General features: G+C 37.1%; 6 protein-coding genes across 6 annotated transcripts in view; 3 read left to right on the forward strand and 3 right to left on the reverse strand.

Moving 5' to 3' along the window:
- Positions 1–602: 602 nt before the first annotated feature.
- Positions 603–1574, forward strand: LOC118990820 (olfactory receptor 52N4). Its single transcript, XM_037051611.1, has one exon. It carries the CDS (start codon positions 603–605, stop codon positions 1572–1574), a length of 972 nt encoding a protein of 323 aa, XP_036907506.1.
- A 1734-nt stretch (positions 1575–3308) lies between these two features.
- On the forward strand, positions 3309–4245 carry LOC118990839 (putative olfactory receptor 56B2). The gene is given in 2 exon segments (XM_037051629.1): positions 3309–3754; positions 3756–4245. Coding segments are annotated over 2 exon segments (936 nt in total).
- Positions 4246–21975: 17730 nt separating this feature from the next.
- LOC118990840 (olfactory receptor 52N5-like) lies at positions 21976–22943 on the reverse strand. The gene is given in 3 exon segments (XM_037051630.1): positions 21976–22095; positions 22097–22756; positions 22758–22943. Coding segments are annotated over 3 exon segments (966 nt in total).
- Positions 22944–31504: 8561 nt separating this feature from the next.
- LOC118990841 (olfactory receptor 52N1-like) lies at positions 31505–32418 on the reverse strand. The gene is given in 4 exon segments (XM_037051631.1): positions 31505–31793; positions 31795–32245; positions 32248–32376; positions 32379–32418. Coding segments are annotated over 4 exon segments (909 nt in total).
- A 12849-nt stretch (positions 32419–45267) lies between these two features.
- On the forward strand, positions 45268–46233 carry OR52N2 (olfactory receptor family 52 subfamily N member 2). The gene has a single exon (XM_037051613.1). The coding sequence runs from the start codon at positions 45268–45270 to the stop codon at positions 46231–46233; it is 966 nt and encodes a 321-aa protein (XP_036907508.1).
- A 4763-nt stretch (positions 46234–50996) lies between these two features.
- LOC118990842 (olfactory receptor 52E8-like) overlaps positions 50997–56024 on the reverse strand; it is a 9875-nt gene continuing 4847 nt past the window's right edge. The window contains exon 2 of the mRNA XM_037051632.1: positions 50997–51070. Within this exon, the coding sequence (XP_036907527.1) occupies positions 50997–51070 (74 nt within the window). The remainder of the gene's footprint in view (positions 51071–56024) is intronic.

Consider the following 56024-nt stretch of genomic DNA (forward strand, 5'->3'; position numbering starts at 1 on the left):
TTCTCTCCTTCCCTCCCCTGTCTAAAGATAAATAAATAAAATATTTATTTAAAAAAAAGAAGAATAAATAATTTAATATTTACAAATGCTTGGAATAGTACCTTAGTAATCAAAATTATTATCAGCCAGTAACTAACAATAAGAATAAAATTGTAATGATATTTATCAGGTCATTGATCAGGTGACCAAGAAACTTTTCTTCAAGACCACATAAACAGAGAGATGCATATAGTAATTAATAGTTAAGTAAGGTATCCTAAAAAATTTCCCTTATAGAAGTCATAACAGAATTACACTTTCATATAAATCTATGAGGATCAGAATCTTTCTTTTTTAAAGATTGAAGTAAAATTATTGTCTGTAATGTGAACTTGAACTGCCTGACAAAAATTTGTTGAATGAACAGAAGAATTAATCAATAAATGAGCCACAAATAAACAAAGGAGCTACTCCCTGGCACTTAGAAAATATGGTTGTTTGACCATTAAAATGCACTATAAAATTTTAAATTATGAGGTGAGCGAGACATAGAAACCATAAATTACATTTTCTCTTCTCTTTTTCTTACTCTAGAAAAAATCCACAAAAAATTATAAGCCTAAATGATCATGTTGACACTAAATAAAACAGAACTGAACCCAACCTCATTTATTCTTAATGGAGTCCCAGGACTTGAAGACATACACATCTGGATTTCTTTCCCATTCTGCTCCATGTATGTTGTGGCTTTGGTAGGGAATTGTGGACTCCTTTACCTCATCCACTATGAAGAATCACTGCATAAGCCCATGTACTACTTCTTGGCCATGCTTTCTCTAACAGACATTGTCATGTGCTCTAGTACAATCCCTAAAGCCCTCTGTATCTTCTGGTTTCATCTCAAGAAAATTAGCTTTGATGAATGCCTGGTCCAGATGTTCTTCATCCACACCTTCACAGGAATGGAGTCCGGGGTGCTCATGCTTATGGCCTTGGACCGTTATGTGGCCATTTGCTACCCTCTACGCTACTCAACTATTCTTACCAATCCTGTCATAGCAAAGGTTGGGCTTGTTACATTCCTGAGAGGGGTGTTGCTCATCATTCCCTTCACTTTCCTCACCAAGCGCCTTCCCTACTGCAGAGGCAATATAATATACCATACCTACTGTGACCACATGTCGGTAGCAAAATTATCTTGTGGAAATATCAAGGTCAATGCCATCTATGGTCTGATGGTTGCACTCCTGATTGGAGGTTTTGACATCCTGTGCATCACAATCTCCTACTCCATGATCTTAAGGGCAGTGGTCAGCCTCTCCTCAGCAGATGCTCGGCAGAAGGCCTTCAGCACCTGCACTGCCCACATCTGTGCCATTGTTTTCTCCTACAGCCCAGCCTTTTTCTCCTTCTTTTCCCACCGTTTTGGGGGCCATACAGTCCCTCCATCTTGCCACATCCTTGTGGCCAATATTTATCTGCTCCTACCTCCCACTATGAATCCTGTTGTCTATGGAGTAAAAACCAAGCAGATACGAGACTGTGTCATTAGGATCCTTTCAGGTTCTAAAGATACCAAATCCCATGGCATATGAAAGGACTACTTCCAGGAGAAAGAAGAGCTCCTTTGTAGGCAGGAGGCAATAAAATATTTTGGGAAGTACTATTTTGAACATGGTAATGGAGCATGTTGAATGATGTGTTTCTCAACAGTCTTTCTAAGCTCCCATTCATCACCTAAAATTGCTTTTGCCAATTTCACTAGTGACTTCCATGTTCACAGATTTAATTGGCCTCTTTCTTGGATCGTCTAACATTACCTATCAAGAATATCAAATTCAATCCTATACTACCCATATCTTGAAACATTTTTGGTTTTTTACTTCAGAAAAATTTTTAATGTTTTTCTTCACTCCTAGTTTACTGGAAGACCTACAAATGACCAACAGGTATATGAAAAGATATTCCACATCACTAATTATCAGAGAAATTAAAATTAAAATCACAATGAAATGTTACCTCACATCCTGTTAGGATGACAATTATAAAACTAAACAAATTGTTGAAGAAATGTGGAGATATTGGAGCCCTTATGCATGTCAGTGGAAATGTAAAATTGTGCATCCATCACAGAAAATAGTATGGACGTTCTTTACTATTATGAAAATTATAGATATAATTTTGTATATAATGTATCCCCATGTTCATTGCAGCTTCATTCACAATATCCAAGATGTGGAAGCAACTTAAATGTCTACAGATGGATGAATCGGTAAAGAAATGTGGTATATACATACAATGGAATAGTGTCCAAGCATAAAAATAAGGATATTTTGTCATATGCTACATTATGTATGGACTGTGAGGATTATGCTAAGTAAAATAACCCAGCTACAGAAGTGCATACGCTTTATGATTTCACTTATATGAGGTACTTAATGTAGTCAAATTCATAGAAGTAGGAAGTAGAATAATGGTTACCATATATATTATATTTTAACAATACATATCACTATAGTATAGCAATATTAATATTATTATATTCAACAAAACTATACACTGCTCATTAAAAAATTTAAAAATCCAATTAAATGGAAACATGTACAGTATTCAAATACCAGTTCTCCTCAAGCTGATACTTAAATGTAATGCAATTCTTATGAAAATTACAGCAAGATTTTTTTCTTGACACAGACAAGATTATTCTAAAAGTTTTTGGAACATAGAAAGAGCTACAATAGCTAAAACAAGAAAACCACATAATAAAATGAAGAAACATTCTTCACAATATCAAGACTTATATAGCTACAGTAATCAATACTGCAGTATTGGCAGAGGATGGGCACACAGATTAATGGGACATAATAGAAAATAAACCCCCCAAATATGCTCAAGCAATGTTTTTACAAATATGCTAAAACAATTCAATACAGAAATGTAGCTCCCCCCAAAAAAGGCTGCTGAAATAGACAGCTACGGGTTGTGATATCAGATCGTTTATTTTTGTCCACATTCCATGACTTAAATATAGAAGGCAGTGACCAAGGTCATGATATTTCTACTTTTTTAATCCTCAATTATAAGAATGTGGAAATAGTGTGATTTGTCTTATGGAGTTTTTGTGATGATTAAAGAGGTAACAAGAATGTTTTACCACTCTTCCTGCTTCATTGGTAGGCTCAGTAAATGTTAGAGGCAGAATGAGAATAATGAACAATGATGAATTCATCCCGTCCTTTTGGTATAAATAATTAGGTAACTCATTTGAAAATACTGTCACAAATATTCTTCAGAATGGTAAAGTTGAATATTTTTCCTCTTAGTGTAGAATGTTCCAGAATCTCAAAGCCTCTAACATCTCTAAGCTCCAGGTCTCTGAATTCATTCTGATGGGATTCCCAGGCATTCGCAGCTGGCAGCACTGGCTTTTCCTGCCATTGGCTTTGCTTTACCTCTTAGCTCTCAGTGCCAACATTCTTATCCTGATTGTCATCAATCGAGAGCCAACACTGCACCAGCCTATGTACTATTTCCTGAGCATCCTGGTTGTGGTAGACCTGGGCCTGGCTTCCACTGTCATGCCCAAGATACTGGCCATCTTATGGTTCAATGCTAAGGACATCAGTCTCCCTGAGTGCTTTCTGCAGATGTATTTCATACATTGTTTTATGGCTATGGAGTCAGGTGTTTTAGCCTGTATGGCAATAGACAGATATGTAGCTGTTTGTCGACCACTACACTATCTATCAATAATTAGTGAATCTTTTGTGGTCAAGTGTGTTCATGGCAATCAGAAGCATCTTCACTACTATGCCAGTGCCTATATTGGTTGCTCAGAGGCACTACTGCTTCCAGAACCAAATAGAACATTGTGTGTGCTCTAATTCTGGTATCACTAATCTATCCTGTGATGACAGGACAATCAACAGAATCTACCAGGTACTTCTGGCCTGAATAATCTTGGTTTGTGATCTGGGTTTGACTATTTTTTCATGTGCTTTGATACTTTTCTCTGCGCTGAAGCTGAACTCAGCAGAAGCTGCATCCAAGGTTCTAAGTACCTGCACATCCCACATAATCCTAATCCTAATTCTATTCTACTATACAGCTGTAATCATTCTTTCCATCACTAGCTATGCAGCAGTGACAGTTCCCATCATTCCAGTGTTACTCATTATACTAGAGATTGTCATTCCTCCTTCCCTCAACCCCATGGTGTATGCACCCCCAAACAAAGAGCTCAGACAGGTTTTCTATACTTTTTAAGCCACACATCAACAGCAACTATTGATAACATGGAGAAACTGTTCACTTGTGTACTTTTGTCACATATTTCCCTGTTATATTCTCCAAATGCTTCAAATGGCAGAAGAACTAAGGAGCATGACACTGTGGCAGCTTTTCAGTTAGTATAATGAATCAGTGGCTATAAATGAAGCTTAAAGAGAAAAGTGGTGAAACTAATATTTAAAAACCTATGTTATTGAACAAAAATAAAAAAGAGTAAAAAATACTTAAAAATGAAATAAAGATGTGATTCAGAAAGAAAAATGAAATCTTTGTTATCAAGTAAAATTCATGAAGAGTAACACAATGATGTTTATTGTCTCAAGGAACTCAAGGAAAGACACCTGTAATATGCATTTTATACTCTTACCTAGCACTTCCAGACAATGTTAATTATTGGTAGTCAGAGTAAATAGTTCCCAACGGCTTCATTTTATTGGAGAATTTAATTCATGTATATTTGATTGAATTATTAATAGCATGAGACTTAATGCTGCCATTTGTCTGTTTGCTTTCTAATGTGTTGTATCTTTTTAAATAGACAAAAGGTTTAAATAGACATTATCTCAAAAAGATGTACAATGGCCAATAAGTACATGAAAAGATGTTTGACATCATTATTCATTAGACAAATTCAAGTGAAAACCACAAGATACCACCATATCCCCTAAACTGGCCATAAATTTTTAATTGGCCAGTGCTAGAGAATTTGTGGAAGCAGTAGAGTCTTAGTACATTGCTGGTAGGAATATAAAATCATACAGGACATGTAGAAAACAGCATGACAATTGCACAAAAAGTTGAGCATGATTGTGGTATGACTCAGTAATCCAACTGCTAAGTATGCCCAAAGTAATTGAAAGAAAATGCTACAACAAAAACATCTATAGAGAGCTGACCCTTGTGGCTCTGTTTGTTGGGCATTGTCCCGTGAAGCAGGTTCAATTCCTGATCCGAGGACATGCCTGGGTCATGGGTTTGGTAACTAGTAGCATTGTGTGTGGAAAGCAACCAATCGATGTTTCTCTCTTGTATTGATGTTTCTCCCCCTCTCTTTCTCCATTTGCTCCCCTCTCTCTAAAAATAAAAAATAAAATATTTAAAAAATTTTATATAAATTTTATACTATTAGCCCCAAATGGAAAGAACCCAGGTTATCTATCAGCTGCTGAATGGATGATCAAATTGAGGTATTACCGCATAAGATTATTATTGATCTATAAAAAGGATGAAGTAGCCCTGGCTTGTGTAGCTAAGTGGATTGAGTGTGGACCTGTGAACCAGGGGATGTCAGTTCAATTCCCAGTCAGGGCAAATGCCTGGGTTGCAGGCCAGTTCCCAGAAGGGGATGCACGAGAGGCAACCACACATTGATATTTCTCTCCCTCTCTCCTTCCCTTCCCCTCTAAAGATAAATAAGTAAAAATCTATAAAAAATGATGACGTATCAGCCCTGGCTGGCGTAGCCCAGTGGATTGAGCTCGGACCTACGAACCAGACAATCGCAGTTCGATTCCCAGTCAGGGCACATCCCTGGGTTGCAGGACGGTTCCTTGCAGGCTAACTACCAGCAGCGGACGCACAAAGGCAACCATACATTGATGTTTCTCTCCCTCTCTCCTTCCCCTCTATAAATAAATAAATAAATAAAATCTTTAAAAAAAATGATGAAGTATCGACTCATGCTGTTACATAAACTTTGAAGCATGTTGTTATGTTAAAAAAAGGCAAACACAAAAAGATACATATTGTACGATTTCACCTACATGGAATGTTTAGAATAGGTGTAACCATTAAATCAGAAAGCAAATTAGCTTTTGCCAGGTCCTGGAGGAAAAGGCACTAAGGTGTCACTGATTAATGGTTAATGGGGCTTCCTTTTGAGGTAATGAAAATGTTCTAACACTACATAGTGCTGATCATTGCACGGCATGGCAAACGTATAAAATTGAGTAATTGTACATTTTCAAAAATTTTAAATGGGTGATTTTATGACATGTGTATTTCACCTCCCCCAAAAGAAAATAAATTAAAGAAAACACTGCTAAAATATTCTCTACATATATGCCTGTTGCATCATTTTCTGTAAAATAAAAGAATGTATGTCTATGAATACTAAAATGGTTAAGGAAATTGTGTAAATACCTGTGATGTACTTTTATTTATCATAATGTTACTGAATCATCCTGTTTTAAATGTGACTATTATATAATATTGATTGAAAGTAGCAGAATTTTTGTTCTAATATGGCAATATACAAACCTTTTTGAAAAACATATATAGTAATGATATATTAAGAAATTTAACAGGATACCTCTACACATTATAGAATATTAGTTTTTTTATCTTTCTTACTCATTTTATTTTTCATTTAATTGTGCAGAAATGACTCTTAAATATTGTCATGTAAAAATTGAATCAGTTATTGTGTTTTTTCATCATTGCTAAAATGTGCAGAAATGACTCTTAAATATTGTCATGTAAAAATTGAATCATTTATTGTGTTTTTTCATCATTGCTAAAATCACCATCATTATGATCTCAAAATTTGAGCATCAAGATATTTATGACATATTATGTGTTCATAACANAATAAAAGAATGTATGTCTATGAATACTAAAATGGTTAAAGAAATTGTGTAAATACCTGTGATGTACTTTTATTTATCATAATGTTACTGAATCATCCTGTTTTAAATGTGACTATTATATAATATTGATTGAAAGTAGCAGAATTTTTGTTCTAATATGGCAATATACAAACCTTTTTGAAAAACATATATAATAATGATATATTAAGAAATTTAACAGCATACCCCTACACATTATAGAATATTAGTTTTTTATCTTTCTTACTCATTTTATTTTTCCATTTAATTGTGCAGAAATGACTCTTAAATATTGTCATGTAAAAATTGAATCAGTTATTGTGTTTTTTCATCATTGCTAAAATCACCATCATTATGATCTCAAAATTTGAGCATCAAGATATTTATAACATATTATGTGTTCATAACAATTTGAACTATTGGCAAATTTCTAAAATGACAGGATATTCATCTGTATTACTTGAAAGAGAAATAAATAGAACATGTGAATGTGTGTGATAATGATGGAAACTTTCTGAAACATTGTAAGTTTTTCCTACTTCTGTCCTAAAGGATATTAACAGAAAGAAACAAAACTCTTCAATACATACTAAAATCACTAATTTTCATTATAATTTATTGTGTTCATCTTTCCCACTACCAGTTATATTTCTTAACATTCAAGCACACCAATATAGATACTTATAAATAAAATCATTCTCTTAATTTTGGATCATCTTATAGGCAGTAAGAATGTAAAACTTCCACACTTTTCCTTCTCCATTAGTGTTTATCCTATACCAGCACCTATATCTCTAATATTATGCAATATCCCCTTGAAATATACTGCATACTTTTCTTTAGAGATTCAGCTCAATAATATGATAGCAAGGGAGTTAGAGGTTGATGGCTGTGCAAATATATATGGTATAGTCACGAGGATTTTTAACCAATACCCTGAACACCTGGCCTGATGACATTCAGTCAATTGTTCCACTATCAAGAAATACATCTCAAGGCCCTGGCTGGTGTAGCTCAGTGGATTGAGCGCAGGCCTGCAAACCAGATGATCACGGTTCGATTCCCAGTCAGGGCACATGCTTGGGTTGCAGGCCAGTTTCCGGCAGGAGCCAGTTCCCTGCAGGGGGTGCACGAGAAGCAACCATACGTTGATGTTTCTTTCCTCTCTCCTTCCCTTCCCCTCTAAAAAAAGATAAATAAATAAAATATTTAAAAAAAAAGAAATACATGTCAAGGGGCACACAAAATTGGGACAACTGAAAAGACTTTTGTTGTTGTTAGAACTAAGATAAACTGGTAAGAGGCATTGAGGGTTTATGAATTGATTATAGTCTCAGGAATACACATTTGATTCTATCCACACATTGGAAGGCATAAGTGCTATAAAAGATTGAGTGTTCTTTTTGAAAATGTTAATTCCCCAAATCTCAGATATGTAATTCAGTATCTCTTTCCATCATGAGTACAGACATTTTTGTTACTTGCCTAACCCAGTAAGAATTATTGTGTTTGCTGTATTGGAAGTCAGGCATGATTCACTCTCATGATTCACAAGAAGAAATGGAATATCTAGAGGAGGGTTCACTAAGTCCTGGGTCTAGCTATGAACCTGGTGGCACAGCAGGAGGTGTGTGGCAGTTGAGTGAGCAAAGCTTAGTCTGTATTTATAGCCGCTCCCCATCGATTGTGTTACTGCCTGAGCTCCACATCCTGTCAGATTAGTAGTGGCATTCTCATAGGAGCATGGACCCTGCTCTGAACCATGCATGTGAGGGAACTATATTGCATGCTCCTTATGCAAATCCAATGCCTGATTATCTGAGGTAGAGCTGAGACAGTGATGTTAGTACTTAGGAGCAGCTGCAAATACAGATTATAATTAGCAGAGGGTTTTGACTGCACAGAGACCATAATAAATCAATTGCTTTCAGGCTCATATCAAAACCCTATAAGTGAATGACAAGTGACAATTAAGCTGCACCTGAAACACAATAATATACATGTATTAGGGATACCAGAAGGAGAAGAAGAAGAGCAAGTGATAGAAAACCTGTATGAAAAAGTAATGATGGAAAACTTCCCCAATTTGATGAGAGAAAAAAATCACACAAGTCCAGGAATCACGGAGGGTCCCAATCAACAGGAACCAAAAGAGGACCACTCCAAGATACAACATAATTAAAATGGCAAAGCACAAAGACAAAGAGAGAACCCTAAAAGCACCAAGGGAGAAACAGGAAGTAACATACAAGTGAGCCCTGATAAGGCTAGCAGCTGACTTCTAAAATGGAAACACTACAAGCTAGAAGGAAATGGCAAGGAATATTGAAAGTAATGAAAAGCAAAGGCTTGCAACCAAGGCAACTGTACACAGCAAGGCTCTCAATTAAAATGGAAGGCCAAATAAAGAGCTTCTCAGACAAAAGAAGGCTCAAAAAATACACCTCCACCAAACATCACCTCCCCTTTAGCATCACTCCAAGATATGCTAAAGGGACTGCTTTAAGAAAAGGAAGAAAACCAGTGAGCAAGAGAGAGAGGGACACAGGTACAAAGGAAGTAAAATGGAAATGATAAGTACCTATAAATAATAACCTTAAATGTAAATGGATTAAATGCTCCAATTATAAGATACAGAGTAGCTGAATGGATAAAAAAGCATGCTTCACACATATGCTGCCTACAAGAGACCCAACTCAGAACAAAAGACCTTCACAGACTGAAAGTGAAGTGTTTGAAAACAATATTCCAAGCAAATGAACAGGGAAAAAAGCCAGTATAGCAATACTCATATCAGATAAAATAGACTTCAAAACAGGGCATAAAAAGAGAGCCAGAGGGACACTTCATAATAGTCAAGGGAAGAATCCATCAAGAAGACATAAATATTATACACATATATGTACCCAACATTGGAGGACCCGAATACATTTGGAAAATGTTAGAGGACTTCAAGAAATATATTTACAGGAACACAATTATAGTAGGGGATTTTAACAATCCACTGTCAAAAATAGATAGATCTTCCAAAGAAAATATCAACAAAGATGTTGTGGGATTGAAAAATGTCCTAGATCAAATGGACTTAACTGGACTATATATATAATATATATGGAATATATATGCAATACATATGCATAACCTTCCATATATAATATTATAAAACCTTTCATATATATATATATATATATATATAATATAAAAATGGTAAGGAAACAGAGAAGTCAAAGAACTTATATGTACAACCCATGAACATGAACTAAATTATATTATGCTATACATATTATATACATAACCTTTCATCCCAAAGAAGCAAAATACATTCTTTTCTTTTTTATTATGCTATTACACAACTATGTAATATAAGCTAATAGCATATTGATTATGCTATTACAGTTTACTCAATTTCCCCCCATTATTCCCCTTCCACCCTGCACCCCCAACCCTCCAGCTTTCCCCCTCCTTAGTTCATGTTCATGGGTTGTACATATAAATTCTTTGACTTCTCTGTTTCCTGTACCATTTTTTTACCTCTCCCCATCTATTTAATTCCTACCAATTACACTGCATTTTCCCTGTACCTTTCCCCCCACCCCCCCTTCACACTCCAAACTGAAATCCCTCCATGCGATGTCCATTTCTCTGATTCTGATTCTGTTCTAGTTGTTTGCTCAGTTTTTGTTTTCATTTTTTAATTTTTTTAGGTTCATGTGTTGATAGTTGTGAGTTTGTTGTCATTTTACTATTCATATTTTTGATCTTCCTTTTTTTAGACGAGTCCCTTTAACATTTCATATAATAATGGCTTGGTGATGATGAACTCCTTTAACTTGACCTTATCTAGGAAGCACTTTATCTGCCCTACCATTCTAAATGATAGCTTTGCTGGATAGACCAATCTTGGATGTAGGTCCTTACCTTTTATGACTTGGAATACTTCTTCCCACCCCCTTCTTGCCTGTAAGGTCTCTTTTGAGAAATCAGCTGATAGCCTGATGGGAACTCCTTTGTAGGTAACTCTTTCCTTTCCTCTTGCTGCTTTTAAGATACTTTGTTTGCTTTAACCTTGGGTAACTTAATGATGATGTACCTTGGTGTGTTCCTCTTTGGGTCCAACTTCTTTGGGACTCTCTGGGCTTCCTGGATTTCCTGTAAGTCTATTTCCTTTGCCAAATTGGGGAAGTTTTCCTTCATTGTTTGTTCAAATAATTTCCAATTTCTTGCTCTCGTTCTTCTCCTTCTGGCACCCTAAAATTTGGATATTGGAACATTTTAGGTTGTCAAAGAGGTTCAAAAGTCTCTCTTTATTTCCTTGAATTCTTGTTTCTTCATTCTGTTCTGGGGGGATGTTTATTTCTTCCTTTTGTTCCAAGTTGTTGCTCTGAGTCCTGGTTTCCTTGCTATCACTGTTAGTTCCCTGAATATTTTGCTTTATTTCATTTTGGGTATCTTTCATTTTTCAACCAAGTTCAGTCAGTTCTGTAAGCATTTTTATTACCAGGGCTTTAAATTCTTCATCAGATAGGTTGGCTTTCTCTTCATCACTTAGCTCTCTTTCTGAAGTTTTGCTCTGTCCTTTCATTTTGGTTCTATTTCTTTACAAGGGGCCCCTGTTAAGTTGTAAAGGGGAGGGGCCTTAGGTATTCACCTGGGCAAAGTACCCTCCTTGCTGTGCTGCCACCTTGATTGTGGTAGAGGAACCAGAGAGGAAACAATGCAGCACCCTGCTCATCTCTAGCCCACTTTTCAAGGAACTCTCACGTGACACTGGGAGTTTCTCCCACTGCGGCAACCGCCATAGTCCACAGCCACCTCTGAGTCTCAGTTTCACCTTAAGTCAGCCCTGACCTCGCAGCCTGCCACCTTGCTGCAGGCAGCCCCACACACCTTCTCCACCACCTCCCATAGTTTCTCTCAGTTCTCCACCTTAATGATTTAGTTTTTCTGTTTGACTATTTTTTTAATTCCATGGCTGCTGGAGTTCCATGCAGTTTGATTTCTCTGGTATTTCTGGTTGTTTATTGATTTTAGATTGGTTGTTATCCTCCTTTTGGTTCTGTGAAAAAGTAAGGGCTTCTAGCTATGCCTCCATCTTGACCAGAACTAAAAATACACATTCTTTTCAAATGCACATGCAACATTTTCAAAGGTAGACCACATGGCGGGAAACAAAACAAGCCTCAAAAATTCAAAAAGTTCATAGTGATACAGGCCTACCTAAAAAAGATAGAAACATTTCAAAAAATAAACAATATAACTCTACATTTACAAGAATTTGAAGACAACAACAACGATAGCCCAGAGCAAGTAGAAGGAAGAAAATAACCAAAATCAGAGCAGAATTATACAATGTAGACACTAAAAGCACAATTCTAAGGATCAATATATCCAGGAGGTGATTCTTTGAAAATGTAAACAAAATTGACAAGCCTGTAAGCAGGCTCATCAAGAAAAAAAGAGAGAGGGCACAAAAACACAATCAGAAATGAAAGAGGAGATATTAAAACTGATACCACAGAAATACAAAGGATTATAAAAAATTACTACAGACAACTATATGCCAAGAAATTTGAAAATCTAGGTGAAATGGAAAAATTTCTAGAGAACTGTAATGTTCCAAAAGTGAATGAAGAAGAAGCAGAAAGCCTGAACATACCAATAACAGCTGATGAAATTGAAGCAGTAATAAAAAAGCTCTCAACACACAAAAGCCCTGCACTGGACGTTTCACAGAAAAATTTTACACAGCATTTAAGGAAGAGCTAACCCCTATCCATCACAGACTATTCTAAAAAACCCAAGGAGATGGAAGACTTCCAAGCTCTTCCTATGAAGACAGCATCATCCTAATCTCCAAGTCACATAAGATGTAACAAAGAAAAGAAAACTTCTGGCCAATATCACTGATGAAAATAGATGCTAAAATCCTCAACAAATATTGGCAAACCACATCCAGCAACACATTATAAAAATCATACACCATGATAACTGGGATTCATCCCAGAGATGCAAGTATGGTACAATATTTGCAAATAAATAAATGTAACACATCACATAAAAGCAAAAACAAAGACCACATGATTATATTAATAGATGCAGAAAAAGCATTTGATAAGGTACAGCACCCATTTATAATTAAAACACTCAGCAAAGTGGGAATAGAGGGAGCATTCCTCAACATAATAAAGGCCATATATGAGAAACCTACAGCCAACATCATACTCAATGGGCAAAAACTAAAATCTTTTCCACTAAGATTAGGAACAAGACAAGGTTGTCCACTTTTACCACTTCTATTCAATATAGTATTGGAAGTTTTAGCCACAGTGATCAGACAAGAAAAGAAAATAAAAGGCGTCCAAATTGGAAAGGAGGAAACAAAACTGTCATTTTTTGCAGATGACATGATAGTGTATATGGAAAATCTTACAGATTCTACCCCAAAACTGCTTGACCTAATAAATGAATTTGGCAAAACAACAGTATACAAAGTCAATGTTTAAAAATCAAAGGCATTTTTGTACACAAACAATGAAATATCAGAAACAGAAATCAGGAAAAATATCCCATTTGATATAGCAACGAGAAAAATAAAATACCTTGTAATAAACCTAATCAAAGAGGTAAAATACCTGTACTCAGAAAACTACACAACACTGAAGAAATAAATTAAGAAAGACACAAACAAATGGAAACATAGTGTGTTCATGATTAGAATAATTAACATCATCAAAATGTCTGTAATACCCAAAGCAATTTATAGATTCAATGCAATACCTATTAAAGTACCAATGGTATATTTCACAGACATAGAAAAAACACTTCAAAAATTTATATGGAATCATAAATGACTCTGAAGAGTCACAGCAATTTTGAGAAAGGAGAACAAAGTAGGAGGGATCACAATACATGATACCAAACTGTATTACAAGGCCACTGTAATCAAAACAGCCTGGTACTGCCATAAAAACAGGCACATAGACCAATGGAACAGAATAGAGAACCCAGAAATAAACCCAAGTCTCTATGGTCAATTAATATTTGACAAAGGGGGAAGAAGCATAAAATGGAGTAAAAATAGCTTCTTCAACAAATAGTGTTGGGAGATTTGGACAGCTACACACAAGAAAATGAGAGTTGATCGCCAACTTACACCAAACACCAAAATAAATTCAAGATGAATAAAAGACTTAAATATAAGTCATGACATCATAAAAGTCCTAGAGGAGAACATAGGCAGGACAATCTCAGATATCCCATGCAGCAATATTTTCACTGATATGTCCCCTAGAGCAAGTGGCATAAAGGAAAGAATAAACAAATGAAGACTTCTGGCCAAAATGGAGGCATAGGCAGACACACTGTGCCTCCTGGCACAACCAAAATAAGAATGACAAAAATTTAGAAACAAACAAAAAAATAAAACAATCAGTACTGACAGAAAATTGAACTGTATGGAAGTCTGACAACCAAGGAGTTAAAATAGACATACTCATCCAGACCAGTAGGAGGGGCGGAGTTGGACATCTGGTTGGAGAGGGGTCACAACAAAAAAAGCTGTGGCTGGTGGGCTTCAGGCACACAGGTGGTGGCTGATACACTCCAGGTGCAGGGTGGCAGCAGGTGAACCCAGCGAGGTGGTGGGTTACGGATGGGTACAGCATGCATGGTCCCACATTCATGCACAGGTAAACCAGGCAAAACTGGGGAGCAAGACAGACGGCACAACCCAAGGCTCCAGAGCAGGGAAATAAAGCCTCAAAACACCAATTGAGAACACCTGTGGAGGTTGAGGTTCCAGGAGAGGCTCCCAGCCTCACAGGAGAGTTTGTTGGAGAGACCCACAGGATCCTAGAATGTACACAGGCCCACCCACATCGAAATCTGCACCAGAAGGGCCCAGTTTGCTTGGGGGAAGTGGCATAAGGTACTGAAATCCAGCAGAGAGCAGAGTAGGTGCCATTGTTCCCTCTCAGACCCCTCCCCCACAAACAGCTTTACGACACAGTGGTGTGGGTTGCCCTGCCCTGGTGAATGCCTAAATCTCCACTCCTCACTACGTAACAGGTGCGCCAAGACAGAAAAAAATAGCCCAAACAAAAGAACATATCAAAGCTCCAGAAAAACTACACCTAAGCGACGAAGAGGTAGCCAGCCTATCACATGCACAGTTCAAAGCACTGGTGACTGGGATGCTCACAGAACTGGTTGAATTTGGTCACAAATTAGATGAACAAAAAACGAAGGCTACACTAAGTGAAATAAAGGAAAATGTACAGGGAACCAGTAGTGATAGGAAGAAAACTGGGACTCAAATCAATGGAGTGGACCAGAAAGAAGAAAGAAGCATTCAATCAGAACAGAATAAAGAAACAAGAATTCAAAAAAAAACTAGGAGAAGCTTAGGAACCTCCAGGACATCTTTAAACATTTCAACATCCAAATTATAGGGGTACCAGAAGGGAAAGAGGAAGAGCAACAAGTGGAAAACTTATTTGAACAAATAATATATGGAGAATTTCCCCAATCTGGCAAAGGAAATAGACTTCCAGAAAGTCCAGGAAGCTCAGCGAGTCCCAAAGAACACGGACCCACGGAGCAACACGCCAAGTCACATCATAATTACATTAGCCAAGATTAAAATGGAGAGAATCCTAGAAGCAGCAAGACTAAAGGAGAGAGTTGTCTACAGAGGAGTTCCCATTAGACTATCAGCTGATTTCTCAAAAGAGACCTTACCAGCAAGAAGAAGCTGGAAAGAAGTATTCAAAGTCATAAAAGGCAAGGACCTACATCCAAGATTGCTCTACCTAGCAAAGCTTTCATTTAGAATGGAAGGGCAGATAAAGTGCTTCTCAGATAAGGTCAAGTTCAAGGAGTTCATCATCACCAAGCCCTTTTTATATGAAATGTTAAAGGGACCTATCTAAGAAAAAGAAGATAAAAAACATGTATAGTAAAATGACAGCAAACTCACAATTATTAACAACCACACCTAAAACAAAAACAAAAGCAAACTAAGCAAACAGCTAGAACAGGAACAGAACCACAGAAATGGAGATCACATGGAGGGTTAGCAACATGGGAGTGGGAGAGGGAGAGAGGGGGAAAAGGTACAGAGAATAAGTAGCATAGATGGTAAGTAGAAAATAGACAGGGGAAGGGCAAGAATAGTATGGGAAATGTAGAAGCTAAAGAATTTATACGTATGACACATGGACATAAACTAAAGGGGGGAGAATATGAGTGAGAAATGGTGTGCAGAGTAGAGGGCAGTGAAGGAGGAAAATGAGACAACTGTAATAGCATAATCAATAAAATATATTAAGGAAAAACAAAACAAAATAAGCAAATGAGATCTCATCAAAATAAAAAACTTCTGCACAGTTAAAGAAAACAGCATTAAAATGAAAAGAGAATGGACCAAATGGGAAAACATATTTGCAAACAATACCTCAGACAAAGGTTTGATTTCCAAAATATATAAAGAACTCACATGACTCCACTCCATGAAGACAGACAACCCAATTAAAAAATGAGCAAAGGACTTGCATAGACACTTCTTCAAGAACAGACAAAAGATCCAGAGACATATGAAAAGATGCTCAACATTGTTAGCCATCAGAGAGATACAAATTAAAACCACAATGAGATACCACTTCACACTGGTCAGAATGGCCATCATAAACAAAGCAACAAACAACAAGTGTTGGAGAGGTTGTGGAGAAAAGGGAACCCTAGTGGGTATGGAGAAAAGGGAAACCAACAGGGATTCCCAGTGTTAGTGGGATTGCAGACTGGTCCAGCCACTATGGAAAGCAGCAAGGAATTTTGTCAGAAAACTAAAAATGAAACTGCCTTTTGACCCAGCAATTTTTTAAAAAGTATATTTTATTGATTATACCATTACAGTTGTTCTATTTCCCCCCTTCATTCCCCTCCACCCTGCACACCCTCTCCCCCACCATTCCCCCCTTTAGTTTATGACCACGTGTCTCAAGTTCTTTACATTCTATATTTCCCCTACTATTCTAGCCCTTCCCCCTATTTTATACCTACCGTCTATGCTATTTATTCTCTGTACCTTCTTCCCCCTTCTCCTCTCACTCCCCTGTTGCTAACCCTCCATGTGATCTTCATTTCTATGGTTCTGCTCCTGATCTAGCTGTCCCCTTAGTTTGCTTTTGTTTTAGGTGTGGTTGTTAATAACTGTGAGTTTACTGTCCTTTCACTGTTCATATTTTTATCTTCTTTTTCTTTGATCAGTCCCTTTAACATTTCATATAATAAGGGCTTGGTGATTTCTGTCATAATATTTTAAGATTTTATTTATTTATTTTTGGAGAGAAGGGAAGGAGAAAGAGAGGGATTGAAACATCAGTGTGTGGTTGCCTCTCACATGTGCCATACTGGGGCCTGGCCCACAACCAAGGCATGTGCCCTGACTGGAAATTGAACCGATGACCCTTTGGTTCACAGACCCACACTTAACCTACTGAGCTAGACAAGCCAGGGCTTCTGTCAGTATTTTTTTTTTTACTTAATTGTTGTTCAAGTACAGTTTTCTGTCTTTTACTCCTATTCCAGCTCACCCACCCCAGTACTCCCCACATCCCTCCCATTTCCACCTTCCTTAGTTGTTGTCCATGTGTCCTTTAAACTAGTTCCTGTAAATCCTTACCCTTTTCCCCCTGAAATTTCCTCCCCTCTCCCCTCTGGTCACTGTCCCCCTGTTCTCTGTTTCAGTGTCTTTGGTTATATTTTGCTTGCTTGTTTGTTTTGTTGTTTAGCTTCCTGTTAAAGGTGAGATCATATGGTATTTGTCTTTCAATGCCTACCTTATTTCACTCAGCATAATGCTTTCCATTTCCATCCATGCTGTTGCAAAGGGGAGGAGCTCCTTCTTTCTTTCTGCTGCAAAAAATTCCATTGTGTATATGTACCATAATTTATTGATTCATTCATTTACTGACGGGCACCTAGGTTGCTTCCAGCTCTTGGCTATTGTAAATTGTGCTGCTATGAACATTGATGTGTATAGGTTCTTTTGGATTGGTGTTTTAGGCTTCTTGGGATATAATCCTAGCGGTGGAATTGCTGGGTCAAAAGGCAGGTCCATTTTTAGTTTTCTAAGAAAATTCCATAGTATCTTTAAAACAGGTTTTCAGTTCCTTGTTCTCTCTCTTTTCCTTCTTCTATGCTTATGATATGAATGTAGGTACAGTTGATGTTGACCCAGAGGCACTTTAAATTATCTTTATATTTTAATTCTTTTTCCCCTCTAATTTATTCTTTATTTCAGTTATTGTATTCCTTATTTCTGACTTTTTTTATGGTTCTTATCTCCATTTTTATGCTTCCTATTGCTTTGTTGAAGTTCTCACTGAGATCACTGAGCAATCTTTTTTTACACTTTTAAAAAAGATTTTATTTATTTTATTTTTAGAGAGAAGGGAAGGGAGGGAGAGAGAGAGAGAAAGAAAGAGAAATAGAGACATATCAGTATGTGGTTGTCTCTCCTATTCCTCTAGCTGAGGACCTGGCCTGCAACCCAGGCATGCGCCCTGCCTGGAAATCTAACCAATCACCCTTTGGTTTGTAGGCTGGCACTGAATGATCCACACCACCCAGGGCTCATTGAGCATTCTTAAAACTAGAGTTTTGAAATCTTCATCTGATAGATTGCTTGTCTTCATTTTGTTTAGTTCTTTCATTTGAGACATGTTATTTTTTGTCTCCTCATTTTGGCTGCCTCCTTGTGATTGTTTCCATGTATTAGGTAGAGCTCCTATATTTCCCAGTCTTAATAGAGTGTCCTTATGTAGTAAGTACCCTGTTGGCCCAGTTGCACGGTCTCACTGGTCACTTAAGCTAGGTGTTCCAGGTGTGTCCCTTGTGTGGGTTGTGTGTGCCCTCATGTTGTAATTGAGTCTTGATTGTTGTTGGCACATTATGGGAGGGATTAACCATCATGTTAATTGGTTATGAGGACTGGCCATGAATATAATGGAGGAATATGATGGAGGAATTTTGAACAGAATTTGCTTGAGTGGAGCCAGGTACCTGTACAGTATACCTTTTGGGTGGATTGTGTATGCAGGTGGTGGGGTAGTGCTTTAGTATGGTCTGAAGCTGGCTACCAGATGTGTTGGTTTTGGTTTATCTTGGAAGGGACTCTGGTGTAGGCTAAGGTCAGATGCTGCCTGTTCTGTACTCAGGGTCACTTGGTATTTGTTAAAAAGTGAAATGCAGATGGTTACTTTTTGTGCTTGGCTTGGAGGTACCTGGAAGAGGCTAAGCCATGATCTGTGGCCATCTGCCACTAATGCCCTGCTTAGGGCTGCTTAGCAAGAGTTGCAGGTCATGCCAAACCTAGATACTCCTTGTTTAGGGTTTGTTAACCTTTGAGAGATTTTTAGGAAAATTCATGACATGAGTAAGTCAGGCAGTTTGTACAGAAAAGCCACTGGAAGTAGCTCGAGTGGGTCCACAAGTTGGATTAGGTGGGGTCTCAGAGAGTCACCAGTGAACAGCGCTAGCAAGTGGGGTGAACATCGGAATGAACAGTGCTATCGAGGTTGATGGATACTCAAACATGGCACCCGCCTGCAAGAGCAGGCTGTGTCGGGTGAGTAGTCGGCAAAGCACAATGGCTTCTGTCAGTATGTCTCTCTGGAAGAAATATGAACCTACGATCTTCATCCTGAAAACAGACAATTTAATTTCTTTCTGTATTTCTCTAGTGCCCTTTGAGCTGCTTCCCCAGCACTGGAGCTCAGACTGAGTGAATCCAATTAAGATAATGCATAGGCCCTTTAAGAGAAACACCTGGGACACCAGCAGCCTCCATCTCAGTCAGCCACACTCTCCACTGGTTTTCACAGCCAAAAGTAATGGGAACTTCTCTTCCTGGCAGTGGAACCCTGGGCTGGAAACCTAATATTGGACTGGGACTCCTCGATCTCCTTAGGGGACCTCCACAATTAAGATATCCCTTTTGATATTTAATTGCCACACTTAGGTGTGGAACCATACCTTTTCCTGTCTCCACCCCTCCTACCAGTCTCATCATGGCTTCTTCTGTATATTCTTAGTTTTAGGACATTTGTCCAGCTAGTTTTTAGCTGGTTCTTAATGATGGTTGTTCTGTAGTTTAGTTGTAATTTTAATGCGGCCATGGGAAGAGGCAAGTATAGCATTTATCTACTCTGCCATTTTGACCAGAAGCCTGCCTATTTAATTTCTTGACCAGACTTTATAATGCTTATTAATAAGTTTAAAAATAGCAATAATAAACCTACTATATTACTATAGCTATTTGAAGTGAGTGACTATCATGGAGAAACTATATTAAAACATTTTCACACACCTGGTAGTTGTGAGCATTATTTTTGTAAATGTCCATGGGTATTCTTAGAAATTTTTATTTAATACAAAAAACTCATATCAGTAAATAACTGAGGAAGTATAAATTAATATTTAGAAACAATGTGGATTTTGTGAGTCAAATATTGCATTTATCACTTTTGAGGACTAACCTATATAATAACATATTCTTTATTTCTTGAGTAAAATGGTTTTTACTCCATTATCTCTACTAAATGCCATTCCTTAAAAATCCCTGACTGCTGTATTCACCTATATATTGTCAGCATAATTCATAAGCTGAATTTTAGCTTCAAACACTGCCCAGGCTGAAGTGACCTGCCTGAGAAGCCATTTCATTTTATATCTAAAATGAAGATTTCAAATATAGATGAGACATTTAAAGACTCTCTCAAAAAATTTATAAAATATCTTATATGGACACATTAGAGAAAAGTTGTAATGAGCCAATATCAGTGACCTAATTATGTTGGTGATGAAGAAAACATAAGACAAAGGCACCAAGATATAAATCCATAATTAACTCTAAATTTTCCCACTATAGTTGCAGAAAACATATAAAGAGGTAGCCCCCAAAACAAAATTTATTCATTAAAAATTGTGTATTTATTCTTACATGTTTAAACTTAGGTTATCTTCAAAGTACTCTCCAACTAATGCATTACACCTATTGAGATGCTTTTTCTACTGCTCAAAATAGTTTTTGAACTCATGAGTTTTGATGCCTTTCAGTACTTCTGCCATTTTTTGTTTCACCTCTTCCACATTGACAAAATGTTTCACTTTGAAGACTCTTTTCACCCAGGGGGACAACAACAACAAAAAGTCACTCAGAGCAAGATTGGGTGAATAGGGAGGGTAGGAGATGGGGATCCTGCCATTTTTTTGACAAAAACTGCTGAACATTCAGTGTGCCGTGAGCAGGTGTACTCATAAATCACCAATCATGAAATGGGCAAATGCACTGAAAGAATTTTTGGAAAAAAAATTCATTAAAACTGAATGCAGCCTCTCACAACACCAGTTTGTAAACTGATACAGATGAGTTCCTAGATCACCCACCTAGTGGGGAAAGCCTGTACTACAAGGTGCCCACCCTCCAGAAGATAATTTAGGTTTGGGGGGTTCCCCCACATGCATCTGAGATAGACAATGAAAAACATATACTGATACAGGGTGCAGCCAAGGGGGAGGGCCCAGAAAAGATTTAGAATGGTGTCCAGAACTCAAAGTGTACAGGAATATTGGAGGAAATATTAAGATGTCCTCACCACACCCCCCCCCCCCAGGTGTCAGTTGGGGGAAGGGATGAATGNCCCGGAGTTGGGACAGTGGGAGAAGGGAGCGCTGTGTGTGTGTGTGTGTAGGTGTATACCCTTAAAGACTTTAATATTTTAAGGAAGGTATTAGGCCTGAATAGCATTAAATAAACATTTTGTTTCCTTTTTCACAAATCTCTGGCATTGAGAGATGTCTTTCCAATTGGCGGCAGACAGAAGAGCCCTATAGATATCAGTGTATCGTCCTTGGGAGGGGCCCCTGTTTTCTGTAGCAGTTTTTGGAATCCCTCGGTGGGCCAAGTATTGCCCCCGCCTGGGACCCTTGTTTGGTAACAATACCACACATATACCAAACATATACCACAGTGGTGTCAATGTATGACACCACTCATTAATTTCTTTTTTGTTGTTTTACATTCATCTTTTTTCTAACTTCAGTTGTCCTGGATCCTTCCACATTTTTCATGCTGGAAGAGCTTAATGACACTGTCTCGGATCTGTTTTGTTTTTACCCCATAAACAATGGGGTTCAGAGTTGGAGGAAGAAGAAGATTAAAGGTTAGCCACAATGATATGAAGAGAATGGGGAATAGTGTGTCCTCCAAAATGGTGGGAAAAGAAAGTGAAGAATGCTGGAACATAGGTGATGATAATGGCAGATAGATGGGCAGTGCAGGTGCTGAAGGCACTTTGCTGAGCCTCTGCTGATGAAAGGCTGACCACTGCCCGGAGGATCATGGTGTAAGACACAGATATACAGCAGATGTCAAACACTCCAATCAGGAGAGCAACCATCAGACCATAAATGACATTTACTTTGATGCTGGCACAGGATAACTCTACCACTGACATGTGGTCACAATATGTGTGGGAGATAATATTGCTTTGGCAGAAGGGCAAATGCTTGACCAAGAATGGAAAAGGAATCATTAGCAACACACCCCTCAAGAAGGTGACAAGCCCAGCTTTGGCAATGATAGGGTTAGTGAGTATGGTAGCATAACGCAGTGGGTAGCAAATGGCCACATAGTGATCCAGAGCCATGAGCATGAGCACACCAGACTCCACACCTGTGAACCCATGAACAAAAAACATCTGAACTAAGCAAGCATTGAAGTTAATTTCCTTGAGATTAAACCAGAAAATGCAGAGTGCATTGGGTAGAGTGGTGCTGCAGGTAAAGAGGTCAATGAGGGAGAGCATGGCCAGAAAAAAAATACATTGGACGATGTAAGGCCTCCTCATGATGAATGAGGTACACAAGGCCAAGGTTTCCCACAAGGGAGATGATATACATTGTGCAGAATGGGAGGGAGATCCATACATGTACCCTTTCCAGACCAGGAATTCCATTAAGAATAAAAGATTTTGGAGCCACATATGAATTGTTGGAAGCCAGCATAACTAATTCAATAGGTGAACATTAGTTTTCCAGAAGTCTTTATTCTGAGAAAAAATTAAGAAATAGAAACTTAATTCAGATCATTCTTGAGAATGCAAACTTAAATTTGGAATAAAATTACATCTATGATGGTACTAACAATTTTGAATAGTGACTTTGAAAATGCTATATTCATTTATGCATAGTATTCATAAATGCTATATAATTATTGAATAATACTATACTACAGATAATATTTTAAAAGTTTTAAGAGAGCCCAAATGTAATTTTTTAAAGTCATAATTATAAAGTTGCAATTGTTTTTTATCATCAAATAGAAGAAGAAACTGGAGCACAAAGAGATCTAATAATGTTGAATGTTACAAAATTAGATTCAGGTACATAAGTGATATTCATATTTGACTCTACCTTTCATGCAAAATTTTTACACTGCATCTTTGTTTGATAGAGTACATGGCTTGTGATAGCAAGTTATAATTGCAGGAAGGATGGCCTGAATTTTTTTTATTACACATTGTGTGGCAATATGTAATGAGATTGTGGTTATTTATGCCAAATAAGATCTTATGCAAATTTCAGCTCTTTCCATACAAATTGGATGACTTCATTTTTGAAGCCTCAGTTGCTCATTTATAATGTGAGGCTAATGATAGCTACTGGAAAGAGTTCTGAAAAATTACCAGAAGCTTATTTTACTCCTAGATTAGTATCCTGGTGAATTAGATATACTAACTCAAAATGCAAGTGCAGATGCTATATGAATATAAGATGCAAAAATGGTGGCCAAGAAGTTCAATCTATCTTGATTATCCCATGAAAGAGAAAAAATAAAGAGATCTCCCTTTCTCAAATATCCCGTAGTCCCTCAAAGTCATTGGGTCATCTATTTTCTTTCCATATCTTTTTTCTTTGTATAATTCAGGAGCAGAATGTTCTCTGGATTCCCCCTTTATTCCTTCTATAGAAAATATGTCCACTCTCACAATCTTGAGTATAGCCAACAAGAAGATAATTTTCATATAATTAAGTTATTAAGAAAGCTATGTCATAATTGCTGATTCCTCCTTCTAAATGTATACCGGATACTTCAATTTTAAATTGAACGTGGCCAAGACTAAACTCATCACTTCCACCTCTACCCCCTGCCAAAAATGGGCTCTATTTCTGAGTTTTGGTGGGTTTTTTTTGGGGGGGGGGGTAATAATGCCATCATCTGCTACATGTTTGTGATCTTCATAAGTGTCTCTCTACCACATCTTGGCTATAATTTCTTTACACCTCAAATTGTTTTGGTTCAGCATACCTATTATCTGTGCTCTATAATCAGAAGACAAAAAATTCTATTTTTAATCCAGAAATATTTCTAAATTCAGCTTTTCCATTCTATCACCATTCTGTTCTGTTTTAAAAACCACCTAGCTACATCCATCTATTTCTGTGTTTTGCCTCTTTTCAAGTCAGCTGTGTCTTATAGCATAATTTTTAAGACATTTTATTTTTTAATCCTTACCAAGGATATATACTTATTGATTTGAGAAGGAAAGGAAGAGAGAGAGAGAGAGGCATTAATGTGAGAGGAAAATATCTTGGTTGCCTCCTGTATGCACCCTGATGGGGGATTGACCCCATAACCTAGATTATGTGCCCTGGCCAGGGATCAAACTCACAATCTTATTAGTGTAAGGAATGACATCCCAACCAAGTCAGGGCTTGAACACATTTTAAGCCACTGCTTAATAGTCTTCAATGTCTTTCTATAAATTTTAGGTTAGGGCTCAAATTTTTTGGCATGGAATTCAAAAAAGTAAAATTTAGGTCTTCTAAACTCTTTTTCATTTTATTTCTTTCCATTCCCAGATCACCCAGAAGTGTTCTACTTTGAATGATAAACTGTATCCTAACATTCCATGTTTAAATTTTGCTGGACTATTTGACACTCAGAGATACTACATATGATGGAGACTCCCCCCAAAAGAAATTTATTTGTTAAAAAATTGGGCCCTGGCTCGCATAACTCAGTGGATTGAGCAGGGGCTGTGAACCAAAGGGTTGCAGATTCAATTCCCAGTCAGGGCACATGCCTGGGTTGCGGGCCAGGTCTTCAGTGGGGGCCACATGGGAGGCAACCACACATTGATATTTCTCTCTCTCTCTCTCTTTCTTCCTCCCTTCCCCTCTCTAAAAATAAATAAATAAAAATCTTCAAAAAACTGTGTGTTTATTCTCACATGTTTAAACTTCAGTCACCTTCAAAGTACTCTCAGTCTGATGCAATACACCTATCACCCTTTTTTCACTGCTCAAAACAGTTTTTGAACTTGTCAATTTTGATGCCTTTCAGTGCTCTGTCATTTTTTGTTTCATCTCTTCCATATTGTCAAAATGTTCCCCCTTGAGGATTTTTTTAAATCCAGGGGAACAAAAATCATCATTCAGAGGAAAATCAGGTGAATAGGGAGGGTGGGGCATTGGGATCAGGCTGTTTGGGATTAAAAACTGCTCAGCACTCAGCCTAGGGTGGGTAGGTGTGTTCTCAAATCACCCATCGTGAAATGAACAAATGTGTGGAAAGAGTTGAAGCAGAATACAACCTCTCACAACAATGCCAGCTGGTACATCGACACAGATGGTTTCCTAGAACACTCACCTAGCACAGAAAGCCTGTATTACAAAGGGCCGCCCTCAGAATACTATCTTGGTTTTGGGTAGTTCTCCCCTCAATACCATGCTGACTTTGCTCAATTTGTTTCCCTTTGAAAATCAGTCTGTCATACCTCATCTTAATAAGTCTTTTTTAAACATTGAGGTAAAATGGCACTTTCTTTAAAAAGTAATATGTACTCCAGAGTTCCGCGTAAGTGATAGTCACTTACTTCCTTGGTGCAGGCACAGGATGTTTAATTTGTTTGCCCAAAACTATTAATAATTCAGAGTGAAATCCAGGTTTTTCTAGCTCAGACTTGGCCAAATCCTTTATAAAGTCTAAGGAGCAGTTAATTACCAGCTTTATTTCCTCACTTATTTGTTTTTATGCTTGTTTGCTTCCCAGCCACCTCCAGAGGAATATAGGACTTCGTGTGTCTAACTTGAGACCTCTACAGCTGTTGCCTCTTATAATTTCTTCTTGCCCAGTATTTCAGCCATTTTCCAGGTAAAAATAAGAGTTGTATGGGATGATGTAAACTTTCCCTTTCAAAGATGAAGGTAATTTGGTTACAAGTACCATTTAGACTTACCCTGAAACTCCTCCACTAATTCTTTTTGTGGTTCTGGGGAAGTAAAAAGGAGACAGAATATAGGAAAGCATTGGAAGTGCAATAGTGACAAAAGCACAGGAAGAGAAGTCCACCTCAAGGTCTTCTTTTGGTCTTACATTGAGCCTTTTTTCAAAGAAAGGAACAAAGCAACACTATACTATGAAAAACACCACATTGTACCAATCACAAGATCACTTTCTTCCTTGTTGACAGTAGTTTCCGTTACCTGAATCACATGCCTTAGCTTCCAGGCTTTGATAAAAAGTACAGTGATTGATGTAATCACTGCTGCTTCTGCTGTTTCCTCATCCCACACCGGGCAGCCACTTGACCCAAAATACGTGCAGCACCCATTGTTGCCTCTGGCTATTTAAAACAGAAAACAAGCACATTAGATTTTCACTTGATCTTGGTACCCGGAAAAACTAGGATGAATCAGGTACTGCTTAGCTTCTAGGAAGGTCACCAAGGTTCATTTTTCACTTCCTTCTCACTTCCATGCCGTGCATCTCTAGAGATCGCTTAGGATACCATTTTAGAGGAATTTGGGGCCTGGGACATAGAATAAAATTTTATTAATTGTCTGAATAATCCTCTCCCTGATCCCCTGGAGAGGTATGTAAAAAAAAAAAAGCTGAATTCAGAAAAGAGAATTCTAGATTCTCTTAGATGATTTCATCTTTTTTGTTGTTGCTGTTGTTATAGTTTAGGAAATGTTTTTCCTAAAATGTCCAATTTAAATTTTTTGCATACTTAGTGTTCTCACAGAGCCTGAATTTTTCAAGTGTATAGATTCTAACTATAGTTAAACAGTTTCATTAGTTAATTTTTATTCAGTTTATTGAGGTGACATTGGTTAATAAGATTGTATAAGTTTCAAGTATACAATTCTGTAACCAAGCACCTCATCTGCATATTGCATTGTGTGATCAGCACCCAAAGTCCAGTCTCCTCTCACGACTATATACTTGACTTCCTTTACCTTCTTCAACCTCCCCTTTCCTGCCGAGAACCATCACATTCTTGTCCATATCTACAAGATTTTTTGTTATTGTTTGTTCATTTGTTGCTTTCTGTTTTATGTCCTTTGATGGTTGGTTATATAAAGAAGGTGCAGAACATATATACAATGCAATACTACTCAACTATGAGAAAAGGATGAACTACTGTCATTTGCAACAACACAGATCTCATGTTTGAGAATATCATGCTAATCAAAATAAATCAGACAGAAAAGGACAAGAGCCATTTGTTAACTTTTCTAAAATTCCTTTAATCCATCATGTGCCAGCCAGTGAATTCTTTGGAACTTACTATAAGAACTTTCTATGCTTCTGCTTTAGTTCTTTTATGTTTACCTTTGTACATAAATAGCCAACTTGCATACTTACTCAAATATTTACCCATATTCCTATAGAAAAAAATCAGCAATACTATCCTGTTGTCTGTATTTACCTATTGAAATCTATTTACTTATTTATTATTTAAATTAATTTTTTAATTTAAATACAGTCCTATGAGTCAACCAGTTCAATATTGTCATAGTTATTTTATCTAACCAAGATTCAATATGTTCAGTAGCTTTCAAAAAATACAGAATTCTGTGATCTCTCCACTAAAAACTGGTGAAACACATCCCCGCCTCTCTTAAGCCAAGCCAGGTTTTCTGCTTCAAAGTCCCTCTCTGTTACCCTCAAATTTTCCCTATTTTTTAAAATGATGATGACCTATAGACTTGTGCTAGAACTATTCCTTAACTGACCTACGAACTGTTTTAGTATATAGGCCAAATTGCCACCTATTTTACCCCATTAATGAGGATAGAACCTGGATTTAAAAAGAAGTAAATTGGAATTTGATAGGTTGATTTTATGTTGTTTCACTGAACTGAAAAGATAAAAGAGGGTGGGGAAGGGTAAAGTAGTGACTTGGAGGGAAAAAGATGTACCTATTTATCTTTTTATGATCTGAGGCATTATAAGGTTAATATTGTCAAATTCTCTGTTACTGTTCTTATACAGTATATTTATAAAAATGAATGCATATAAAGAGAAGAGTTATCTGTACACACATACCTTGCTGACACTATTTTGGTTTTAAAAATGGGATGAACATATTCTTCCTAATTTTTCTAGACTATGAAATTAACCTACAACATCTCCTGTACAGCAATGTCCTTGACCCCTGTGATGACACAGGCAGAATGGAACAAGACTAGGCTTTGTTGCACTATAAGCCTAGGAGCAAAACATCTGAAAGACATTACTTAACCCACCGTAGAGTTCCAGACAAGAACAAATGTGAAAGGTGCTCATGCCAGAGAGGGGGCCCAGGAATATATGTAATGGTGGCACCCTATTTTCACCTTATAAACCTTAAATCAGAAGTGCTTAGTCTTGTTGACTTCCCACAGGAAACAGGCTTAATTTCATATTGTCAAGATTCCCAAATCTCAATGTAAAACAGCTTAAGAGCCCCCAGGGACCACAGAGCTCTAAGGGAAAGCATGCTACAAAGCTTCATATAGGTATGTGGGAAAAATTAAACTCCCAACTGCAGCTGGCCCTCAACTGAGGGCAGTCCAGCAAGTAATTCCCATGGTACAGATACACCACCATTAGTAATAGAAGTTGAAAATTTTCATCTAATTTTTTCCTTTCATGAAATTTATTGTATGCCTGTTACACCAAACAGGATTTTAAACACTACCATATAAACACTTTAATTAGAAAAAGCAAAGACAAAAGTGTTTATCTTATGAGACACAAAGACATATCATCACTTATAGTCTTCAAATATTACTGCACTTTAATTTTCATAATTTGGCAATGAATTTATGGCAATTAAAAATAGGGTGAAGTGCATATAGATGTGCATGCTTTTACAAGTGTTTATTTATTTTGAGTTCCCAAATATTGCACTTATTAATTTCAAAAGATAACAATGAAATAAAAAATATTTTATACAACATATACTTATGATACTAAGAAACGCCTGTTATTAGAATTTTGTATGTCTTTATTTCCATGCATATGTAATGATTTTTTAAATCAGAATCATAATTCACAGTTATTTTAGCACTGAATACTTCTATTTATATATACATACAATGGAAAGTTAGTCATGAGAAAAAAGAAAATCTTGTCATTTGTGACAACATAAATAGATCTTGAGGACATTTTGCTAAGTGAAATAAGTCAGATAGAGAAAGGCAGATATTATATTATATTACTTCTATGTAAATTTTAAAAAGAGAAAGATAAAAATAGAGAGAAGAATGGTGGCTATTAGAGGCTGGGAGTGGGAAACTAGGCATGCGTCAATTAAGGGTACCAACTTGGAACTTGGAACTAATAGATGAGTAAGGCCTGGAGATCTAATGCACAGTGTAATGATATCAGACAACACTGTATTCTAAACTTCGATGTTGCTGAGAGACTAGAGTTTAATTATTCTCACCACATATATGAAATGTGACCCAATGGAGGTGTTAACTAATGCTACATTCATAATCACATTGCAATATGTAAATGTATTAAATCAACACAGGTTATGCACCTTGGACTTACATTATTATACATCGATTATATCTCATAAAAATAAATTTAATAAAAACAAATAAATTTTCAATGACTTACTCATTAATTCAGATGTTTATCCAAATCACTTTCTTTAATTATTTATGTCAGATAATGTCTGTCAAGATGAAAATAAAAATGTGGTTATGAGTAATCATTTCTTTTGATAAGTAAGAACATTGGTCTATTATCTTTTAGCATTAATATTTGCTAGTAGGCATTTTTTTTTAATTCAGCAAATGTGCATTGTTTCTTTTGATACGTTAATGTTTGCTCTGCCTGAAAAATTTTAGGGTCTTTTCATTACCTTTGTGTTCTTTAACTTCACAGCAATGTGTTAGATTGAATCAATTTTCTTGATATTTCTTGAAATACAAATTTTTAATTTTATTATAGAAAATACTATACTATAGTTGTTTGAGTAAATTCTTTCTTTGCCTCAATATTTTTCCCTTTTAATAGTCTTTCCTCTGTTAATGTAGACTTTTGCTTCCTTGAAGTAATTTCTCTCTCAAGTCAATTTAGGTTTTACATTGCTTTGTCTTTTTCTTCCTTTCTGTGATATTTTTGTTTCTTTAGATATTTTTCTGTCATTCATTCTTTTCTGTTATAAAAGTTAATTTCTAATTGTCTGTCTACTTCTTTTCCATAGAAGTCCCTTTATTAGTTTATGGGTTAAATATATATCAGATATTTCTAAAAATATTGATGCAGAAAACATTTTCCTGAAAAAAATAGTAAGGATGATGACATTGGACCACTACAGAGGAAATACAATTTTGACTTTGTTGTAAATTAATATATGTTCATCCTCAATATTCATATTATTATTTATATACTTACAGTAATTCAAATACCGTTTATTAGTTTTCAACTATTCTAATCAATTATAAACAAATCTGGGAAAGATTTCCAGAATCATAGCAAATAGTCATTGTTAGAAATGCATGAGAAATACATGCGGGTGGATCTGACCCAAGTGCCTTTATTTGATGCTGCACTTATAGGTGGGCTGAGTCTGGACCAGACTGAAGCCTTGGGAGAGAGGCAGGAATAGTTTTCTTTGTTTTTTTTTTTTTAAAGAAAAAGCACAAGGTTTTTGAGAGAATAGGAGAGGGGTTAGTCTCTTGCTCTTCTGGATGGGTGCCTTAGGGTTTCAGGATGTGAGCCAGGACAAAGGTTAGGTAAAGGGCCAGACTGTTCCCAGGTACAGGGGGGTTGGTCTGACCACTGGCCATTGTGGCTGGTGCCAGATATCTATTGCACATGGTGGGAGAGGGTTTTGGTTGAGCTGTGGACTACCAAGCAAGTTGGGTTAACTGAGTCTTGGGCAGTCTAGCAGGTTGGGAAACTGGCCTGACCCTTTCAGTCATGAGCTAAAGAACAGAATATTAAAGATATAATTTATTAACATTAAAGTTAGAAGTATCAGATAAAGAAGTAAACTGGCCCTGGCTGGTGTGGCTCAGTGGATTAAGTGCCAGTCTATGAATCAAAGTGTCACCAGTTCAATTCTCAGTCAGGGCACATGTCTGAGTTGCAGGCCAGGTTGCCTGAGGGAGATGCAAGAGGCAACCATATATTAGTGGTTCTCTCCCTCTTTCCTTCTCCTCCCCTCCCTCTAAAAATAAACAAATGAAATATTTTTAAAGATAAAAAAGAAGAAAACTGTACACACACTCTTCAGAAGACTTTATTTAAATGTTATGAGATTTGTCCTTTACTTTCAGCAAGACCTAATGACACTTTCTTCAATCTGCTTGGTTTTCACTCCATACACAATTGTGGGGCTCATTGTGGGAAGCATGAGCAGATCAAGAATAGCCATAATAATGTATACGTGTGGAGGAATAGGGTGTCCCCCCAAATGGAATGTTAAGAAAGTGAAGAAAGCTGGGACACAGGTGAAGATGATAGCAATGCAAGTGCTGAAAGTCTTCTGTTGAGCATCTGGTGATGATAGACTCACAACTGCCCCAAAAATCATGGTGTAGGAGACTGTGATGCCAAGATATCAAAACACCAATCAGAAGGGTGACTATTAAACCATAAATGGTGTCTACTTTAACATTGCCACAGGATATCTTGACCACAGACATACAGTCACAATAAGTGTAGGGTATGACATTCCCTTTGCAGTATGGCGGGCACTTGGCAAGAAAAGTGAAAGGGATAAGTATTATACCTCTAACAAAAGTGAGGAGCCCAGCCTTGGCAATGACTGAATTAGTAAGGAGAGTAACATAGCATAGGAGGTAGCAGATGGCCACATAGTGGTCCAGGGCCATAAGCATGAGCACCTCAGACTCCATCTCTGTGAAAATGTGCACAAAGAACATCCATGCCAGGCCAGCCTTAAAATCCATCTCCTTGAGGTTGAACCACAATATGCAGAGGGTGTTGGGAAGAGTGCTGGTGCACATGAGCACATTTGTGAAGGAAAGAAGGGCTTGAAAGATGTACATAAGTTATTGTAAGAATCTTCAAAGTGAATGAGGTACATAACAAATTTTCCTCTGATGGTAATGTTGTACATGGTGCAGAATGGGAAAAAGATCCACGGATGTGCTTCTTCCAGCCCAGGGTTGTCATTTAGATAAATGAAGCTAGAGTTAGGCTGGTGCCATTTAGAAATAACATAATGACTGTTGGAAGTTCATAGTACAGCAGTTACAGAATTGCTCTGCAAGCAGAAAAAAAAAAGAGTAATTGACAAGCAGGATTTCCCCCCCTTAATGGTAAATTTATCTTTCTTGTAGATCAATCACCCTATATGGTCTCTTATGTTGACTACATGACATATACACTGTGTCAGTTCATGTCATAAGCATTTGGCGTTGATAAGATAACCTGACTGGGCCTAGTTAACATGTTAGATGTGTATGTGTCTAGGGTGTTTTGTTATCATTCAGCCCATTCTTCAGGCTGAAATTAGCCATTAACTGACAAACAAGACGATTGAAGAATAAATATTTGCCATGTTCTAAGTTCTTATCATATTAGTCAGAGATGCCTATTCCATTATGGAATGTTAAAAATTTTAATGGCTCTTGTGGATTCAACTTTCTTTTATATATTGTTGTTCATGTACATTTATCTTCATTTCACCCCACTGCTCCAACCCCACCCCACTCATCCCCACTTCCTGTCCTCAAACCCGCCTCCTTTGGCTTTGTCCATGTGTCCTTCATACATGTTCCTTGATGCCCCCCCAATTATTCCCTATTATCCCTCTCTCTTCTCCTCTCTGATAACTATCTAATTGATCTTTATTTCAATGTCTCTGGTTGTATTTTGCTTGCTTGTTCGTTTTGTTGATTAGGTTCAAGTGAAAGAGAAGTACCATATCAACAAATCAACAAATCAACTTTCTAAGTTAATGTTTTCCCTAACAAACATACTGACAAAGCCTTCAACCTAGGTTTAGCCTGAATTCCTCACATTGGTTTGCAGAAAGCTTAAATTCTGAAAACTATAATCTTAGAAAATCTTAAAGGTAAAAACAAAATCCCTTTTCTAATTTCATCAAATGGCCACCTGTGAGTTCTTTTTGTCAATACTACAGTAAATAGTAAAGAATCATTGAACATGCAATAACTTATAAGAAATAAATTTGTTTTAAAGTTAGAGTCTCTTTTAATGGACTTATAGAATCTAATCTAATAAAAATGTGCATCCTCATTATCTTAAAACAGATGGCATATTTTTTAAAAGATTGTACTTTATTTTCTATCCATATCACAACTCCAAAAAGCCATAGAATTAATTATTTCTCAAGGTACATAATGCTCAAACACAAGTTTTTCCAGCATAAAGAGATGCTCAATAGACTTCTTAAAGATCCATAGAAAAAGAAAATATGGGAGGATAAGAATTGACCAACACTTAGGCGGGGTAAGGAGAATATTTGTTGTAATAGTATTTAGTGAAAAGATAAGAACAAATGTATGAGTATAAAAAGGATGCAAATAGAGTACTTATAAATTCTTTTTTAAAAAAACTGTACTTGAACAATAAAATAATTAAAAAAAATAAAAACTTAAATACAAAAAATTTTATTGATTTTTTCCATTACCATTTAACCTCCTTATGTTCACCTCCCCCTGCAATTTCCACACTGTTGTCCATGTCCATGAGTCTTTTTTCCCTTTTTACTCAATCTCCCCATAACTTAAGCACCCCACCAATTGCTGTCATCCTGCTCTCTTAACCTGTCTCTACTTTGCATGTTATTTCAGCTTCTTCATTAGACTCCACATATAAGTAAAATCTTGTGGTATTTGTCTTTCTCTGAATGGCTTATTTCACTTCGCATAATGTTCTCCAGTTACACCCCAGCTGTCACAAAGTGTAAATTTTTCTAATTTTTCATGGCCAAGTAGTATTCCACTGTGTAAATGTCCCATAGTTGTTTTATCCACTCATCTATTGATGGACACTAGGGTTGCTTCCATATCTTGGCAATTGTAAATAATGCTACAATGAATGTAGGGGTGCTTATGTTTTTTCAAATTATGTGTTTTTGGATTTCTTCAGAAATATTCCCAGAAGCGGGAATATTTCAAATATTGAATCAAAAGGTACAACCATTTTTAATTCTTGAGTTATCTCCACACTGCTTTCCACAGTGGTTGCACCAATCTGCATTCCCACCAACAGTGTACTAGGGTTCCCCTTTCTCTACATCCTCACCAGCACTTGTTGTTTATCTCGGTGTGGTTTTCATTTGCATTTCGCACATTACTGTTGGCATTGAGCATCTTTTCATATGCCTATTGGCCATCTGTATGTCCTTTTGGGAGAAGTGTCTATTCAGGTCTTCTGCCCATTTTTTAATTGGACAGGCTTTTTTTGGTGTTGAGTTTTGTAAGTACCTTATAAATTTTGGATATTAACCATGTTTTCTCATTCCATGAGTTGTCTTTTTATTTTGTTAATGGTCTCTTTTACTGTGCAAAAACTTTTAAGTCTGGTGTATTCTGATTTATCTTTTCTTTTGTTTCCCTTACCTGAGAAGATATATCAGATAAAAGATTGCTATGAGCAATGTCCTAGATTTTACTGTCTATGTTTTCTTCTAGAGTTTTAATGGTTTTGGATCTAACACTTAAGTCATTACTCCCTTTTGAATTTATTCTTATGTGGGGTATAAGACAGTGGTCTAGTTTCATTTTTCTCCATATATCTGCCCAATTTTCCCAATACCACTTATTGAATAAACTATTTGTAGGCTAAAGTATGTACATGCTTCTTCTGTTGAATATTAATTGACTAAAGGAATGGGTTTATTTCTGGGTTCTCTACTCTGTTCCATTGATCTATGTGTCTGTTTTCATGACAATGCCATCCTGTTTTGATTACTATGGCCTTAGAGTACAGTTTCATATTAGGTAGTGTGATTTCTCAAACTTCCTTTGTGTCTCAGAATCACTGTTGCCAGGTGGAGCCGTTTGTGGTTCCACATAAATTTTTGAATTATTTATTCTAGTTCTGTGAAATATTATATTGGAATCTTGATAAGAATTGTGTTGAACCTATAGAATGCTTTCGGTAGCATGGACATTTTAATTATGTTAATTCTTCCTATCCATTAACACAATATGTGCTTCCACGTATTTGTATTTTCTTCAATTTCTTTCTTCAGTGTCTTTTTTAAAAATATATTTTATTGATTGCGCCATTCCAGTTGTCCTATTCCCCCTTCACTCCCCTCCACCCTGCATGCCCCTCCCCCACCATTCCACCCCTTTAGTTTATGCCCATGTGTCACAAGTTCTTTAGATTCCATATTTCCCCTACTATTCCTGCCCTTCCCCTGTCTATTTTCTACCTACTGTCTATGCTACTTATTCTCTGTACCTTCTCCCCCCCTTCTCTTCCTCCCACTCCCCTGTTGCTAACCCTCCATGTGATCTCCATTTCTATGGTTCCACTCCTGATCTAGTTGTCCTCTTAGTTTGCTTTTGTTTTAGGTGTGGTTGTTAATAACTGTGAGCTTGCTGTCCTTTCACTGTTTGTATTTTTATCTTCTTGTTCTTAGATAAGTCCCTTTAACATTTCATATAATAAGGGCTTGGTGATGATGAACTCCTTGAACTTGACCTTATCTGAGAAGCACTTGATCTACCCTTCCATTCTAAATGAAAGCTTTGCTGGAGAGAGCAATCTTGGATGTAGGTCTTTGGATTTCATGACTTGGAATACTCCTTTCCAGCCTCTTCTTGCCTGTAAGGTCTCTTTTGAGAAATCCGCTGACAGTCTGATGGGAACTCCTTTGTAAGTGACTGTCCCCATATCCCTTGCTGCTTCTAGAATTCTCTCCTTCATTTTAATCTTGGGTGATCATATCAATAGATGCAAAAACTTTGATGAAATTCAGCACTGATTTATGATAAAAAACTCTCAGCAAAGTGGGAATGGAGGGAACATACCTAAAGATAATAAAGGCCATATGTGTACATATGACAAAACTCACAACCAACATCATGTCCAATGAAAAAAAAAAGTTTTTCCCTTAAGATCAGGAACAAGACAAGGATGCCCACTTTCACCACTGCTATTCAATATAGTACTGAAAGTCCTAGCCCCAGCAACCAGAAAAAAAGAAAAGTAATAAAATATAACCAAATGGAATTGAAGAAGTAAAACTGTCATCATTTGTAATGACATGATGCTATATATACAAGCGATACCGTATATAAAGACCCCCCCAAATTACTAGAACTGGTAAATGAATTCAATGAAGTAGCAGGATACAAAATATATATCCAGATATCTGTTACATTTTTATACATCAATAATGTACTATCAGAAAGGGAAACTAAGAAAATAATTTCATTCACAACTGCATCAAAACAATAAAATACCAAGGTATAAATTTAACCAAGGATGTAAAATACCTGAACTAAAAAAGGCACAGAAAAGTACAGAAAGCAACTGAAGAAGATTCAAGTAAGTGGAAGTATATACTATGTTCATGGACAGAAAAAATTAACATCATTGAAACATACTGCCCAAAGGAATCTACAGATTCAATGCAATTCCTATCAAGATACCAATAGTTTATTTCAAAGAACACAAACAAGTATTCCAAAAATTTATATGGAACAAAAAAAAAAGAACTTGAATAGTCACAGCAACCTTGAGAAATAAGAACAAAATGGGAGGAATCATGCTATCTGACATGAAACTACACTACAAGGCCATAGTAATCAAAAGAGCATGGTACTGGCATAAAAACAGACTTACAGATCAATGGAACAAAATAGAAGTCCTTCATCTTCGTGGTCAATTAGTTTTTGATAAAGGAGCAAAACTATACAATAGGGTAAAGATAGTTTATTCAATAAATAATCTTGGGATATTGGACAGATACAGGCAAAACAATGAAACTAGACCACCTTCTAATACCATACATCAAAATAAACTAAAAATGGATTAAACACTTAAATGTCAGACTCAAAACCATAGAAATCCTAGAAGAAAACACAGGCAGTAATATCTGGGACATTTCTCATAGCAATATTTTCTCTGATATATCTCCTCAGGCAAGAGAAACAAAAAATAGTACCACATCAAACTATAGTTTTTTTCTTCACTGCAAAGGAAATCACCAACAAGATGACAAGACAACCCACTAAATGGAAGAACGTATTTGCCAATACATTTAATAAGGGGTTAATATCCACAATTTATAAAGAACTTATAAAACTCAACACTAAAAGAAATACAAACAATTAAATTAAAAAATGGGCAAAGAACTTGAATAGACACTTCTCCAAAGAGGACATACAAATGACCAACAGACATGTGGAAAGATGCTCAATGTTGCTAATCATCAGAGAAATGCAAATTAAACCACAACGAGACATCACCTCACACTTGTCAGAATGACTATCACCAATAAGTCAACAAACAAGTGTTTGTGAACATGTGGAGGAAAGAGAACCCTCATGCACTGTTGTTGGGAATGCAGATTGCTGCAGACATTGTGGAAAGCAGTGTGGAGTTACCTCAAAAATTAAAAATGGAACTGCCCCATGACCCACAGATTCCACTTCTGGGAATACATCTGAGGAAAGCCAAAACACTAATTTGAAAGAATAGGTGCACTCTTATGTTCATTGCAGTGTTATTTTCAATAGCCAACATTCAGAAGTGCCCATAAATTGATGAGTGGGTAAAAAAGCTATAGTACATTTACACAATGGAATACTACTGAGCCCTAAAAAAAGAAGTATTACCTTTTTGACAACCTGGATGGACCTGGAGGGTAAAATAAGCCAATCATGGAAAGATAAATACCATATGACTTCACTTATATGTGGAATGTAATAAATAAACTAACAAATAAAATAAAAACAGACTCACAGACACAGAGAACAGACTGACAGCTGTCAGAGGGCAGGGGGATTAGAGTGCCGAGTGAAAGAAGGTAAAGGAATTAAGCAAAGAAAAAAAACTCACAGACGCAGACAACAGTATGGTGATTACCAGATGCAAAGGGGTTTGAGGGAGAAGAGGTAAAGTGGGGCTAAATTGTGCTGTAAGGAGTCAGCTCGGGTTGTGAACACACAATGCAATGTACAGATGATAGATTAGAGAATTGTACACCTGAAGTCTGTATAATTTTATTAACCATTGTCACCCAACTAAATTCAATAAAAAAATTTCAAAGTAAACCTCATTTGTTCTAATAAAGGATAGCTCAGAATGTCTGGAACACAAACAATTCTCAATGTCACAGAGAAAAGAACGGATCTAAATTAATGTTGATGCATGTGTGCAAGTTTGAAGTGTGTACTCCATATTAAAAAAAAACACTTCAAAAGACAACATACAGTTTAAAAATTTTTGAACTACAACAATGACAAAAGAAGAAAATTGTATGTACAGAATCTCCTTTGTGATTGCCAAAATCAATGCTCTTTGTGGATATGATGACAGAAAATTCCTGCTCTTCAATCTTGCCAATGTCACTTTTTAGCTTCATGTTTCTAAAAAATAAAAAAAATGAGTAATAATTGCTGAAGTCTGACATTTTATTAAATTTGTAAGTCACTTTGTGATTAGATTACCTCTGTACCATATGTATTTTTTATTGAATTTGGTTGGGTGACATTGGTTAATAAAATTATATACATTTCAGATGTATAATTCTGTAATATGTCATCAGTATATTTGCACTGTGTTCACCACCCAAGTCAAATCTTCTATCACCATTTATTCCCACTTTACCCCCTTCTACCTGCCCTCACACTGCTTTCCCTCTGGCCCTCACCATGCTGTTGTCTTCTACTATATTTAATCTTCCAATTTATGAACATAGTTTTTTCTTATAGAATTCAGTAGAGATTTTAAATCATTTGTTAAATTAAATTCTAGGTATTTGAAACCACTGCAAAAGGCATCACTTTTAACACTCATTTTCTAATGCATTACTAGGTTATTAATAAAATTTATTTTTACTAACCCCATTTTCAGTGGCATTCTTAATGTAATAAGACTAATAACTCATTTGTAGCTTTAGCTTTTCCGTGCACATAGTCTGCAAGAATCACAGTTTTAGTTGTTTATGTTCATTTCTTACCATTTTGGGCCTTACCATTTTGGGCCTTATTTTGCTAGATGGAGCTTTAATACAGTGATGAATAGCAATTGTTGCTGTAACCCTAGGTTATCTCTGACCTCGGAAGGATGCCTTCAATATTTTACTCAGTATGACACTTATTATCTGTTTCATACTCTTTTCATTAGACCAGTTTGGGGCTGTTTTATGTAGTTAAGGTACAGTTCACATACAAGAAAGTACACATCATTTAAAGTTTCAATTTGATTAACTTTAACAGTAATACCACACAAAGCTAAATAAAAAAGATATCTATCACCTCAGAAACTTCCCTTTTGCTCTTTAGAGTCATTATCTCTCCCTAGAGAGAGGGAGACTCCCCAGGTCACTTTTCACCCAGGCACTGGCTCGTAGTGCCCAGTGCTCATCATGGGTGATGACATGAGACAAATTCACAGGACTATGGAAGAAAAGGGATGGCCGGGCTATTCCCTCAAGGGGAGAGCGCCATGACCCTTGCCTAGACAGGCTTTTGTTGAGTTTAATTTGGGCAGGAATACAGGTAGAACTCATTAATCATTGTCAGGCAGTAAGGATCAAATAGTAGATAGCATACAAAGAACTATTAGGGCTTCTTCTAAGTCAGAGTCTATCAGGTAAAAGGCTACAAAACGTTGGGAAAACAAACCCATTTTCTGCTCGGGCCTCCTCTTTGCTAAGAGCATTCTTAGCAAAGCTTCACAGGATTTTACATATCCTTTCTCAGGCCTTATCACCTGGGGAGCCCGCCCTTTCCAGCATAGGGCTGCACCACCCTCAGTCATTGTTTTCAGGCTTAAGTCAGGCAGAGGAGGTAGATAGCCAAAGAAATCTCAGAGACTTCTTGCAGACAGACTGAGGACTCAGGCTTCATCAAAGCCAAGGGGCAAGGGTCCATCACCCCCTTTCTCCATTGGCCCTCAAGTCCTTCCGTGGGGCCNATTTTCTGCTCGGGCCTCCTCTTTGCTAAGAGCATTCTTAGCAAAGCTTCACAGGATTTTACATATCCTTTCTCAGGCCTTATCACCTGGGGAGCCCGCCCTTTCCAGCATAGGGCTGCACCACCCTCAGTCATTGTTTTCAGGCTTAAGTCAGGCAGAGGAGGTAGATAGCCAAAGAAATCTCAGAGATTTCTTGCAGACAGACTGAGGACTCAGGCTTCATCAAAGCCAAGGGGCAAGGGTCCATCACCCCCTTTCTCCATAGGCCCTCAAGTCCTTCCGTGGGGCCTCCACGTGATCGTGCCTATCTTAGGTGGTTCCCCCTTTGGGGAATGTCACCCATCATTGGCTAACTGATCAAGCATTGGGGGCCAGTTATGAAAAAAGGAGCAGAAGTGGTGCTCCTGCCAGGGAGATAAGGTTTGTCTCCTTAGTGGCTTAAGGTCTGAAGGTAGCTCGCTCAGCCTTAGCCACAAGGGGTTTCACAGCTCCTGAAACCATGCAGGGCGGTTCCCAACATGCCTCTATCACTTTAAATTAGTTCTGCCAGATTCTGCACTGCATACACCTGAAATCATACAATATTTCGTGTGTGCGAGTAAATAAGAATGGGATTGCTAGATCATAGACTTTACATTAAGTTACACATGTATAACTTAATAAGAAACTGCAAAGTGATTATAAAGTTTTACATTTTACCCAATAATGTGTTACAGTTACAGTATTAAGAATTTTGTGATACACTTTCAATGACATTTAAAGAGACTTTCAACACTTTCTCTGAGTTTAACAGGAATCTTTATATAGTCACCATATGGAATGACAAAAAGTTATTACAATTTGTTTTCTAATCCTTTTGGGTTCAATCTTCTTCACAAAAAAATATTAAGGGGAAAACTCAAGTAATAAAGTATATGTAAAATACGTGCCAAACTCTTTTGCCACAATCTTCAAAAACAAAGACACATGCAACAAATGTGCATTTGTGTATTCATTAATTTAGCCAGTAAACTCAGGCCATAGTACAAACTGGACACAGAACTGTTCTATTATTTTTATGTGATACATATTTCCTTCTTTTTTCTGTCTCTCTACATACTGTCACTTTTGTTTTTTCTCTCTATAGAGCTCTTGATACAGATATTGATAGTTATATAGCTTCATAAAATTTGTACACATAAATATACATATACATAAATAGTTCCATGAACTTTTATGGACACATATATATATATATGCATTGAACATATATATATTAATGGAGGTGAGACAGTTAAGATTGTCATTACAAGTGTCGATATATTTTGGGAATTTTATTACTATATTCTTAAGACTGTTACTTTATAAATCAAGATTAATTAAAAATAATCTTTATGACTATCAGAACTTAATCAGAATACACACTTGATGGAATATATTTAACATTAATATTCTTATTGTCTTGTATTTTTACTACTGCTTAAAAAGTTGATAAATATAAAAATAACATCAAAAGTCCCATGGGATCTTTACTCTCCTCAGAGCCTTCTGAGACATTTACTGTGGAGATCCAATCAGGTGTAGATAATCAAGTCCAGAGAATCCTTAAAGGGCACAGAAATGCTCTTCAGAGGAGGAACTGGTTGTTGTAGAACTCTTCGATGCTCACTCAGCCATGCCCATGAGTCTGGTCTTTGCCATCATTGAGGTGAGTGTGGATGATTAACAAAAACTAGTATTTTTCTCAACTGTGAATAACACTTGTAGCACAAGAAATACAAGTGTTTGAGATGTGGTAGATTGAAGACTCAGTATTTCTTGATTCCAGCTGGAATAAATAAATCGTTTGTTTTGGGATTAAGGAAAAAAGCAACATGCCCTTAATTATAAAATAAATTTTATTTTAAAAAATATTTTTATTGTTCACACTTTAAACTATTTTGTAATTTAATGAAATAGGGAAGCCTAGGCAACTGTGGACTCCAACAAGAGGAAACAAAGAGGTTTTTCCTGAATTAATGGATGCCTATATTCAGAAAAGCTTTTAGTGGAGATAGTCTTGGTGGACAAGTAACTGAAGACTAGACTTGAACCCAAGAAGGCACTGAGAGGATTTCTGGAAGGAGCATCCCTTCAAAAAAAAAAAGGCAGAAAGAAATAAATCTTTCCATACAATTCTGTTTCTGTGAAGGGACAAGTCCGGGAATAGGACTGTGACCACCTCACAGACAGGATCTCTGTGTAGAGAGCTCCCTTAGCTACAGACTGGCTTTCTGCAACTTTTTACATCTGCTCTGTCCCTTTGTGAACATATAATTATTATTACTGAGAATGAGCTTTCTCCTATGTCCTCATGATTTGTTTAAGGCAGCTATGCTCATTTTAGGCAGTTATATTTCAGAATTAGAATAATTGAGGACAACAGATATAAATTGATTAAACCCATGGTTTCGATGTCAAAAGCACCTGGATTTGAACTATCGTTCTACCAGTTTTCAATATTTGTGGAATTAGGCGTGTCGTTTACTCACCCTGAACTTATATTCCCTCATATACAAAATGAGGATGATAATTTATGTTCATGGCATTTTTGCAACTTTGAAAACAGGATTCAAGCCCCATAAAATATTAGCTCTGTAAGTACAAAGGGTGCTGTTTGGTTCCCTAATGCATCCCTAGAAACTAGAGTGACACCTGGCGTGTAAAAGGCAGTTAATGAACATCTGTTAAATAAATATGTTTTAGCACATAGTGTGGCAACAACACACCACAGTGTGTTATTATAATACATAACATACATTGATTACTTACTAGATGCCATGTACCACATGAATGATTGTCACTAAGCCATTTTAACACCTCTATATGTACTATTATCACTCTCCTGTCCCCTTTGAAAGTCATGAACATTGTAAAAAGAAAGGTTGAGACATAAGTCCATCCAGCTAGTTAGTATTGGAAATGCAAAGAGTCTGAGTGTTCACGTCTCTACAAGTAAGCATGCAATAAAGCTCTGCTCTCAAATTTTCAGAGAGCAGGCACTCAATCTATTTACTTTTCCTTCTTCTGAATGTATTCTCCTAGCAGTATTCATGTGTATTTTTTTGAGAAAGAACTAGCAGGAAGGGTGTAAAGAGAAAGTATTTACTAAGCAGAGGGGAAAAAGAACTGTCTGCCACTCAGTTTATCTGTTTGTTTGCTTATCATTCAAGTGTGGATAAATTGTTTAGTTATATGATGTTCATGCATGGAAGAGCCTGAGAGCTTTCCATGATGAATGATCAGTTTTGGTTTCCAAGCCAACCACGCAGAGACTCAGGTTCTTCCTCCACTGATACCCTAATAGTCAGGTCTTTTGTTTTTGTCTAGTGGCTCTAGTGCCCTCTAGCTACCTTACAAAGAGGTAGATATTAGAGGTGGCATCTCATGCATACCGGTTCTCATTGCAGAAGTTGATTTGACGTTAATCCACATACTTAGTTACCTAGACTAGCAGAAGCCTTTCAGGGATCTAAATGGAGAAGATGCCCTGGATTTCAACACAGGGTTGACACATTTATAATATTTTCTACCTAAAACGTGAAAATATATTTTAGTCTCTTTATGCAGGCATTCTGGGAGTCCAGGGACCCAAGGATCTGTGACCTACTGTGGATTCTTGGCTTTTCACGGGAAAGAATTCAAACACAAGCCAACAGGGAGTTTAAAGTGAGAATGAGTTTATTAGTGAAGCAGTGAGGCAGACAGTGAAATATTCCACAGACAGAGCAGCCCCTTTTACCAGAATTTGCTTCCTTTACTGAGTTTTATTTAACTGGGGTAGGGTATTAAATAACAGGGGAGTATATTCAGGATGTTCCCAGGAAAAGGGCTCTGTGAGCCACTTTGTTTCTTTTTATGGGCTTTCGGTTTCTCATCAGGGTGTTCTGGAAGTGTGTCATTTAGCATGCTGATGTGTTACAATGAATGTTTAATGAGGCTAGGGGTTATCATTAGGTGAAATTGGTCACCATGTTGGCTCAAGCTGGTCTCTACCAGTTTTTTTTTTAAATTTAATTATTTTTCAAGTACAGTTTTCTGTCTATTACTCCCATCCCATCCCACCCCCCATCCTCCCCCCTCCCTCCCATTTCCACCCTTCTCAGTTGTTGTCCATGTATCCTCTATATAGGTTCCTCTAAATCCCTCCCTTATTTCCCCTGAAATTCCCTCCCCTCTCCCCTCTGGTCACTGTCAGCCTGTTCTCTATTTCAGTGTCTTTGGTTATATTTTGCTTGCTTGTTTGCTTTTGAGGTGTGGTCTTTCTTCCTGACAGTTTCTGTAGGTTTTATTGATTGCAGCTGTTCTGCCGCATACCCTATCTCATCTTGGAGATCTTAAGTAGCTAGCATTTTCTTTCTAAAGTTCATTTACCAATCACCCAGTATAATTGCAATGACCAAACTCTCGTGCTACCTTTCCCACCCTAAAGTGCATAATGACATTTGAGTTACAGCCATGTTGAATCGTCATTTGAATTTCCTTAATATATTAATCAAGGTAAGTTTGATCACATGGGATGCTTTATGCTGAGGTAGCAAATGATAGTATTATGATAGCAATGGTAGTACTACTGCCCATAATTATTGAGTATTCACTATGTACTACATAGTTTTAACACATTACATAAACTGTCAATAAAACTTTCTGAGCTTGTACAATTATCACTCCCATTTTAGACTGAGAAAACTGAGGCATAAAATAGCTAAACAACTTGCCACTATCACATACTAGGCATGGGATACACACCTTGACAGTGTGACTTCAAGGAAATTTAATCACTTCTCATTCAACATATACTTGGGATATTTGTTTGCTTGTTTTACATTTGGTTTCCAACCCCTTTATTCATTTGAATCATTTCCTTGTTCAGGAAACTACCACTTTTAAAGAAAGTAAAATGCCCTTCTGTTGTCAGCCATTATGCATGGAGCCAACAGCTCCAGCCTGATCCCTAAATTCTTTGTCTTGAATGGTGTTCCTGGGCTGGAAGATGCACACATCTGGATCTCCCTGCCATTCTGCTTCATGTATGTACTTGCTGTCCTGGGGAACTGTGGGCTCCTCTACCTCATCCACCATGAGGAGGCCCTGCACCGGCCCATGTATTACTTCCTGGCCCTGCTTTCCTTCACAGATGTCACCTTGTGTACCACCACTGTCCCCAATATGCTGTGCATATTCTGGTTCAACCTTAAGGAGATTGATTTTAATGCCTGTTTGGCCCAGATGTTTTTTGTCCACATGCTGACTGGGATGGAGTCTGGGGTGCTTATGCTCATGGCTCTGGACCGTTATGTGGCCATCTGCTACCCTTTACGTTACTCCACCATCCTCACCAATGCTGTCATTACAAAAGCTGGTCTTGCCACCTTTTTAAGGAGTGTGACACTCATCATCCCATTCACATTTCTCACCAAGCGCCTGCCCTATTGCCATGGCAACTTCATTCCCCACACATACTGTGACCACATGTCTGTTGCTAAGGTATCCTGTGGCAATTTCAAGATCAATGCTATTTACGGTCTGATGGTTGCTCTGCTTATTGGTGTGTTTGACATATGCTGTATTTCCGTGTCTTACACTATGATCTTGCGAGCTGTTGTGAGCCTGTCATCTGCAGATGCTCGTCACAAAGCCTTCAGCACCTGTACATCTCATATCTGTGCCATTGTGATCACCTATGTCCCAGCTTTTTTCACCTTTTTCACCCACCGTTTTGGAGGACACCATATCCCACACCACGTACACATCATTGTGGCCAACCTTTACCTGTTACTGCCCCCTACAATGAACCCAATTGTTTATGGAGTCAAAACCAAACAGATTCGGGAAGGTGTGATCAAATTTTTACTTGGTGACAAGGTTGTCCTAAACCAAGACAAATAAATCATAAAATAAACATGTAGCCAGGGAGTTGGTTTAAAAAAAGGGGGAGAAGTGGAGGATAAATTTTTAAAAGACATGAAAAAGTGGTATTGAAAACATGAGTCCTCTAATGAGAGATTTCTGAAGCATTTGCAAGTATATATTATGAAATGTTTCTTTTGTGTAAAAATCTGCCAAAGAAGAGAATGTAGAAGAAATAAAGAACATATCTATTCCTCATAGATTTAATGTTTTACAAAAGGGTTTATGGACTCATATGTTCATTGAAAATAGACTGACAAGAAAATGAGGGTCATAGGCCTGGTGTCAGTGTATGCACTGTGTGTAAGAAGAGGCTGTGGTGATGTGGAGCAAGCATGCCCTCACCATAAAAGATAAAGTCTTCAATTCAAGCATCCAAGCACGTTATTGCCATGGGATGGCATGGGCCCAGTGTTGCAAAATGTTTCAGTATCTTCTAAGACAAGCTAGATTTACAGGTTTCCTGAAATCTCCCAATTTTAATTATTGGCTAAATGTTTTTTGAAATACTCTACATTTCATTCAAGGCATGTCTGAGTTTGTTTTTATATCGCCATGATTTTATATCTAAAATATATCATTGTAATATTACCAGTCAAGGCAAAATAACTGATTAAATTATTAGTGTGGTTTATAATTTAGTCACTCATTCACTCGTTCATTCATTCATTTCTGAGATATTTATTTAGGTCATATTACTGATCATACCTTGGGTTTAATGAGTGAGAGAGAGAGAGAGAGAGAGAAATGATACAATCCCTGGCCTCAGGTAGCTCAGATTTTGGACTCTGGCCAGCGACACACAAAAAGAAAGTTAAGTGAAAGAAAGAGGAGGGATAATGAAAAATGGGTGCAGTATGAAGGGAACAGACAAAAGTAGATAAGCACTGGTGAGACAGGCATTTAAAATAGAGTCAGAGGCTGTTAAGGAAGTGGGGGACTGTGCACATCTTGTGCCTCAGTTCTCAGAGCTGCTATTAAGTTGCTAACTCAACTCAAGGACCAACCATAAACATCCTGGAGCCTTAAACATTCTGGAGCAACAGTTGCTACATGGACATATATGAACTTCTTTCCTTGTAGTTTTTACCTCCCTCATTTGCATATTGGGACTAACCAATCCCTGGTAACGAAGCCAGCAATCTCATTTGCATAAAAAACATGATATTTTGTGGTTTTTACCTTTTTAAACTCAGCCTTTCCTTGTTTTATCCATAGCAAAGTTGCTACCTGACTCTGTGTCTTGGATTCAAGCCTTTAAAGACCCCAAATAAACTTTTAATTTATTTTACAGCCTCAGATCTATATTAGTTAGTCTATATACCAAATTTTTCTCTTTTTTTTTACTGTTTGTACTTTTTGTGTTTATTTTTTATTTAATTGTTTTGTTGTTGTTCAAGCAGAAAGAGGAGCCCCTACCCTTTGCAACAGCATGGATGGAACTGGAGAGCATTATGCTAAGTGAGATAAGCCAGGCGGTGAAAGACAAATACCATAGGATCTCACCTATAAGTGGAACCTAATCAACCATACTACCAACATTTTTTATGCCAATCAATCCACTCCAAACTTGTGATTTTTTTAGACAGTGATCATATTTTTTATGTAGGGATAGAAAAGTTTTCTTCAACACTGTTAGGGTCTCTGGCTGAATTTGAAGATTAAACTGACAAAAACAAATTAATCAAATTTTATTGAATTTTTTCAAATTCTATAAAGCAAATTCTATTGAATTTTTACATGTGCATGGGAGCCTTCACCGGAGGATGAAGACCTGAAAAAGTGACTATAACAGAAGTGTTTTATACTTGTTAGATAAAGAAAAAATCAATTTGTTAAAAAAAAACAACCCAACAACTTTGGACTGGAGAAGTAAATGGTGAATAAATAACTAGGAAGATAATAGTTTAACAAGGGTTTGTTTGCAGATTCTTTTGGTGCCATTGCTGGGCTAATAAGAGTTTCTCTCCAGTAAAAAGAGAATTTATTTCCTGACTCTGGGCAAAACAAGAAGGAGCTTTTTCTGTACTTACTGCTTCTTAATTGCCTTCAGCATAAAATATTTTTAAGTCAAAAAGGTGTATTTCAGGGTAACATATTCTTGTTTCCTTCAGTTTCATATACATTGGTCACACATGTACAATCAATATTCAAAATTACCAGACTGTATGTAGTAAAATAAAACCTCTCACAACCTATTTAATATTACTCTCTGGAAGCAAACATCATCATTGAGTCTTGTACATTCTTCCAGATCCTTCCATGATGATAGCCTTTTAAAATCCAAATGGTAGCATACTCAACAGTGAACTCTTTTTCATTTAACAATATATTGCATTATTCCTTTTCCTCATGTCTCTATATATAGAGCTTCTTTTATTTTTGTATAATAATTTTTCTCTTCTTATATTTGGAATGTGTCTAAGCTATGTTTGGATGCATAAACTTTCCCAACCTCATTTTGTCCATTTGGAAGCTTAAGAATTATTTCTAGGAGAAATTTCTAGATCATAGGGCATTATCTCTGTATTAAAAGAGGTGATATTACCAATTTACATTCTAATGAGTAAAGTAAAAGATCAACTTGTTCCCTACATTCACTAAATAATGTTTCAATAAGTTTTCAAGTATTTTGTCATTTAGAGAGGTAAACCAATATAACTTTGTAATTTACAAATTATCTGATTTTGAATTAAATTAACCATACTTCTACATGCTTATAATTCAGTTTTATGTGCACTACCTGTGTATAATATTGTCTGATGTTTTGTTAGGCATTAACAATGATTTGTTAGATCTCTTTACTTATTTAGGTATTTATTCCTTTGCCCTGATGTGAGTCACATCCTTCTATGCCCTTGAATCTCTCTCGATGTTGTTTATAGCTATTTTTGTCAAAAGAATATTTTTGTCAAATTTTTTAAAGAGTCAAATGTATCCATCTTTTCTTTAATGACTACTAAGTTTTATCTCATTTATAAAAATTTTGCTTATCTGAAATGATTAGAATAAAAATGTGTTTCTGTATTTTCTTCTATACTGCTTTTCATTTTAATCTTCACTTTGTAAAATAAATAGAATATAACACATTTGCAAAATATTACATAAAGTTCAGTAAACTGTCAACATTCATATAACCAAAGCATAGGCCAAGAAGTAGAACAATGCCAGCCCCCAGAAGCCACTGTCCTGGCTATTCTATTCACTACTCTTTCAGCCACACCCCCAGCAAATAGTAACCACTACCTTATTTTGTGTATGTGAATACATCCTTGCTTTTCTGTGTGCTTATCATGCATTCTTAAATGTTATAATTTAGCTTGATGTATTCTTTTATCCATTCTTCTACAAATGCAATCATATATATATTCTCTTGGGCCTGGCTTCTGTTGTTGAACCTAAGAATAATCCATGTTGCTGTATATATCTGTGGTTCAACCATACTTATTGCTGCACAGAAATCTATTATGTGAATATCCTACACATTTTTAATATATTCTATCATTAATGGACCTTTAGTTCCTTCCAGGTTTGTCATTATGAATAATATTCTTACACATATTTTTATGCTCATATACATGTAATTCTCCTGATCCAGATTGATCTGGCTACAATTATGGCTGAATATCTAGCAACTCAAAAGCAAAGACCAGTGCCAGAAATTCTGATATGAAACCATTTCTTCAGGGTATGTGGCCAGCCAATTGCTGGTAGACTTCATCTTGATGGGAGGAGTAGGAGGAGTAGGAGGAATGGTGTTTCTTTATGTGACTGGATATGAATGTCAAACAAATTTGTCTACAATACACTTGAAGAATAATTACCTATGGCTTACACATAACACTATGCTGAGAACAAATAACTTATTTTTTAAATAAATAGTTGTGGGGGGTGGACTAGCTGGAGGAGAGCAAAAGGGGAAAAATTGGGACAACAGTAATAGACCAAAACTATTTAAATAAATAATACATAAGTATAAGTAGTTATAATGGTGTGGTCATACCTATGAGATTTATGGAGTTTGCTATGTACTCCATCACCCCAAAGGAAATGGTCTTGGAGAACAATGAGAAAACTTATGCAAGATAAGTAATGCTGCCAGCTGGGAAAATACTTGCAAATGGGAGGTGTTATCCTACATGATATTTCACGTGCTTTAATAAGACAATGCATGGTGCCATCTCCTCACTAGCCAATTACTTAGTCCTACTCGGGATGGGACTAGAGGTAAACCCTCTCACTATTACATGCCGTAACTGAACGGATTCAGAGCAGGCCACCCCAGAAGGTATCCCTTGGTATGTAGATTCAGTTGAAGACTGTCAAGGCCCAGCAGACTCAGGCAGAACTTTTAACCTCTCTCTTAACTGTCTAATAGAACTTAGATAAGGGACCTATACCAAGAACAGAGTAATCACCAAAAATAACTTTTAAAATATAAAAGACGTATCTGCATGGCATAGCAAACATTTGTTTACCTAACATCTGTTCTTCTCAGCTTCCTGTGGATTATCTTTCTTCCCCTTGAAACTCCAAGCCCCTATCCTATTCTCTCTCTCCTCCTTAGCCCAGAATGACATATAAGCCTCAGCTACCTAACTGCTGGGGAATCTCTCATGTCTTTGTGGGGCTCTCATATGTACAAAATTAAACTTGTTTTTCTCCTGCTAATCTGTTTTATGTTAATTAATAGGCCAGCCAAAAAACCTGGAAGGGAGGAAAACTTTTCCCTCCGAACATAACTAACTCCCACAATACTTTTTCTTATCTTCATATTTTGGCAGTTTGGAGATCCTAGTTCCCAAGAGATTCATTTCTACCAGAAAACACAGACATAATTCTATTTAACTAAAATCTGAGGTTTTCCCCCAAACATTATGAATACCTCGTGCCATTTTCTCAACTAAGATGGTTATCCTGATTCTCAAGGGGAAATTGTGTTGCTTTCACATAATAAATGTTTTTGAAAGATGAAGTTAATTTATGACTGGACTGGAAAACTTACACATTTATCTCTGGAGATACTGGATATATCATTTTGATTCATGGACAAGATGAGGGAAGTAGAGTTAATCGTGTGTCACTAAAAGTCTGAAATTGCCCTGGTGACCCATAAATGCAGTTTGCAACAGGTTCCACTGGTTAATAGACACTTCTTGAAAGTAGAAATTAAAATGACCAAGAAATAAATAACAGGTTTTTAAACTTCATTAATAATAGAAATGCAAATTGATTTCACTATTATATCATGGCAAATCTATACTTGTGCTAAATATAAAAATCTTTCAGTATAGACAGTGAGAAGACAGAAAACAATGAAAACTTCCATACCCTTAAGTCAAGGGTGTAGATTGGTATCCTCCACTTTGAAAAATATTTAGAAATTTTCAACTAAATTAAAAAATAAGCATATTGTATGACAATGATTATACCCTCAAGAATGCATCTTAATGAAATCATGATTCTGTCTGGGAGGTTCTGGCTCTGCTACAGAAGAGCACATGCAGATGACAGCATAGTGACCCACACAGAAATTTCTAAGCCAGTGAGTGTATTGACGAAGATCATCGGTGAGGCAACCCTCATAACTGATCACCCTCAAACTGAACTAGAATATTTCCAAACTCCCAGCAATATTGGATGTGGAAAAGCAAAGTCAATAGCGGCTACCGTTACTGGGAAGTAGAACACATACTGGTGGAGCTTTGCTCACCCCGGATCACATACAGGATGAGAATACTCCATAAAGACAATCAATATACACACACACAAAAAAAAGCCAATCCAAATGTACATGGTTTCCAATCCTAGAGCTCCTACCAAGCAAAAGGAGGGAGAAAAGTGATGGAGCTGGGTGTTATCAAAGAAATAGCTTTCCTCTTTTGGGATCAGGTTGGGGGGGGGAAATAAATAACAAAGACTAATAATCAAATAAAACAATCATTATGAGTGAGGAATCAGCTAAAAAATTAAGAAGATTATATATCAGGTTAAATAGTTTGGATTTATTCAATTTTAATAAATAATTACTGAATACCTACACATCTAAGAAACAAAACAGAAAGGAGGACAATTTGAAGTTAGTAATATTTCAGTGGTCCAGGCAAGAAATTTGGGGACTTAAAACATGAAAAAAATAAAAGAAATTACAAGAAACATTTTTAAAGTTTGAAATAAATGTGGCTTCTTATTTGAATGTGTGAAATGTCATATTCGGAAAATAGTTCTATTATTTCCAGAAGAAAATATTTAATTTTGTCAATTTTCTCATCCAAAATTAGCCCCCATCTTTCCTCTTTTTGTTTAATTAACATTCCACTATTTTATCTTCATAGACCTTGAATTTTAACTGGGTTGTATGAGTAAAAGTTTTATTTTTTATTACCTCCTCCAACATTTCAAACAGATATTACCCAAAAGGAAGGAATTCATTGGCTCTTTATGCCTTGAAAGACAAAATGAACTGTACTTGTTTCAAACCAATTTTCTCACTGTTTAACATTACAATAGAGATTTCTCTCCTTGTGGTGCTTGAAGTGCTTCATTATAATCTTGTAAGATCTCCTCTGGATGCAATAAGCCATTCCAATCTATTGAACATAATCACTCTTACGGTAATGGTTTCTCAGTTTTAATTGCTTGCAAGGTTGAGGATGAGTATATTCTCTACCACCTCCTTAGGAAAGACATAGTGAATAAAAAATAAACATAGAAGACAGGAATATAGACATTAAACTTATGGAAAAGGAGTAGCTTTAGGGGGAAGTATAATGGGCAAGCTCATTTTAATCTCTCTGTTCCTGTCAATTCCGTCTATTCTCCCAAGTCTACAGTGTATTAAAGTGAGGTTGGATTTCTTATACTTTGAAGTTGCCCTGGGACATACCAAATAAAATGAGACGCTATTGGGCTTAATTCCTATTAAGCAGAGGGAAGTGCCTACATATCTAAAGTGTATCCTAAAAATTATGCCCTTCAGGTAAAGAAAAAAGATGTATTTGAGCAGGTGTCCTTTACTCTATAGAGGACTCAAATTGTTACCGAACAAGGGGTCCAAGGCGGGGGCGGTGCATGGCCCACCGAGGGATGCCAAAAAAACTGCTACAGAACAACAGGGGCCCCTCCCAAGGATGGTATACTAACACCTACTGGGCTCTTCTGTCCACGCCAATTGCAAAGAGATCTCTCAATGCCAGAGATTTGTGAAAAGGAAACGAAATGTTTATTTCATGCTATTCAGGCCTAATGCCTCCATTAAAATGTCAAAGTTCTTTAGGGTATACACCTACACACACACACACACACACACACACACACACACACACACAGTGCTCCCTTCTCCCTCTGTCCCAACTCTGGGTACCGTAAATCAGGAAAAGAGCACATGTCCATTTTTCCAGGCCATTGGCACCATCAGCTGTGTCGCTGTCCAGGCAGGATCTCTAGTTAATCCAAAGTCATGTGGCACCTTCCACTGGCAAGAGTTCTTTGTACCAAGTTCCAATCAAAGTCTCTCCTGCTTTCCAGGCCACTCGGCCAAAGGGAGTGCCACAGAGCCGCGTGGGCCTCTTCTACCAAAGCGGCAGGGGTCTCCATTCTGGCAAAGCTGCGTGGTCTTCCCTTTCACCTGGGAAAGAGGGGGTCTGCACTCTGCCAAAACTGCATGGCTCTCCCTCTTTCACCTGGGCAAGAGGAGGTCTTAACTCTGTTGAAACCGCGTGGTTCTCTCCCCTCACCTGGGCAAGAGGGGGTCCTCATTCTGCTAAAGCCACATGGCTCTCCCTCCAATGGCTGCTGCATCTTCCCTCTTCCAAAACAGCGTGCCTCTCCCTTTTCACCTGGGCAAGTACGGCCGCATGACCTAGAGCCAATTCATTCCAAAGTCTCTCGCAGTCACTCTCTCAGAGAAGCAGCCCCCAGTTACATCCTGGGTACCAGCCCCTCCCTTCTCCCTGGCTCAAAATTTGGCCATAGCTATTTAACATATCTATGAAACCAGTTAAAGGTTATAGATATGTTAAATGACCATTCCAGAGGTTAGCTGCAAAACTGTTGCTATGCAAAACAGCTCTCAATGGCCCTAATCCATTTGTCCCTTCCCCCAAATGACACCTGGGGGTGGTGGTGAGAACATCTTAATATTTCCTCCAATATTCCTATACACTTTGAGTTCTGGACACCATTCCAAATCTTTTTTGGCCCCCACCCCCTTGGCTGCACCCTGTATCAAAATGACACCTTATCATTGTGCTTTTGCTACACAGGCTGAATTTTTCTGTTCCTGCCTCCAAATCTCCAATTAATTCCAGCAAGAGTTTGAAGGTCAGAGGTTTAGCTCTGGGCTACCTGAGGCCAGGTGCTTTGCTCCCAAAGCATTCCATGAACAATAGTGGCATCCTTGACCATGACTCATGACTTCTCTGTCAATCACACTGTTGCCAGTTTATATTTTGACTTTGTTCTAAAATTGAAATCCCTGCAGGGGCTTGTCCATACCGGTGCTTCAATTTTCCTTCCAATTCTTTTCTAGCAGGATAATGATCAGTGTGAGATAAGGAGATGTGTCAAAGAAACTGTGCTAAGCAATGTCAAGAAAATAGTAAGACTATACCCCCCACCACAGTCAGATTAATGGCTTGAAACGAGAAAAAATAAATTTGATCCATCATGGTTACTAATTTCACCTATGTGTATCCCCTAGCCTCATTATCCCCTAGCTTATTATAATACATTAACATGCTCAATGACACACCCCATGCAGCCCTGATTAGAAACAGAAGCCCATAGAAGGACACAAAAAGGCCAAAGGAGCCTTTAAGTCCTTGGTCCAATATAGCTTCATGAAAGTATTGTCCCATTTGAGTCCTTTTCTTTTTTCTTTCTTTTCCCTTTCTTTTCTTTTCTTTTCTTTTCTTTTCTTTTCTAAACAGTGATATATAAAGCACAATTTGATTTTATTTGGATGAATCAATTTTAATGGTTTACTTATTTTGGTTTTTAATGGCATATTTTTTTTAAAAATGTCTTATTCTCATTCCCTGAAAACTGAGTGGCTGGAATGGGTGAGTAGCCAAGACTGTCACATGACATATGGTTGTAGCAGCAACATTTGGAGCCCAGTCCCTTAATCACTCTAATCATTATTCCTCCAAATAATGAACTTGAGTTGGTAGAATACAGTTAGAAGCCAATAATCTAGCCCATCTTATTATTGTCTTGGATACCAGTTTCTGCTTATGTTGCATTCACCAATCGCGAGAACAAATGTCGGAGACTTTCGGGGTTCCAAAGATGTTACTTTATTGGCCAAGTTTAACCTGCGCAGGGGCGAACTCTCCAAAGTGTCCAGAGACTCGGTGCCCGCAAGGGCTGCAAATGAGAGTCGCACCAAATGCTTACCGGCTTAGGGTTTTATGGAGGCGCACAAGCAAGCTGGATACAGAAGCAGATGTGGCAGTTAGCGGTTGGCTCAGGGGCACAATGGGGTTACTGATTATTGGTGAGTTTGTTACCGAACAAAGGGTCCGAGGGGGGGGGCAATACTTGGCCCACCGAGGGATGCCAAAAACTGCTGCAGAAAACAGGGACCCCTCCCAAGGACGATACACTAAAATCTTAAGGTCCTTCTGTCCGCCGCCAATTGGAAACACATCTCTCAATGCCAGAGATTTGTGAAAAGGAAACAAAATGTTTATTTAATGCTATTCAGGCCTAATGCCTTCCTTAAAATATTAAAGTCTTTAAGGGTATACACCTACACACACACACAC

The sequence above is a fragment of the Sturnira hondurensis genome, unplaced genomic scaffold (assembly GCF_014824575.4).
Source record: "Sturnira hondurensis isolate 20B ecotype Veracruz unplaced genomic scaffold, ASM1482457v3 Scaffold0007378, whole genome shotgun sequence".
NCBI lineage: Eukaryota > Metazoa > Chordata > Mammalia > Chiroptera > Phyllostomidae > Sturnira > Sturnira hondurensis.

What these genes read in the sequence shown, in the direction of transcription:
- LOC118990820 (XM_037051611.1), top strand. Translation starts at nt 603, where the DNA reads ATGATCATGTTGACACTAAATAAAACAGAACTGAACCCAACCTCATTT.
- OR52N2 (XM_037051613.1), top strand. Translation starts at nt 45,268, where the DNA reads ATGCATGGAGCCAACAGCTCCAGCCTGATCCCTAAATTCTTTGTCTTG.